Below are 61,438 nucleotides of genomic sequence, written 5' to 3' on the forward strand. Positions count from 1 at the left end.
AAACATTCAATTCTCAATTTATTATCTTGAAACTTTGACCACTAGAAAGAGAATATGTTTCTTATTTAGCATTATTTACATTCATACATTTCATTTAAGCCAATAATTCATAAATATTATAAAACATGTTTTTATATGGTAAATTTGACGTATTTTACAAATTCATTTTTTTAATTGTTTATAAAACACTCAATTCTCAATTTAGTATCTTGAAACTTTGACCACTAGAAAGAGAATATGTTTCTTATTTAGCATTATTTACATTCATACATTTCATTTAAGCCAATACTTTATTAACTCTATTAAACGTATTTTTTTATGATAATTTTGACGTATATTATTAATTCAAATATTTAAAGGCTTATGAAACACTCAATTCTCAAGTTAGTATCTTGAAACCTGATCACTAGATAGTGAATATGTTTCTTATTCAGCATTTATTAGTTTCATACATTTGATTTAAGCTGATACCTCATAAACACTATAATACACGTTTTTATATGATAATTTTGACTCGTGTTATAAATTCAAATTTTTTATGGCTTATGAAACACTCAATTCTCAATTTAGCATCTTGAAACCTTGAGCACTAGGAAGAGGAAATCGATCTTATTTAGCATTAATTACTTTCATACATTAAATTTAAGCCAATGCTTCATAAACTCTATAAAACATGTTTTTATATGATAATTTTAACGTATATTACAAATTAAAATTTTTATGGCTTATGAAACACTCAATTCTCAATTTAGCATCTCGAAACCTTGAGCACTAGGAAGAGGAAATCGATCTTATTTAGCATTAATTATTTTCATACATTACATTAAAGCCAATGTTTCATAAACTCAATAAAACATGTTTTTATATGATAATTTTAACGTATATTACGAATTCAAATTTTTTATGGCTTATGAAACACCCAAATCTCAATTTATTATGTTGAAACTTTGACCACTAGATTGAGAAAATGGTTCTGATTTAGCATTAATTACTTTCATACATTATATTTAAGCCAATGTTTCATAAACTTTATAAACATGCTTGTACATGATAATTTTGACTCTTGTTATAAATTCATATTTTTAACTGCTTATGAAACACTCATTTCTCAATTAATTCTCCACCAATATTACATATTTAACTGACTACATTTTTTTCAGATTGCAGTGCAGCAGTTCACCCAAGGCTTGCTGAGACAGAAATTTGCATTTATACCACTTTGGGACAGTATCAACATCTTATTTTGAATATAAACTAGAAGATATTGATAATAATATTGGATTTATGCAAAGTGTGTGTAATGGTTATTGAATGTAATTGGAAGAAACTAAATATTAGTGAAACAAAAAATTAGTATCATGAAACCAAGACCAATGAATTAAGTAAATGATTCATATTTAGCATTAATTACTTTCATACATTTCATTTAAGCCAATACTTCATAAGCATTATAAATATGTTTTTATATGGTAAATTTGACGTATTTTACAAATTCCATTTTTTTAATTGCTTATAAAACACTCAATTCTCAATTTAGTATCTTGAAACCTTGACCACTATAGAAGAGAGAAAATGGATCTGATTTAGCATTACTTACTTTCATACATTATATTTTAGCCAATGTTTCATAAACTCTAAAAACAATGTTTTTATATGATAATTTTAACGTGTATTCAAATTCAAATTATTTATGGCTTATGAAACACTCAATTCTCAATTTTAGCATCTTGAAACCTTGAGCACTAGGAAGAGGAAATCGATCTTATTTAGCATTTAATTACTTTCATACATTACAATTTAAGCCAATGCTTCATAAACTCTATAAAACATGTTTTTATATGATAATTTAACGTATATTACAAATTAAATTTTTTTTACGGCTTATGAAACACTCAATTCTCATGTTAGTATCTTGAAACCTTGACCACTAGAAGAGAAAATGGATCTGATTTAGCATTAATTACTTCATACATTTCATTTACGCCAATACTTCTAAGCATTATAAAACATGTTTTTATATGGTAAATTTGACGTATTTTACAAATTCATTTTTTTATGGCTTATGAAACACTCAATTCTCAATTGATTATCTTGAAACTTTGACCACTAGAAAGTGAAAATGGTTCTGATTTAGCATTAATTATTTCATACATTACATTTTAGCCAATGTTTCATAAACTCTATAAAACATGTTTTTATATGATACTTTTGATGTATTTTATGGATTCCAATTTTAATTTTTTATAGAACAGTCAAGTCATATGTTAATTTCCTAAAACCCTAAACCACTAGATAGAGAAAATGGATCTGATTTAGCAATAATTACATTCATACATTACATTAAAGCCAATAGTTCATAAACTCAATAAAACATGTTTTATATGATATATTTAACGTTTATTACAACTCAATGTTTATGGCATATGACACATTCCAATTTCTCAATTTATTATATTGAAACTTTGACCACTAGAAGAAGAGAAATGATTGCTGATTTAGCATAATTACTTTCATACATTTCATTTAAGCCAATAATTCATAAATATTATAAAACATGTTTTTATATGGTAAATTTGACGTATTTTACAAATTCATTTTTTTAATTGCTTATAAAACACTCAATTCTCATGTTAGTATCTTTAAACCTTGACCACTAGATTGAGAAAAGGTTCTGATTTAGCATTAATTACTTTCATACATTATATTTAAGCCAATGTTTCATAAACTTTATAAACATGCTTGTACATGATAATTTTGACTCTTGTTATAAATTCATATTTTTAACTGCTTATGAAACACTCATTTCTCAATTAATTCTCCACCAATATTACATATTTAACTGACTACATTTTTTTCAGATTGCAGTGCAGCAGTTCACCCAAGGCTTGCTGAGACAGAAATTTGCATTTATACCATTTGGGACAGTATCAACATCTTATTTTGAATATAAACTAGAAGATATTGATAATAATATTGGATTTATGCAAAGTGTGTGTAATGGTTATTGAATGTAATTGGAAGAAACTAAATATTAGTGAAACAAAAAATTAGTATCATGAAACCAAGACCAATGAATTAAGTAAATGATTCATATTTAGCATTAATTACTTTCATACATTCATTTAGCCAATACTTCATAAGCATTATAAAATATGTTTTTATTGGTAAATTTGACGTATTTTACAAATTCATTTTTTTAATTGCTTATAAAACACTCAATTCTCAATTTAGTATCTTGAAACCTTGACCACTAGAAAGAGAGAAAATGATCTGATTTAGCATTAATTACTTTCATACTTATATTTTAGCCAATGTTTCATAAACTCTAAAAAACATGTTTTTATATGATACTTTTAACGGTATTACAAATAAATTTTTTTTACGGCGTTATGAAACACTCAATTTCATGTTAGTATCTTGAAACCTTGAACCACTAGAAGAGAAAATGGATCTGATTTAGCATTAATTACTTTCATACATTACATTTAAGCCAATACTTTCATAAACACTATAAAACATGTTTTATATGGTAAATTTGATGTATATTACAAATTCATTTTTTTAATTGCTTATAAAACACTCGATTCTCAATTTAGAATCCTGAAACCTTGAGCACTAGGAAGAGAATATGTTTCTTATTTAGCATTAATTACTTTCATACATTAAATTGTAAGCCAATGCTTCATAACTCTATAAAACTTGTATTATATGATAATTTTTACGTTTATTACAATCAAATTTTTTATGGCATATGAAACATTCAATTCTCAATTTATTATTTGAAACTTTGACCACTAGAAAGAGAAAATGATTCTGATTTAGCATTAATTACTTTCATACATTTCATTTAAGTCAATAATTCATAAATATTATAAAACATGTTTTTATATGGTAAATTTGACGTATTTACAATTCATTTTTTTAATTGTTTATAAAAACTCCATTCTCAATTAGTATCTGTGAAACTTTGACCACTAGAAAGAGAATATGTTTCTTATTTAGCATTATTACATTCATACATTCATTTAAGCCAATACTTTATAACTATATTAAACGATTTTTTTTATGATAAATTTGACGTATTTATTAATTCAAATATTTAATGGCTTATGAAACACTCAATTCTCAAGTTAGTATCTTGAAACCTGATCACTAGATAGGAATATGTTTCTTATTCAGCATTTATTACGTTTCATACATTTGATTTAAGCTGATAACCTCATAAACACTATAATACACGTTTTTATATGATAATTTTGACTCGTGTTATAAATTCAAATTTTTTATGGCTTATGAAACACTCAATTCTCAATTTAGCATCTTGAAACCTTGAGCACTAGGAAGAGGAAATCGATCTTATTTAGCATTAATTACTTTCATACATTAAATTTAAGCCAATGCTTCATAAACTCTATAAAACATGTTTTTATATGATAATTTTAAACGTATATTACAAATTAAAATTTTTTATGGCTTATGAAACACTCAATTCTCAATTTAGCATCTCGAAACCTTGAGCACTAGGAAGAGGAAATCGATCTTATTTAGCATTAATTATTTTCATACATTACATTAAAGCCAATGTTTCATAAACTCAATAAAACATGTTTTTATATGATAATTTTAACGTATATTACGAATTCAAATTTTTTATGGCTTATGAAACACCCAAATCTCAATTTATTATGTTGAAACTTTGACCACTAGATTGAGAAAATGGTTCTGATTTAGCATTAATTACTTTCATACATTATATTTAAGCCAATGTTTCATAAACATTATAAACATGCTTGTACATGATAATTTTGACTCTTGTTATAAATTCATATTTTTAACTGCTTTGAAACACTCATTTCTCAATTAATTCTCCACCAATATTACATATTTAACTGACTACAGTTTTTTCAGATTCCAGTGCAGCAGTTCACCCAAGGCTTGCTGAGACAGAAATTTGCATTTATACCACTTTGGGACAGTATCAACATCTTATTTTGAATATAAACTAGAAGATATTGATAATAATATTGGATTTATGCAAGTGTGTGTAATGGTTATTGAATGTAATTGGAAGAAACTAAATATTAGTGAAACAAAAATTAGTATCATGAAACCAAGACAATGAATTAAGTAAATGATTCATATTTAGCATTAATTACTTTCATACATTCATTTAAGCCAATACTTCATAAGCATTATAAAATCTGTTTTTATATGGTAAATTTGACGTATTTTACAAATTCATTTTTTAATTGCTTATAAAACACTCATTCTCAATTTAGTATCTTGAAACCTTGACCACTAGAAAGAGAGAAAATGGATCTGATTTAGCATTAATTACTTTCATACATTATATTTTAGCCAATGTTTCATAAACTCTAAAAAACATGTTTTTATATGATAATTTTAACGTGTATTACAAATTCAAATTATTTATGGCTTATGAAACACTCAATTCTCAATTTAGCATCTTGAAACCTTGAGCACTAGGAAGAGGAAATCGATCTTATTTAGCATTAATTACTTTCATACATTAAATTTAAGCCAATGCTTCATAAACTCTATAAAACATGTTTTTATATGATAATTTTAACGTATATTACAAATTAAATTTTTTTTACGGCTTATGAAACACTCAATTCTCATGTTAGTATCTTGAAACCTTGACCACTAGAAAGAGAAAATGGATCTGATTTAGCATTAATTACTTTCATACATTTCATTTAAGCCAATACTTCATAAGCATTATAAAACATGTTTTTATATGGTAAATTTGACGTATTTTACAAATTCATTTTTTTTATGGCTTATGAAACACTCAATTCTCAATTGATTATCTTGAAACTTTGACCACTAGAAAGTGAAAATGGTTCTGATTTAGCATTAATTATTTTCATACATTACATTTTAGCCAATGTTCATAAACTCTATAAAACATGTTTTACTATGATAATTTTGATGTATTTATGGATTCCAATTTTTAATTTTTTTATAGAACAGTCAGTCATATGTTAATTCCTAAAACCCTAACCACTAGATAGAGAAAATGGATCTGATTTAGCAATAATTACATTCATACATTACATTAAAGCCAATAGTTCATAAACTCAATAAAACATGTTTTTATATGATAATTTTAACGTTTATTACAAACTCAAATTTTTTATGGCATATGAAACATTCAATTCTCAATTTATTATATTGAAACTTTGACCACTAGAAAGAGAAAATGATTCTGATTTAGCATTAATTACTTTCATACATTTCATTTAAGCCAATAATTCATAAATATTATAAAACATGTTTTTATATGGTAAATTTGACGTATTTTACAAATTCATTTTTTTAATTGCTTATAAAACACTCAATTCTCATGTTAGTATCTTTAAACCTTGACCACTAGATTGAGAAAAAGGTTCTGATTTAGCATTAATTACTTTCATACATTATATTTAAGCCAATGTTTCATAAACTTTATAAACATGCTTGTACATGATAATTTTGACTCTTGTTATAAATTCATATTTTTAACTGCTTATGAAACACTCATTTCTCAATTAATTCTCCACCAATATTACATATTTAACTGACTACATTTTTTTCAGATTGCAGTGCAGCAGTTCACCCAAGGCTTGCTGAGACAGAAATTTGCATTTATACCATTTTGGGACAGTATCAACATCTTATTTTGAATATAAACTAGAAGATATTGATAATAATATTGGATTTATGCAAAGTGTGTGTAATGGTTATTGAATGTAATTGGAAGAAACTAAATATTAGTGAAACAAAAAATTAGTATCATGAAACCAAGACCAATGAATTAAGTAAATGATTCATATTTAGCATTAATTACTTTCATACATTTCATTTAAGCCAATACTTCATAAGCATTATAAAATATGTTTTTATATGGTAAATTTGACGTATTTTACAAATTCATTTTTTTAATTGCTTATAAAACACTCAATTCTCAATTTAGTATCTTGAAACCTTGACCACTAGAAAGAGAGAAAATGGATCTGATTTAGCATTAATTACTTTCATACATTATATTTTAGCCAATGTTTCATAAACTCTAAAAAACATGTTTTTATATGATAATTTTAACGTGTATTACAAATTAAATTTTTTTTACGGCTTATGAAACACTCAATTCTCATGTTAGTATCTTGAAACCTTGACCACTAGAAAGAGAAAATGGATCTGATTTAGCATTAATTACTTTCATACATTACATTTAAGCCAATACTTCATAAACACTATAAAACATGTTTTTATATGGTAAATTTGATGTATATTACAAATTCATTTTTTTAATTGCTTATAAAACACTCGATTCTCAATTTAGAATCCTGAAACCTTGAGCACTAGGAAGAGAATATGTTTCTTATTTAGCATTAATTACTTTCATACATTAATTGTAAGCCAATGCTTCATAAACTCTATAAAACTTGTATTTATATGATAATTTTTACGTTTATTACAATTCAAATTTTTTATGCCATATGAAACATTCAATTCTCAATTTATTATGTTGAAACTTTGACCACTAGAAAGAGAAAATGATTCTGATTTAGCATTAATTACTTTCATACATTTCATTTAAGTCAATAATTCATAAATATTATAAAACATGTTTTTATATGGTAAATTTGACATATTTTACAAATTCATTTTTTTAATTGTTTATAAAACACTCAATTCTCAATTTAGTATCTTGAAACTTTGACCACTAGAAAGAGAATATGTTTCTTATTTAGCATTAATTACTGTCATACATTTCATTTAAGCCAATAATTCATAAATATTATAAAACATGTTTTTATATGGTAAATTTGACGTATTTTACAAATTCAAATATTTAATGGCTTATGAAACACTCAATTCTCAAGTTAGTATCTTGAAACCTGATCACTAGATAGAGAATATGTTTCTTATTCAGCATTTATTACTTTCATACATTTGATTTAAGCTGATACCTCATAAACACTATAATACACGTTTTTATATGATAATTTTGACTCGTGTTATAAATTCAAATTTTTTATGGCTTATGAAACACTCAATTCTCAATTTAGCATCTTGAAACCTTGAGCACTAGGAAGAGGAAATCGATCTTATTTAGCATTAATTACTTTCATACATTAAATTTAAGCCAATGCTTCATAAACTCTATAAAACATGTTTTTATATGATAATTTTAACGTATATTACAAATTAAAATTTTTTATGGCTTATGAAACACTCAATTCTCAATTTAGCATCTCGAAACCTTGAGCACTAGGAAGAGGAAATCGATCTTATTTAGCATTAATTATTTTCATACATTACATTAAAGCCAATGTTTCATAAACTCAATAAAACATGTTTTTATATGATAATTTTAACGTATATTACGAATTCAAATTTTTTATGGCTTATGAAACACCCAAATCTCAATTTATTATGTTGAAACTTTGACCACTAGATTGAGAAAATGGTTCTGATTTAGCATTAATTACTTTCATACATTATATTTAAGCCAATGTTTCATAAACTTTATAAACATGCTTGTACATGATAATTTTGACTCTTGTTATAAATTCATATTTTTAACTGCTTATGAAACACTCATTTCTCAATTAATTCTCCACCAATATTACATATTTAACTGACTACATTTTTTTCAGATTGCAGTGCAGCAGTTCACCCAAGGCTTGCTGAGACAGAAATTTGCATTTATACCACTTCGGGACAGTATCAACATCTTATTTTGAATATAAAATAGAAGATATTGATAATAATATTGGATTTATGCAAAGTGTGTGTAATGGTTATTGAATGTAATTGGAAGAAACTAAATATTAGTGAAACAAAAAATTAGTATCATGAAACCAAGACCAATGAATTAAGTAAATGATTCATATTTAGCATTAATTACTTTCATACATTTCATTTACGCCAATACTTCATAAGCATTATAAAACATGTTTTTATATGGTAAATTTGACGTATTTTACAAACTCATTTTTTTAATTGCTTATAAAACACTTAATTCTCATGTTAGTATCTTTAAACCTTGACCACTAGATTGAGAAAATCGTTCTGATTTAGCATAAATAACTATCATACATTATATTTTAGCCAATGTTTCATAAACTCTAAAAAACATGTTTTTATATGATAATTTTAACGTGTATTACAAATTCAAATTTTTTATGGCTTATGAAACACTCAATTCTCAATTTAGCATCTTGAAACCTTGAGCACTAGGAAGAGGAAATCGATCTTATTTAGCATTAATTACTTTCATACATTAAATTTAAGCCAATGCTTCATTAACTCTATAAAACATGTTTTTATATGATAATTTTAACGTATATTACAAATTAAAATTTTTTTACGGCTTATGAAACACTCAATTCTCATGTTAGTATCTTGAAACCTTGACCACTAGAAAGAGAAAATGATTCTGATTTAGCATTAATTACTTTCATACATTTTATTTAAGCCAATAATTCATAAATATTATAAAATATGTTTTTATATGGTAAATTTGACGTATTTTACAAATTCATTTTTTTAATTGTTTATAAAACACTCAATTCTCAATTTAGTATCTTGAAACTTTGACCACTAGAAAGAGAATATGTTTCTTATTTAGCATTAATTACTGTCATACATTTCATTTAAGCCAATAATTCATAAATATTATAAAACATGTTTTTATATGGTAAATTTGACGTATTTTACAAATTCAAATATTTAATGGCTTATGAAACACTCAATTCTCAAGTTAGTATCTTGAAACCTGATCACTAGATAGAGAATATGTTTCTTATTCAGCATTTATTACTTTCATACATTTGATTTAAGCTGATACCTCATAAACACTATAATACACGTTTTTATATGATAATTTTGACTCGTGTTATAAATTCAAATTTTTTATGGCATATGAAACAGTCAATTCTCAATTTATTATGTTGAAACTTTGACCACTAGAAAGATAAAATGATTCTGCTTTAGCATTAATTACTTTCATACATTTCATTTAAGCCAATAATTCATAAATATTATAAAACATGTTTTTATATGATAATTTTAACGTATATTACGAATTCAAATTTTTTATGGCTTATGAAACACCCAAATCTCAATTGAATATCTTGAAACTTTGATCACTAGAAAGAGAAAATGATTCTGATTTAGCATTAATTACTTTCATACATTTCATTTAAGCCAATAATTCATAAATATTATAAAACATGTTTTTATATGGTAAATTTGACGTATTTTACAAATTCATTTTTTTAATTGCTTATAAAACACTCAATTCTCATGTTAGTATCTTTAAACCTTGACCACTAGATTGATAAAATGGTTCTGATTTAGCATTAATTACTTTCATACATTATATTTAAGCCAATGTTTCATAAACTTTATAAACATGCTTGTACATGATAATTTTGACTCTTGTTATAAATTCATATTTTTAACTGCTTATGAAACACTCATTTCTCAATTAATTCTCCACCAATATTACATATTTAACTGACTACATTTTTTTCAGATTGCAGTGCAGCAGTTCACCCAAGGCTTGCTGAGACAGAAATTTGCATTTATACCATTTTGGGACAGTATCAACATCTTATTTTGAATATAAACTAGAAGATATTGATAATAATATTGGATTTATGCAAAGTGTGTGTAATGGTTATTGAATGTAATTGGAAGAAACTAAATATTAGTGAAACAAAAAATTAGTATCATGAAACCAAGACCAATGAATTAAGTAAATGATTCATATTTAGCATTAATTACTTTCATACATTTCATTTAAGCCAATACTTCATAAGCATTATAAAATATGTTTTTATATGGTAAATTTGACGTATTTTACAAATTCATTTTTTTAATTGCTTATAAAACACTCAATTCTCAATTTAGTATCTTGAAACCTTGACCACTAGAAAGAGAGAAAATGGATCTGATTTAGCATTAATTACTTTCATACATTATATTTTAGCCAATGTTTCATAAACTCTAAAAAACATGTTTTTATATGATAATTTTAACGTGTATTACAAATTAAATTTTTTTTACGGCTTATGAAACACTCAATTCTCATGTTAGTATCTTTAAACCTTGACCACTAGATTGAGAAAATCGTTCTGATTTAGCATAAATAACTATCATACATTTCATTTATGCCAATGCTTCATAAACTCTATAAAACTTGTATTTATATGGTAATTTTGACGTATATTACAAATTCATTTTTTTAATTGCTTATAAAACACTCGATTCTCAATTTAGAATCCTGAAACCTTGAGCACTAGGAAGAGAATATGTTTCTTATTTAGCATTAATTACTTTCATACATTAATTGTAAGCCAATGCTTCATAAACTCTATAAAACTTGTATTTATATGATAATTTTTACGTTTATTACAAATTCAAATTTTTTATGCCATATGAAACATTCAATTCTCAATTTATTATGTTGAAACTTTGACCACTAGAAAGAGAAAATGATTCTGATTTAGCATTAATTACTTTCATACATTTCATTTAAGTCAATAATTCATAAATATTATAAAACATGTTTTTATATGGTAAATTTGACATATTTTACAAATTCATTTTTTTAATTGTTTATAAAACACTCAATTCTCAATTTAGTATCTTGAAACTTTGACCACTAGAAAGAGAATATGTTTCTTATTTAGCATTAATTACTGTCATACATTTCATTTAAGCCAATAATTCATAAATATTATAAAACATGTTTTTATATGGTAAATTTGACGTATTTTACAAATTCAAATATTTAATGGCTTATGAAACACTCAATTCTCAAGTTAGTATCTTGAAACCTGATCACTAGATAGAGAATATGTTTCTTATTCAGCATTTATTACTTTCATACATTTGATTTAAGCTGATACCTCATAAACACTATAATACACGTTTTTATATGATAATTTTGACTCGTGTTATAAATTCAAATTTTTTATGGCTTATGAAACACTCAATTCTCAATTTAGCATCTTGAAACCTTGAGCACTAGGAAGAGGAAATCGATCTTATTTAGCATTAATTACTTTCATACATTAAATTTAAGCCAATGCTTCATAAACTCTATAAAACATGTTTTTATATGATAATTTTAACGTATATTACAAATTAAAATTTTTTATGGCTTATGAAACACTCAATTCTCAATTTAGCATCTCGAAACCTTGAGCACTAGGAAGAGGAAATCGATCTTATTTAGCATTAATTATTTTCATACATTACATTAAAGCCAATGTTTCATAAACTCAATAAAACATGTTTTTATATGATAATTTTAACGTATATTACGAATTCAAATTTTTTATGGCTTATGAAACACCCAAATCTCAATTTATTATGTTGAAACTTTGACCACTAGATTGAGAAAATGGTTCTGATTTAGCATTAATTACTTTCATACATTATATTTAAGCCAATGTTTCATAAACTTTATAAACATGCTTGTACATGATAATTTTGACTCTTGTTATAAATTCATATTTTTAACTGCTTATGAAACACTCATTTCTCAATTAATTCTCCACCAATATTACATATTTAACTGACTACATTTTTTTCAGATTGCAGTGCAGCAGTTCACCCAAGGCTTGCTGAGACAGAAATTTGCATTTATACCACTTCGGGACAGTATCAACATCTTATTTTGAATATAAAATAGAAGATATTGATAATAATATTGGATTTATGCAAAGTGTGTGTAATGGTTATTGAATGTAATTGGAAGAAACTAAATATTAGTGAAACAAAAAATTAGTATCATGAAACCAAGACCAATGAATTAAGTAAATGATTCATATTTAGCATTAATTACTTTCATACATTTCATTTACGCCAATACTTCATAAGCATTATAAAACATGTTTTTATATGGTAAATTTGACGTATTTTACAAACTCATTTTTTTAATTGCTTATAAAACACTTAATTCTCATGTTAGTATCTTTAAACCTTGACCACTAGATTGAGAAAATCGTTCTGATTTAGCATAAATAACTATCATACATTATATTTTAGCCAATGTTTCATAAACTCTAAAAAACATGTTTTTATATGATAATTTTAACGTGTATTACAAATTCAAATTTTTTATGGCTTATGAAACACTCAATTCTCAATTTAGCATCTTGAAACCTTGAGCACTAGGAAGAGGAAATCGATCTTATTTAGCATTAATTACTTTCATACATTAAATTTAAGCCAATGCTTCATTAACTCTATAAAACATGTTTTTATATGATAATTTTAACGTATATTACAAATTAAAATTTTTTTACGGCTTATGAAACACTCAATTCTCATGTTAGTATCTTGAAACCTTGACCACTAGAAAGAGAAAATGATTCTGATTTAGCATTAATTACTTTCATACATTTTATTTAAGCCAATAATTCATAAATATTATAAAATATGTTTTTATATGGTAAATTTGACGTATTTTACAAATTCATTTTTTTAATTGTTTATAAAACACTCAATTCTCAATTTAGTATCTTGAAACTTTGACCACTAGAAAGAGAATATGTTTCTTATTTAGCATTAATTACTGTCATACATTTCATTTAAGCCAATAATTCATAAATATTATAAAACATGTTTTTATATGGTAAATTTGACGTATTTTACAAATTCAAATATTTAATGGCTTATGAAACACTCAATTCTCAAGTTAGTATCTTGAAACCTGATCACTAGATAGAGAATATGTTTCTTATTCAGCATTTATTACTTTCATACATTTGATTTAAGCTGATACCTCATAAACACTATAATACACGTTTTTATATGATAATTTTGACTCGTGTTATAAATTCAAATTTTTTATGGCATATGAAACAGTCAATTCTCAATTTATTATGTTGAAACTTTGACCACTAGAAAGATAAAATGATTCTGCTTTAGCATTAATTACTTTCATACATTTCATTTAAGCCAATAATTCATAAATATTATAAAACATGTTTTTATATGATAATTTTAACGTATATTACGAATTCAAATTTTTTATGGCTTATGAAACACCCAAATCTCAATTGAATATCTTGAAACTTTGATCACTAGAAAGAGAAAATGATTCTGATTTAGCATTAATTACTTTCATACATTTCATTTAAGCCAATAATTCATAAATATTATAAAACATGTTTTTATATGGTAAATTTGACGTATTTTACAAATTCATTTTTTTAATTGCTTATAAAACACTCAATTCTCATGTTAGTATCTTTAAACCTTGACCACTAGATTGATAAAATGGTTCTGATTTAGCATTAATTACTTTCATACATTATATTTAAGCCAATGTTTCATAAACTTTATAAACATGCTTGTACATGATAATTTTGACTCTTGTTATAAATTCATATTTTTAACTGCTTATGAAACACTCATTTCTCAATTAATTCTCCACCAATATTACATATTTAACTGACTACATTTTTTTCAGATTGCAGTGCAGCAGTTCACCCAAGGCTTGCTGAGACAGAAATTTGCATTTATACCATTTTGGGACAGTATCAACATCTTATTTTGAATATAAACTAGAAGATATTGATAATAATATTGGATTTATGCAAAGTGTGTGTAATGGTTATTGAATGTAATTGGAAGAAACTAAATATTAGTGAAACAAAAAATTAGTATCATGAAACCAAGACCAATGAATTAAGTAAATGATTCATATTTAGCATTAATTACTTTCATACATTTCATTTAAGCCAATACTTCATAAGCATTATAAAATATGTTTTTATATGGTAAATTTGACGTATTTTACAAATTCATTTTTTTAATTGCTTATAAAACACTCAATTCTCAATTTAGTATCTTGAAACCTTGACCACTAGAAAGAGAGAAAATGGATCTGATTTAGCATTAATTACTTTCATACATTATATTTTAGCCAATGTTTCATAAACTCTAAAAAACATGTTTTTATATGATAATTTTAACGTGTATTACAAATTAAATTTTTTTTACGGCTTATGAAACACTCAATTCTCATGTTAGTATCTTTAAACCTTGACCACTAGATTGAGAAAATCGTTCTGATTTAGCATAAATAACTATCATACATTTCATTTATGCCAATGCTTCATAAACTCTATAAAACTTGTATTTATATGGTAATTTTGACGTATATTACAAATTCATTTTTTTAATTGCTTATAAAACACTCGATTCTCAATTTAGAATCCTGAAACCTTGAGCACTAGGAAGAGAATATGTTTCTTATTTAGCATTAATTACTTTCATACATTAATTGTAAGCCAATGCTTCATAAACTCTATAAAACTTGTATTTATATGATAATTTTTACGTTTATTACAAATTCAAATTTTTTATGCCATATGAAACATTCAATTCTCAATTTATTATGTTGAAACTTTGACCACTAGAAAGAGAAAATGATTCTGATTTAGCATTAATTACTTTCATACATTTCATTTAAGTCAATAATTCATAAATATTATAAAACATGTTTTTATATGGTAAATTTGACATATTTTACAAATTCATTTTTTTAATTGTTTATAAAACACTCAATTCTCAATTTAGTATCTTGAAACTTTGACCACTAGAAAGAGAATATGTTTCTTATTTAGCATTAATTACTGTCATACATTTCATTTAAGCCAATAATTCATAAATATTATAAAACATGTTTTTATATGGTAAATTTGACGTATTTTACAAATTCAAATATTTAATGGCTTATGAAACACTCAATTCTCAAGTTAGTATCTTGAAACCTGATCACTAGATAGAGAATATGTTTCTTATTCAGCATTTATTACTTTCATACATTTGATTTAAGCTGATACCTCATAAACACTATAATACACGTTTTTATATGATAATTTTGACTCGTGTTATAAATTCAAATTTTTTATGGCTTATGAAACACTCAATTCTCAATTTAGCATCTTGAAACCTTGAGCACTAGGAAGAGGAAATCGATCTTATTTAGCATTAATTACTTTCATACATTAAATTTAAGCCAATGCTTCATAAACTCTATAAAACATGTTTTTATATGATAATTTTAACGTATATTACAAATTAAAATTTTTTATGGCTTATGAAACACTCAATTCTCAATTTAGCATCTCGAAACCTTGAGCACTAGGAAGAGGAAATCGATCTTATTTAGCATTAATTATTTTCATACATTACATTAAAGCCAATGTTTCATAAACTCAATAAAACATGTTTTTATATGATAATTTTAACGTATATTACGAATTCAAATTTTTTATGGCTTATGAAACACCCAAATCTCAATTTATTATGTTGAAACTTTGACCACTAGATTGAGAAAATGGTTCTGATTTAGCATTAATTACTTTCATACATTATATTTAAGCCAATGTTTCATAAACTTTATAAACATGCTTGTACATGATAATTTTGACTCTTGTTATAAATTCATATTTTTAACTGCTTATGAAACACTCATTTCTCAATTAATTCTCCACCAATATTACATATTTAACTGACTACATTTTTTTCAGATTGCAGTGCAGCAGTTCACCCAAGGCTTGCTGAGACAGAAATTTGCATTTATACCACTTCGGGACAGTATCAACATCTTATTTTGAATATAAAATAGAAGATATTGATAATAATATTGGATTTATGCAAAGTGTGTGTAATGGTTATTGAATGTAATTGGAAGAAACTAAATATTAGTGAAACAAAAAATTAGTATCATGAAACCAAGACCAATGAATTAAGTAAATGATTCATATTTAGCATTAATTACTTTCATACATTTCATTTACGCCAATACTTCATAAGCATTATAAAACATGTTTTTATATGGTAAATTTGACGTATTTTACAAACTCATTTTTTTAATTGCTTATAAAACACTTAATTCTCATGTTAGTATCTTTAAACCTTGACCACTAGATTGAGAAAATCGTTCTGATTTAGCATAAATAACTATCATACATTTCATTTATGCCAATGCTTCATAAACTCTATAAAACTTGTATTTATATGGTAATTTTGACGTATATTACAAATTCATTTTTTTAATTGCTTATAAAACACTCAATTCTCATGTTAGTATCATTAAACCTTGACCACTAGATTGAGAAAATGGTTCTGATTTAGCATTTATTACTTTCATACATTACATTTAAGCCAATACTTCATAAACACTATAAAACATGTTTTTATATGGTAATTTTGACTCGTGTTATAAATTCATATTTTTTACTGCTTATGAAACACTCAATTCTCAATTAATTCTCCACCAATTTTACATATTTAAGTGACTACAGTTTTTTCAGATTGCAGTGCAGCAGTTCACTCAAAGCTTGCTGAGACAGAAATTTGCATTAATACCACTTTGGGAAAGTATCAACATCTTATTTTGAAAATAAACTAGAAGATATTGATAATAATATTGGATTTATGCAATGTGTGTGTAATGGTTATTGAATATAATTGATAATTAATTAATAGTTGTGAAACAATTGATATTTGTTATATATATGAATAAAAGATTAGTAAACACTTTTAGCTTGTAATTTTTATTCTTCTTATTTACCTACACTATAAAAATCTTTTATTTAGACTATATATAGATGAAAATTTTGATAAAAATTACAAATTCACATTTTCAACTGTTTTTTAAAACAATTAATCATTAAGTCATTATTAACACCAACAGTAGGCGAGAGGTTCACCATACCGTGGTCGACGGCTGACCTGCCACAGGAAGAATTTAGTTGGTTGTGTGCTGTTCACCATTGCACTGCTCTACGGAATGTGTCGGTATATTTATTAGGCTTTGGACCGAATGTCTTGTACATTTACGAAAGAATATTTATAATATCAACGAATTGTTCATATTTTACGCCCGAAGTTAACACAAGTCAGTGTCCTGATCCTCGACCAATGCATTAAGAAAATGATTTAAATTTATCATTGAAAAATTATCATCAAATTCATATGGAAAACGGGTATTTTTCAGTTATTGTACAAGTGTATTCTTTTTTAAAAGTCTACAAAACATTCTGTTAATTTGTACAATCTTTTATGGCTTATCATAATCATTATTTGTTATCATCTGTTATATGCTTAAATTTCGTATCTTTTTACAGTTTTACATTCGTATATGTGTTTAAGTTTCAACTGTAAATAGTTTTCAATTATTTTGTATTAAAAATGAAGGTTGTCTGTTTGTTTTTGTTTTGATTGTTTCAATTTCTAAATTATCCAGTGTTGTCCACGCACTAGTTGTTATATAAGTATTTTCGTTCTCTTTATGATGTGCAGTAGTGACAGTTGGATTAAGTAAATGATTCTTTTTTTATCATTATTAACTTCCATGTATTTCATTGATGCTGATACTTCGTAAACACTATAAACATGCTTTTATATGATAATTTTGACTCTTATTATAAATTCATATTTTTAACTGCTTATGAAACACTGAATTCTCAATTAATTGACATGAAACTTTCAATACCATTGAAATAAGTAAATGATTCTTACTTTCCATTATTAAAATTCATGTGTTAGATTTAAGCTGATACTTCATAAACACTATAAACATGCTTTTAAATGATAATTTTGACTCGTTTTATAAATTTATATTTTAAACTGCTTATGAAACACTTCTTTCTCAATTAATTCTCCACCAATTTTACATATTTAACTGACTACATTTATTTCAGATTGCAGTGCAGCAGTTCACCCAAGGCTTGCTGAGACAGAAATTTGCATTCATACCACTTTGGGAAAGTATCAACATCTTATTTTGAAAATAAACTAGAAGATATTGATAGTAATGTTGGATTTATGCAATGTGTGTGTAGTGGTTATTGAATATAATTGGTAGCAACTTAATATAAGTGAAACAAAAAGTAAGTATCATGAAACCAAGTCCAATGAATTAAATAAATGATTCTTATTTAGCATTAATTAGCATTTCATATTAATTTCATTTTAGCTGATACTTCATAAACACTATAAAACATGTTGTTATATGATAATTTTAATGATAATTATAAATTCCTATTTTAAAATTTTTATAGAACTATCAGTTCTCAAGTAAGTATCTTGAAACCTTGACCACTAGATAGAGAATATGTTTCTTATTTAGCATTAATTACATTCATACATTTCATTTAAGCCAATGTTTCATAAACTCTATAAAACTTGTATTTATATGATAATTTTGACGTTTATTACAAATTCAAATTTTTTATGCCATATGAAACATTCAATTCTCAATTTATTATGTTAAAACTTTGACCACTAGAAAGAGAAAATGATTCTGATTTAGCATTAATTACTTTCATACATTTCATTTAAGCCAATAATTCATAAATATTATAAAACATGTTTTTATATGTTAATTTTAACGTATATTACTAATTCAAATTTTTTATGGCTTATGAAACACTCAATTCTCAATTTAGCATCTTGAAACCTTGACCACTAGAAAGAGAAAATGGATCTGATTTAGCATTAATTACTTTCATACATTACATTTAAGCCAATACTTCATAAACACTATAAAACATGTTTTTATATGGTAAATTTGATGTATATTACAAATTCATTTTATTAATTGCTTATAAAACACTCGATTCTCAATTTAGAATCCTGAAACCTTGAGCACTAGGAAGAGAATATGTTTCTTATTTAGCATTAATTACTTTCATACATTAAATGTAAGCCAATGGTTCATAAACTCTATAAAACTTGTACTTATATGATAATTTTGACGTTTATTACAAATTCAAATTTTTTATGCCATATGAAACATTCAATTCTCAATTTATTATGTTGAAACTTTGACCACTAGAAAGAGAAAATGATTCTGATTTAGCATTAATTACTTTCATACATTTCATTTAAGCCAATAATTCATAAATATTATAAAACATGTTTTTATATGGTAAATTTGACGTATTTTACAAATTCAAATATTTAATGGCTTATGAAACACTCAATTCTCAAGTTAGTATCTTGAAACCTGATCACTAGATAGAGAATATGTTTCTTATTCAGCATTTATTACTTTTATACATTTGATTTAAGCTGATACCTCATAAACACTATAATACACGTTTTTATATGATAATTTTGACTCGTGTTATAAATTCAAATTTTTTATGGTTTATAAAACACTCAATTCTCATGTTAGTATCTTTAAACCTTGACCACTAGAAAGAGAGAAAATGGATCTGATTTAGCATTAATTACTTTCATACATTATATTTAAGCCAATGTTTCATAAACTCTATAAAACATGTTTTTATATGATAATTTTGATGTATTTTATGGATTCCAATTTTTAATTTTTTATAGAACAGTCAAGTCATATGTTAATCTCCTAAAACCCTAACCACTAGATAGAGAAAATGGATCTGATTTAGCAATAATTACATTCATACATTACATTAAAGCCAATAGTTCATAAACTCAATAAAACATGTTTTTATATGATAATTTTAACGTATATTACGAATTCAAATTTTTTATGGCTTATGAAACACCCAAATCTCAATTGAATATCTTGAAACTTTGATCACTAGAAAGAGAAAATGATTCTGATTTAGCATTAATTACTTTCATACATTTCATTTAAGCCAATAATTCATAAATATTATAAAACATGTTTTTATATGGTAAATTTGACGTATTTTACAAATTCATTTTTTTAATTGCTTATAAAACACTCAATTCTCATGTTAGTATCTTTAAACCTTGACCACTAGATTGAGAAAATGGTTCTGATTTAGCATTAATTACTTTCATACATTATATTTAAGCCAATGTTTCATAAACTTTATAAACATGCTTGTACATGATAATTTTGACTCTTGTTATAAATTCATATTTTTAACTGCTTATGAAACACTCATTTCTCAATTAATTCTCCACCAATATTACATATTTAACTGACTACATTTTTTTCAGATTGCAGTGCAGCAGTTCACCCAAGGCTTGCTGAGACAGAAATTTGCATTTATACCACTTTGGGACAGTATCAACATCTTATTTTGAATATAAACTAGAAGATATTGATAATAATATTGGATTTATGCAAAGTGTGTGTAATGGTTATTGAATGTAATTGGAAGAAACTAAGTATTAGTGAAACAAAAAATTAGTATCATGAAACCAAGACCAATGAATTAAGTAAATGATTCATATTTAGCATTAATTACTTTCATACATTTCATTTAAGCCAATACTTCATAAGCATTATAAAATATGTTTTTATATGGTAAATTTGACGTATTTTACAAATTCATTTTTTTAATTGCTTATAAAACACTCAATTCTCAATTTAGTATCTTGAAACCTTGACCACTAGAAAGAGAGAAAATGGATCTGATTTAGCATTAATTACTTTCATACATTATATTTTAGCCAATGTTTCATAAACTCTAAAAAACATGTTTTTATATGATAATTTTAACGTGTATTACAAATTCAAATTTTTTATGGCTTATGAAACACTCAATTCTCAATTTAGCATCTTGAAACCTTGAGCACTAGGAAGAGGAAATCGATCTTATTTAGCATTAATTACTTTCATACATTAAATTTAAGCCAATGCTTCATAAACTCTATAAAACATGTTTTTATATGATAATTTTAACGTATATTACAAATTAAAATTTTTTTACGGCTTATGAAACACTCAATTCTCATGTTAGTATCTTGAAACCTTGACCACTAGAAAGAGAAAATGATTCTGATTTAGCATTAATTACTTTCATACATTTCATTTAAGCCAATAATTCATAAATATTATAAAATATGTTTTTATATGGTAAATTTGACGTATTTTACAAATTCATTTTTTTAATTGTTTATAAAACACTCAATTCTCAATTTAGTATCTTGAAACTTTGACCACTAGAAAGAGAATATGTTTCTTATTTAGCATTAATTACTGTCATACATTTCATTTAAGCCAATAATTCATAAATATTATAAAACATGTTTTTATATGGTAAATTTGACGTATTTTACAAATTCAAATATTTAATGGCTTATGAAACACTCAATTCTCAAGTTAGTATCTTGAAACCTGATCACTAGATAGAGAATATGTTTCTTATTCAGCATTTATTACTTTCATACATTTGATTTAAGCTGATACCTCATAAACACTATAATACACGTTTTTATATGATAATTTTGACTCGTGTTATAAATTCAAATTTTTTATGGCATATGAAACAGTCAATTCTCAATTTATTATGTTGAAACTTTGACCACTAGAAAGATAAAATGATTCTGATTTAGCATTAATTACTTTCATACATTTCATTTAAGCCAATAATTCATAAATATTATAAAACATGTTTTTATATGATAATTTTAACGTATATTACGAATTCAAATTTTTTATGGCTTATGAAACACCCAAATCTCAATTGAATATCTTGAAACTTTGATCACTAGAAAGAGAAAATGATTCTGATTTAGCATTAATTACTTTCATACATTTCATTTAAGCCAATAATTCATAAATATTATAAAACATGTTTTTATATGGTAAATTTGACGTATTTTACAAATTCATTTTTTTAATTGCTTATAAAACACTCAATTCTCATGTTAGTATCTTTAAACCTTGACCACTAGATTGATAAAATGGTTCTGATTTAGCATTAATTACTTTCATACATTATATTTAAGCCAATGTTTCATAAACTTTATAAACATGCTTGTACATGATAATTTTGACTCTTGTTATAAATTCATATTTTTAACTGCTTATGAAACACTCATTTCTCAATTAATTCTCCACCAATATTACATATTTAACTGACTACATTTTTTTCAGATTGCAGTGCAGCAGTTCACCCAAGGCTTGCTGAGACAGAAATTTGCATTTATACCATTTTGGGACAGTATCAACATCTTATTTTGAATATAAACTAGAAGATATTGATAATAATATTGGATTTATGCAAAGTGTGTGTAATGGTTATTGAATGTAATTGGAAGAAACTAAATATTAGTGAAACAAAAAATTAGTATCATGAAACCAAGACCAATGAATTAAGTAAATGATTCATATTTAGCATTAATTACTTTCATACATTTCATTTAAGCCAATACTTCATAAGCATTATAAAATATGTTTTTATATGGTAAATTTGACGTATTTTACAAATTCATTTTTTTAATTGCTTATAAAACACTCAATTCTCAATTTAGTATCTTGAAACCTTGACCACTAGAAAGAGAGAAAATGGATCTGATTTAGCATTAATTACTTTCATACATTATATTTTAGCCAATGTTTCATAAACTCTAAAAAACATGTTTTTATATGATAATTTTAACGTGTATTACAAATTAAATTTTTTTTACGGCTTATGAAACACTCAATTCTCATGTTAGTATCTTGAAACCTTGACCACTAGAAAGAGAAAATGGATCTGATTTAGCATTAATTACTTTCATACATTACATTTAAGCCAATACTTCATAAACACTATAAAACATGTTTTTATATGGTAAATTTGATGTATATTACAAATTCATTTTTTTAATTGCTTATAAAACACTCGATTCTCAATTTAGAATCCTGAAACCTTGAGCACTAGGAAGAGAATATGTTTCTTATTTAGCATTAATTACTTTCATACATTAATTGTAAGCCAATGCTTCATAAACTCTATAAAACTTGTATTTATATGATAATTTTTACGTTTATTACAAATTCAAATTTTTTATGCCATATGAAACATTCAATTCTCAATTTATTATGTTGAAACTTTGACCACTAGAAAGAGAAAATGATTCTGATTTAGCATTAATTACTTTCATACATTTCATTTAAGTCAATAATTCATAAATATTATAAAACATGTTTTTATATGGTAAATTTGACATATTTTACAAATTCATTTTTTTAATTGTTTATAAAACACTCAATTCTCAATTTAGTATCTTGAAACTTTGACCACTAGAAAGAGAATATGTTTCTTATTTAGCATTAATTACTGTCATACATTTCATTTAAGCCAATAATTCATAAATATTATAAAACATGTTTTTATATGGTAAATTTGACGTATTTTACAAATTCAAATATTTAATGGCTTATGAAACACTCAATTCTCAAGTTAGTATCTTGAAACCTGATCACTAGATAGAGAATATGTTTCTTATTCAGCATTTATTACTTTCATACATTTGATTTAAGCTGATACCTCATAAACACTATAATACACGTTTTTATATGATAATTTTGACTCGTGTTATAAATTCAAATTTTTTATGGTTTATAAAACACTCAATTCTCATGTTAGTATCTTTAAACCTTGACCACTAGAAAGAGAGAAAATGGATCTGATTTAGCATTAATTACTTTCATACATTATATTTAAGCCAATGTTTCATAAACTCTATAAAACATGTTTTTATATGATAATTTTGATGTATTTTATGGATTCCAATTTTTAATTTTTTATAGAACAGTCAAGTCATATGTTAATCTCCTAAAACCCTAACCACTAGATAGAGAAAATGGATCTGATTTAGCAATAATTACATTCATACATTACATTAAAGCCAATAGTTCATAAACTCAATAAAACATGTTTTTATATGATAATTTTAACGTATATTACGAATTCAAATTTTTTATGGCTTATGAAACACCCAAATCTCAATTGAATATCTTGAAACTTTGATCACTAGAAAGAGAAAATGATTCTGATTTAGCATTAATTACTTTCATACATTTCATTTAAGCCAATAATTCATAAATATTATAAAACATGTTTTTATATGGTAAATTTGACGTATTTTACAAATTCATTTTTTTAATTGCTTATAAAACACTCAATTCTCATGTTAGTATCTTTAAACCTTGACCACTAGATTGAGAAAATGGTTCTGATTTAGCATTAATTACTTTCATACATTATATTTAAGCCAATGTTTCATAAACTTTATAAACATGCTTGTACATGATAATTTTGACTCTTGTTATAAATTCATATTTTTAACTGCTTATGAAACACTCATTTCTCAATTAATTCTCCACCAATATTACATATTTAACTGACTACATTTTTTTCAGATTGCAGTGCAGCAGTTCACCCAAGGCTTGCTGAGACAGAAATTTGCATTTATACCACTTTGGGACAGTATCAACATCTTATTTTGAATATAAACTAGAAGATATTGATAATAATATTGGATTTATGCAAAGTGTGTGTAATGGTTATTGAATGTAATTGGAAGAAACTAAGTATTAGTGAAACAAAAAATTAGTATCATGAAACCAAGACCAATGAATTAAGTAAATGATTCATATTTAGCATTAATTACTTTCATACATTTCATTTAAGCCAATACTTCATAAGCATTATAAAATATGTTTTTATATGGTAAATTTGACGTATTTTACAAATTCATTTTTTTAATTGCTTATAAAACACTCAATTCTCAATTTAGTATCTTGAAACCTTGACCACTAGAAAGAGAGAAAATGGATCTGATTTAGCATTAATTACTTTCATACATTATATTTTAGCCAATGTTTCATAAACTCTAAAAAACATGTTTTTATATGATAATTTTAACGTGTATTACAAATTAAATTTTTTTTACGGCTTATGAAACACTCAATTCTCATGTTAGTATCTTGAAACCTTGACCACTAGAAAGAGAAAATGGATCTGATTTAGCATTAATTACTTTCATACATTACATTTAAGCCAATACTTCATAAACACTATAAAACATGTTTTTATATGGTAAATTTGATGTATATTACAAATTCATTTTTTTAATTGCTTATAAAACACTCGATTCTCAATTTAGAATCCTGAAACCTTGAGCACTAGGAAGAGAATATGTTTCTTATTTAGCATTAATTACTTTCATACATTAATTGTAAGCCAATGCTTCATAAACTCTATAAAACTTGTATTTATATGATAATTTTAACGTGTATTACAAATTCAAATTTTTTATGGCTTATGAAACACTCAATTCTCAATTTAGCATCTTGAAACCTTGAGCACTAGGAAGAGGAAATCGATCTTATTTAGCATTAATTACTTTCATACATTAAATTTAAGCCAATGCTTCATAAACTCTATAAAACATGTTTTTATATGATAATTTTAACGTATATTACAAATTAAAATTTTTTTACGGCTTATGAAACACTCAATTCTCATGTTAGTATCTTGAAACCTTGACCACTAGAAAGAGAAAATGATTCTGATTTAGCATTAATTACTTTCATACATTTCATTTAAGCCAATAATTCATAAATATTATAAAATATGTTTTTATATGGTAAATTTGACGTATTTTACAAATTCATTTTTTTAATTGTTTATAAAACACTCAATTCTCAATTTAGTATCTTGAAACTTTGACCACTAGAAAGAGAATATGTTTCTTATTTAGCATTAATTACTGTCATACATTTCATTTAAGCCAATAATTCATAAATATTATAAAACATGTTTTTATATGGTAAATTTGACGTATTTTACAAATTCAAATATTTAATGGCTTATGAAACACTCAATTCTCAAGTTAGTATCTTGAAACCTGATCACTAGATAGAGAATATGTTTCTTATTCAGCATTTATTACTTTCATACATTTGATTTAAGCTGATACCTCATAAACACTATAATACACGTTTTTATATGATAATTTTGACTCGTGTTATAAATTCAAATTTTTTATGGCATATGAAACAGTCAATTCTCAATTTATTATGTTGAAACTTTGACCACTAGAAAGATAAAATGATTCTGATTTAGCATTAATTACTTTCATACATTTCATTTAAGCCAATAATTCATAAATATTATAAAACATGTTTTTATATGATAATTTTAACGTATATTACGAATTCAAATTTTTTATGGCTTATGAAACACCCAAATCTCAATTGAATATCTTGAAACTTTGATCACTAGAAAGAGAAAATGATTCTGATTTAGCATTAATTACTTTCATACATTTCATTTAAGCCAATAATTCATAAATATTATAAAACATGTTTTTATATGGTAAATTTGACGTATTTTACAAATTCATTTTTTTAATTGCTTATAAAACACTCAATTCTCATGTTAGTATCTTTAAACCTTGACCACTAGATTGATAAAATGGTTCTGATTTAGCATTAATTACTTTCATACATTATATTTAAGCCAATGTTTCATAAACTTTATAAACATGCTTGTACATGATAATTTTGACTCTTGTTATAAATTCATATTTTTAACTGCTTATGAAACACTCATTTCTCAATTAATTCTCCACCAATATTACATATTTAACTGACTACATTTTTTTCAGATTGCAGTGCAGCAGTTCACCCAAGGCTTGCTGAGACAGAAATTTGCATTTATACCATTTTGGGACAGTATCAACATCTTATTTTGAATATAAACTAGAAGATATTGATAATAATATTGGATTTATGCAAAGTGTGTGTAATGGTTATTGAATGTAATTGGAAGAAACTAAATATTAGTGAAACAAAAAATTAGTATCATGAAACCAAGACCAATGAATTAAGTAAATGATTCATATTTAGCATTAATTACTTTCATACATTTCATTTAAGCCAATACTTCATAAGCATTATAAAATATGTTTTTATATGGTAAATTTGACGTATTTTACAAATTCATTTTTTTAATTGCTTATAAAACACTCAATTCTCAATTTAGTATCTTGAAACCTTGACCACTAGAAAGAGAGAAAATGGATCTGATTTAGCATTAATTACTTTCATACATTATATTTTAGCCAATGTTTCATAAACTCTAAAAAACATGTTTTTATATGATAATTTTAACGTGTATTACAAATTAAATTTTTTTTACGGCTTATGAAACACTCAATTCTCATGTTAGTATCTTGAAACCTTGACCACTAGAAAGAGAAAATGGATCTGATTTAGCATTAATTACTTTCATACATTACATTTAAGCCAATACTTCATAAACACTATAAAACATGTTTTTATATGGTAAATTTGATGTATATTACAAATTCATTTTTTTAATTGCTTATAAAACACTCGATTCTCAATTTAGAATCCTGAAACCTTGAGCACTAGGAAGAGAATATGTTTCTTATTTAGCATTAATTACTTTCATACATTAATTGTAAGCCAATGCTTCATAAACTCTATAAAACTTGTATTTATATGATAATTTTTACGTTTATTACAAATTCAAATTTTTTATGCCATATGAAACATTCAATTCTCAATTTATTATGTTGAAACTTTGACCACTAGAAAGAGAAAATGATTCTGATTTAGCATTAATTACTTTCATACATTTCATTTAAGCCAATAATTCATAAATATTATAAAACATGTTTTTATATGGTAAATTTGACGTATTTTACAAATTCAAATATTTAATGGCTTATGAAACACTCAATTCTCAAGTTAGTATCTTGAAACCTGATCACTAGATAGAGAATATGTTTCTTATTCAGCATTTATTACTTTCATACATTTGATTTAAGCTGATACCTCATAAACACTATAATACACGTTTTTATATGATAATTTTGACTCGTGTTATAAATTCAAATTTTTTATGGCTTATGAAACACTCAATTCTCAATTTAGCATCTTGAAACCTTGAGCACTAGGAAGAGGAAATCGATCTTATTTAGCATTAATTACTTTCATACATTAAATTTAAGCCAATGCTTCATAAACTCTATAAAACATGTTTTTATATGATAATTTTAACGTATATTACAAATTAAAATTTTTTATGGCTTATGAAACACTCAATTCTCAATTTAGCATCTCGAAACCTTGAGCACTAGGAAGAGGAAATCGATCTTATTTAGCATTAATTATTTTCATACATTACATTAAAGCCAATGTTTCATAAACTCAATAAAACATGTTTTTATATGATAATTTTAACGTATATTACGAATTCAAATTTTTTATGGCTTATGAAACACCCAAATCTCAATTTATTATGTTGAAACTTTGACCACTAGATTGAGAAAATGGTTCTGATTTAGCATTAATTACTTTCATACATTATATTTAAGCCAATGTTTCATAAACTTTATAAACATGCTTGTACATGATAATTTTGACTCTTGTTATAAATTCATATTTTTAACTGCTTATGAAACACTCATTTCTCAATTAATTCTCCACCAATATTACATATTTAACTGACTACATTTTTTTCAGATTGCAGTGCAGCAGTTCACCCAAGGCTTGCTGAGACAGAAATTTGCATTTATACCACTTCGGGACAGTATCAACATCTTATTTTGAATATAAAATAGAAGATATTGATAATAATATTGGATTTATGCAAAGTGTGTGTAATGGTTATTGAATGTAATTGGAAGAAACTAAATATTAGTGAAACAAAAAATTAGTATCATGAAACCAAGACCAATGAATTAAGTAAATGATTCATATTTAGCATTAATTACTTTCATACATTTCATTTACGCCAATACTTCATAAGCATTATAAAACATGTTTTTATATGGTAAATTTGACGTATTTTACAAACTCATTTTTTTAATTGCTTATAAAACACTTAATTCTCATGTTAGTATCTTTAAACCTTGACCACTAGATTGAGAAAATCGTTCTGATTTAGCATAAATAACTATCATACATTTCATTTATGCCAATGCTTCATAAACTCTATAAAACTTGTATTTATATGGTAATTTTGACGTATATTACAAATTCATTTTTTTAATTGCTTATAAAACACTCAATTCTCATGTTAGTATCATTAAACCTTGACCACTAGATTGAGAAAATGGTTCTGATTTAGCATTTATTACTTTCATACATTACATTTAAGCCAATACTTCATAAACACTATAAAACATGTTTTTATATGGTAATTTTGACTCGTGTTATAAATTCATATTTTTTACTGCTTATGAAACACTCAATTCTCAATTAATTCTCCACCAATTTTACATATTTAAGTGACTACAGTTTTTTCAGATTGCAGTGCAGCAGTTCACTCAAAGCTTGCTGAGACAGAAATTTGCATTAATACCACTTTGGGAAAGTATCAACATCTTATTTTGAAAATAAACTAGAAGATATTGATAATAATATTGGATTTATGCAATGTGTGTGTAATGGTTATTGAATATAATTGATAATTAATTAATAGTTGTGAAACAATTGATATTTGTTATATATATGAATAAAAGATTAGTAAACACTTTTAGCTTGTAATTTTTATTCTTCTTATTTACCTACACTATAAAAATCTTTTATTTAGACTATATATAGATGAAAATTTTGATAAAAATTACAAATTCACATTTTCAACTGTTTTTTAAAACAATTAATCATTAAGTCATTATTAACACCAACAGTAGGCGAGAGGTTCACCATACCGTGGTCGACGGCTGACCTGCCACAGGAAGAATTTAGTTGGTTGTGTGCTGTTCACCATTGCACTGCTCTACGGAATGTGTCGGTATATTTATTAGGCTTTGGACCGAATGTCTTGTACATTTACGAAAGAATATTTATAATATCAACGAATTGTTCATATTTTACGCCCGAAGTTAACACAAGTCAGTGTCCTGATCCTCGACCAATGCATTAAGAAAATGATTTAAATTTATCATTGAAAAATTATCATCAAATTCATATGGAAAACGGGTATTTTTCAGTTATTGTACAAGTGTATTCTTTTTTAAAAGTCTACAAAACATTCTGTTAATTTGTACAATCTTTTATGGCTTATCATAATCATTATTTGTTATCATCTGTTATATGCTTAAATTTCGTATCTTTTTACAGTTTTACATTCGTATATGTGTTTAAGTTTCAACTGTAAATAGTTTTCAATTATTTTGTATTAAAAATGAAGGTTGTCTGTTTGTTTTTGTTTTGATTGTTTCAATTTCTAAATTATCCAGTGTTGTCCACGCACTAGTTGTTATATAAGTATTTTCGTTCTCTTTATGATGTGCAGTAGTGACAGTTGGATTAAGTAAATGATTCTTTTTTTATCATTATTAACTTCCATGTATTTCATTGATGCTGATACTTCGTAAACACTATAAACATGCTTTTATATGATAATTTTGACTCTTATTATAAATTCATATTTTTAACTGCTTATGAAACACTGAATTCTCAATTAATTGACATGAAACTTTCAATACCATTGAAATAAGTAAATGATTCTTACTTTCCATTATTAAAATTCATGTGTTAGATTTAAGCTGATACTTCATAAACACTATAAACATGCTTTTAAATGATAATTTTGACTCGTTTTATAAATTTATATTTTAAACTGCTTATGAAACACTTCTTTCTCAATTAATTCTCCACCAATTTTACATATTTAACTGACTACATTTATTTCAGATTGCAGTGCAGCAGTTCACCCAAGGCTTGCTGAGACAGAAATTTGCATTCATACCACTTTGGGAAAGTATCAACATCTTATTTTGAAAATAAACTAGAAGATATTGATAGTAATGTTGGATTTATGCAATGTGTGTGTAGTGGTTATTGAATATAATTGGTAGCAACTTAATATAAGTGAAACAAAAAGTAAGTATCATGAAACCAAGTCCAATGAATTAAATAAATGATTCTTATTTAGCATTAATTAGCATTTCATATTAATTTCATTTTAGCTGATACTTCATAAACACTATAAAACATGTTGTTATATGATAATTTTAATGATAATTATAAATTCCTATTTTAAAATTTTTATAGAACTATCAGTTCTCAAGTAAGTATCTTGAAACCTTGACCACTAGATAGAGAATATGTTTCTTATTTAGCATTAATTACATTCATACATTTCATTTAAGCCAATGTTTCATAAACTCTATAAAACTTGTATTTATATGATAATTTTGACGTTTATTACAAATTCAAATTTTTTATGCCATATGAAACATTCAATTCTCAATTTATTATGTTAAAACTTTGACCACTAGAAAGAGAAAATGATTCTGATTTAGCATTAATTACTTTCATACATTTCATTTAAGCCAATAATTCATAAATATTATAAAACATGTTTTTATATGTTAATTTTAACGTATATTACTAATTCAAATTTTTTATGGCTTATGAAACACTCAATTCTCAATTTAGCATCTTGAAACCTTGACCACTAGAAAGAGAAAATGGATCTGATTTAGCATTAATTACTTTCATACATTACATTTAAGCCAATACTTCATAAACACTATAAAACATGTTTTTATATGGTAAATTTGATGTATATTACAAATTCATTTTATTAATTGCTTATAAAACACTCGATTCTCAATTTAGAATCCTGAAACCTTGAGCACTAGGAAGAGAATATGTTTCTTATTTAGCATTAATTACTTTCATACATTAAATGTAAGCCAATGGTTCATAAACTCTATAAAACTTGTACTTATATGATAATTTTGACGTTTATTACAAATTCAAATTTTTTATGCCATATGAAACATTCAATTCTCAATTTATTATGTTGAAACTTTGACCACTAGAAAGAGAAAATGATTCTGATTTAGCATTAATTACTTTCATACATTTCATTTAAGCCAATAATTCATAAATATTATAAAACATGTTTTTATATGGTAAATTTGACGTATTTTACAAATTCAAATATTTAATGGCTTATGAAACACTCAATTCTCAAGTTAGTATCTTGAAACCTGATCACTAGATAGAGAATATGTTTCTTATTCAGCATTTATTACTTTTATACATTTGATTTAAGCTGATACCTCATAAACACTATAATACACGTTTTTATATGATAATTTTGACTCGTGTTATAAATTCAAATTTTTTATGGTTTATAAAACACTCAATTCTCATGTTAGTATCTTTAAACCTTGACCACTAGAAAGAGAGAAAATGGATCTGATTTAGCATTAATTACTTTCATACATTATATTTAAGCCAATGTTTCATAAACTCTATAAAACATGTTTTTATATGATAATTTTGATGTATTTTATGGATTCCAATTTTTAATTTTTTATAGAACAGTCAAGTCATATGTTAATCTCCTAAAACCCTAACCACTAGATAGAGAAAATGGATCTGATTTAGCAATAATTACATTCATACATTACATTAAAGCCAATAGTTCATAAACTCAATAAAACATGTTTTTATATGATAATTTTAACGTATATTACGAATTCAAATTTTTTATGGCTTATGAAACACCCAAATCTCAATTGAATATCTTGAAACTTTGATCACTAGAAAGAGAAAATGATTCTGATTTAGCATTAATTACTTTCATACATTTCATTTAAGCCAATAATTCATAAATATTATAAAACATGTTTTTATATGGTAAATTTGACGTATTTTACAAATTCATTTTTTTAATTGCTTATAAAACACTCAATTCTCATGTTAGTATCTTTAAACCTTGACCACTAGATTGAGAAAATGGTTCTGATTTAGCATTAATTACTTTCATACATTATATTTAAGCCAATGTTTCATAAACTTTATAAACATGCTTGTACATGATAATTTTGACTCTTGTTATAAATTCATATTTTTAACTGCTTATGAAACACTCATTTCTCAATTAATTCTCCACCAATATTACATATTTAACTGACTACATTTTTTTCAGATTGCAGTGCAGCAGTTCACCCAAGGCTTGCTGAGACAGAAATTTGCATTTATACCACTTTGGGACAGTATCAACATCTTATTTTGAATATAAACTAGAAGATATTGATAATAATATTGGATTTATGCAAAGTGTGTGTAATGGTTATTGAATGTAATTGGAAGAAACTAAGTATTAGTGAAACAAAAAATTAGTATCATGAAACCAAGACCAATGAATTAAGTAAATGATTCATATTTAGCATTAATTACTTTCATACATTTCATTTAAGCCAATACTTCATAAGCATTATAAAATATGTTTTTATATGGTAAATTTGACGTATTTTACAAATTCATTTTTTTAATTGCTTATAAAACACTCAATTCTCAATTTAGTATCTTGAAACCTTGACCACTAGAAAGAGAGAAAATGGATCTGATTTAGCATTAATTACTTTCATACATTATATTTTAGCCAATGTTTCATAAACTCTAAAAAACATGTTTTTATATGATAATTTTAACGTGTATTACAAATTAAATTTTTTTTACGGCTTATGAAACACTCAATTCTCATGTTAGTATCTTGAAACCTTGACCACTAGAAAGAGAAAATGGATCTGATTTAGCATTAATTACTTTCATACATTACATTTAAGCCAATACTTCATAAACACTATAAAACATGTTTTTATATGGTAAATTTGATGTATATTACAAATTCATTTTTTTAATTGCTTATAAAACACTCGATTCTCAATTTAGAATCCTGAAACCTTGAGCACTAGGAAGAGAATATGTTTCTTATTTAGCATTAATTACTTTCATACATTAATTGTAAGCCAATGCTTCATAAACTCTATAAAACTTGTATTTATATGATAATTTTTACGTTTATTACAAATTCAAATTTTTTATGCCATATGAAACATTCAATTCTCAATTTATTATGTTGAAACTTTGACCACTAGAAAGAGAAAATGATTCTGATTTAGCATTAATTACTTTCATACATTTCATTTAAGTCAATAATTCATAAATATTATAAAACATGTTTTTATATGGTAAATTTGACATATTTTACAAATTCATTTTTTTAATTGTTTATAAAACACTCAATTCTCAATTTAGTATCTTGAAACTTTGACCACTAGAAAGAGAATATGTTTCTTATTTAGCATTAATTACTGTCATACATTTCATTTAAGCCAATAATTCATAAATATTATAAAACATGTTTTTATATGGTAAATTTGACGTATTTTACAAATTCAAATATTTAATGGCTTATGAAACACTCAATTCTCAAGTTAGTATCTTGAAACCTGATCACTAGATAGAGAATATGTTTCTTATTCAGCATTTATTACTTTCATACATTTGATTTAAGCTGATACCTCATAAACACTATAATACACGTTTTTATATGATAATTTTGACTCGTGTTATAAATTCAAATTTTTTATGGCTTATGAAACACTCAATTCTCAATTTAGCATCTTGAAACCTTGAGCACTAGGAAGAGGAAATCGATCTTATTTAGCATTAATTACTTTCATACATTAAATTTAAGCCAATGCTTCATAAACTCTATAAAACATGTTTTTATATGATAATTTTAACGTATATTACAAATTAAAATTTTTTATGGCTTATGAAACACTCAATTCTCAATTTAGCATCTCGAAACCTTGAGCACTAGGAAGAGGAAATCGATCTTATTTAGCATTAATTATTTTCATACATTACATTAAAGCCAATGTTTCATAAACTCAATAAAACATGTTTTTATATGATAATTTTAACGTATATTACGAATTCAAATTTTTTATGGCTTATGAAACACCCAAATCTCAATTTATTATGTTGAAACTTTGACCACTAGATTGAGAAAATGGTTCTGATTTAGCATTAATTACTTTCATACATTATATTTAAGCCAATGTTTCATAAACTTTATAAACATGCTTGTACATGATAATTTTGACTCTTGTTATAAATTCATATTTTTAACTGCTTATGAAACACTCATTTCTCAATTAATTCTCCACCAATATTACATATTTAACTGACTACATTTTTTTCAGATTGCAGTGCAGCAGTTCACCCAAGGCTTGCTGAGACAGAAATTTGCATTTATACCACTTCGGGACAGTATCAACATCTTATTTTGAATATAAAATAGAAGATATTGATAATAATATTGGATTTATGCAAAGTGTGTGTAATGGTTATTGAATGTAATTGGAAGAAACTAAATATTAGTGAAACAAAAAATTAGTATCATGAAACCAAGACCAATGAATTAAGTAAATGATTCATATTTAGCATTAATTACTTTCATACATTTCATTTACGCCAATACTTCATAAGCATTATAAAACATGTTTTTATATGGTAAATTTGACGTATTTTACAAACTCATTTTTTTAATTGCTTATAAAACACTTAATTCTCATGTTAGTATCTTTAAACCTTGACCACTAGATTGAGAAAATCGTTCTGATTTAGCATAAATAACTATCATACATTTCATTTATGCCAATGCTTCATAAACTCTATAAAACTTGTATTTATATGGTAATTTTGACGTATATTACAAATTCATTTTTTTAATTGCTTATAAAACACTCAATTCTCATGTTAGTATCATTAAACCTTGACCACTAGATTGAGAAAATGGTTCTGATTTAGCATTTATTACTTTCATACATTACATTTAAGCCAATACTTCATAAACACTATAAAACATGTTTTTATATGGTAATTTTGACTCGTGTTATAAATTCATATTTTTTACTGCTTATGAAACACTCAATTCTCAATTAATTCTCCACCAATTTTACATATTTAAGTGACTACAGTTTTTTCAGATTGCAGTGCAGCAGTTCACTCAAAGCTTGCTGAGACAGAAATTTGCATTAATACCACTTTGGGAAAGTATCAACATCTTATTTTGAAAATAAACTAGAAGATATTGATAATAATATTGGATTTATGCAATGTGTGTGTAATGGTTATTGAATATAATTGATAATTAATTAATAGTTGTGAAACAATTGATATTTGTTATATATATGAATAAAAGATTAGTAAACACTTTTAGCTTGTAATTTTTATTCTTCTTATTTACCTACACTATAAAAATCTTTTATTTAGACTATATATAGATGAAAATTTTGATAAAAATTACAAATTCACATTTTCAACTGTTTTTTAAAACAATTAATCATTAAGTCATTATTAACACCAACAGTAGGCGAGAGGTTCACCATACCGTGGTCGACGGCTGACCTGCCACAGGAAGAATTTAGTTGGTTGTGTGCTGTTCACCATTGCACTGCTCTACGGAATGTGTCGGTATATTTATTAGGCTTTGGACCGAATGTCTTGTACATTTACGAAAGAATATTTATAATATCAACGAATTGTTCATATTTTACGCCCGAAGTTAACACAAGTCAGTGTCCTGATCCTCGACCAATGCATTAAGAAAATGATTTAAATTTATCATTGAAAAATTATCATCAAATTCATATGGAAAACGGGTATTTTTCAGTTATTGTACAAGTGTATTCTTTTTTAAAAGTCTACAAAACATTCTGTTAATTTGTACAATCTTTTATGGCTTATCATAATCATTATTTGTTATCATCTGTTATATGCTTAAATTTCGTATCTTTTTACAGTTTTACATTCGTATATGTGTTTAAGTTTCAACTGTAAATAGTTTTCAATTATTTTGTATTAAAAATGAAGGTTGTCTGTTTGTTTTTGTTTTGATTGTTTCAATTTCTAAATTATCCAGTGTTGTCCACGCACTAGTTGTTATATAAGTATTTTCGTTCTCTTTATGATGTGCAGTAGTGACAGTTGGATTAAGTAAATGATTCTTTTTTTATCATTATTAACTTCCATGTATTTCATTGATGCTGATACTTCGTAAACACTATAAACATGCTTTTATATGATAATTTTGACTCTTATTATAAATTCATATTTTTAACTGCTTATGAAACACTGAATTCTCAATTAATTGACATGAAACTTTCAATACCATTGAAATAAGTAAATGATTCTTACTTTCCATTATTAAAATTCATGTGTTAGATTTAAGCTGATACTTCATAAACACTATAAACATGCTTTTAAATGATAATTTTGACTCGTTTTATAAATTTATATTTTAAACTGCTTATGAAACACTTCTTTCTCAATTAATTCTCCACCAATTTTACATATTTAACTGACTACATTTATTTCAGATTGCAGTGCAGCAGTTCACCCAAGGCTTGCTGAGACAGAAATTTGCATTCATACCACTTTGGGAAAGTATCAACATCTTATTTTGAAAATAAACTAGAAGATATTGATAGTAATGTTGGATTTATGCAATGTGTGTGTAGTGGTTATTGAATATAATTGGTAGCAACTTAATATAAGTGAAACAAAAAGTAAGTATCATGAAACCAAGTCCAATGAATTAAATAAATGATTCTTATTTAGCATTAATTAGCATTTCATATTAATTTCATTTTAGCTGATACTTCATAAACACTATAAAACATGTTGTTATATGATAATTTTAATGATAATTATAAATTCCTATTTTAAAATTTTTATAGAACTATCAGTTCTCAAGTAAGTATCTTGAAACCTTGACCACTAGATAGAGAATATGTTTCTTATTTAGCATTAATTACATTCATACATTTCATTTAAGCCAATGTTTCATAAACTCTATAAAACTTGTATTTATATGATAATTTTGACGTTTATTACAAATTCAAATTTTTTATGCCATATGAAACATTCAATTCTCAATTTATTATGTTAAAACTTTGACCACTAGAAAGAGAAAATGATTCTGATTTAGCATTAATTACTTTCATACATTTCATTTAAGCCAATAATTCATAAATATTATAAAACATGTTTTTATATGTTAATTTTAACGTATATTACTAATTCAAATTTTTTATGGCTTATGAAACACTCAATTCTCAATTTAGCATCTTGAAACCTTGACCACTAGAAAGAGAAAATGGATCTGATTTAGCATTAATTACTTTCATACATTACATTTAAGCCAATACTTCATAAACACTATAAAACATGTTTTTATATGGTAAATTTGATGTATATTACAAATTCATTTTATTAATTGCTTATAAAACACTCGATTCTCAATTTAGAATCCTGAAACCTTGAGCACTAGGAAGAGAATATGTTTCTTATTTAGCATTAATTACTTTCATACATTAAATGTAAGCCAATGGTTCATAAACTCTATAAAACTTGTACTTATATGATAATTTTGACGTTTATTACAAATTCAAATTTTTTATGCCATATGAAACATTCAATTCTCAATTTATTATGTTGAAACTTTGACCACTAGAAAGAGAAAATGATTCTGATTTAGCATTAATTACTTTCATACATTTCATTTAAGCCAATAATTCATAAATATTATAAAACATGTTTTTATATGGTAAATTTGACGTATTTTACAAATTCAAATATTTAATGGCTTATGAAACACTCAATTCTCAAGTTAGTATCTTGAAACCTGATCACTAGATAGAGAATATGTTTCTTATTCAGCATTTATTACTTTTATACATTTGATTTAAGCTGATACCTCATAAACACTATAATACACGTTTTTATATGATAATTTTGACTCGTGTTATAAATTCAAATTTTTTATGGTTTATAAAACACTCAATTCTCATGTTAGTATCTTTAAACCTTGACCACTAGAAAGAGAGAAAATGGATCTGATTTAGCATTAATTACTTTCATACATTATATTTAAGCCAATGTTTCATAAACTCTATAAAACATGTTTTTATATGATAATTTTGATGTATTTTATGGATTCCAATTTTTAATTTTTTATAGAACAGTCAAGTCATATGTTAATCTCCTAAAACCCTAACCACTAGATAGAGAAAATGGATCTGATTTAGCAATAATTACATTCATACATTACATTAAAGCCAATAGTTCATAAACTCAATAAAACATGTTTTTATATGATAATTTTAACGTATATTACGAATTCAAATTTTTTATGGCTTATGAAACACCCAAATCTCAATTGAATATCTTGAAACTTTGATCACTAGAAAGAGAAAATGATTCTGATTTAGCATTAATTACTTTCATACATTTCATTTAAGCCAATAATTCATAAATATTATAAAACATGTTTTTATATGGTAAATTTGACGTATTTTACAAATTCATTTTTTTAATTGCTTATAAAACACTCAATTCTCATGTTAGTATCTTTAAACCTTGACCACTAGATTGAGAAAATGGTTCTGATTTAGCATTAATTACTTTCATACATTATATTTAAGCCAATGTTTCATAAACTTTATAAACATGCTTGTACATGATAATTTTGACTCTTGTTATAAATTCATATTTTTAACTGCTTATGAAACACTCATTTCTCAATTAATTCTCCACCAATATTACATATTTAACTGACTACATTTTTTTCAGATTGCAGTGCAGCAGTTCACCCAAGGCTTGCTGAGACAGAAATTTGCATTTATACCACTTTGGGACAGTATCAACATCTTATTTTGAATATAAACTAGAAGATATTGATAATAATATTGGATTTATGCAAAGTGTGTGTAATGGTTATTGAATGTAATTGGAAGAAACTAAGTATTAGTGAAACAAAAAATTAGTATCATGAAACCAAGACCAATGAATTAAGTAAATGATTCATATTTAGCATTAATTACTTTCATACATTTCATTTAAGCCAATACTTCATAAGCATTATAAAATATGTTTTTATATGGTAAATTTGACGTATTTTACAAATTCATTTTTTTAATTGCTTATAAAACACTCAATTCTCAATTTAGTATCTTGAAACCTTGACCACTAGAAAGAGAGAAAATGGATCTGATTTAGCATTAATTACTTTCATACATTATATTTTAGCCAATGTTTCATAAACTCTAAAAAACATGTTTTTATATGATAATTTTAACGTGTATTACAAATTCAAATTTTTTATGGCTTATGAAACACTCAATTCTCAATTTAGCATCTTGAAACCTTGAGCACTAGGAAGAGGAAATCGATCTTATTTAGCATTAATTACTTTCATACATTAAATTTAAGCCAATGCTTCATAAACTCTATAAAACATGTTTTTATATGATAATTTTAACGTATATTACAAATTAAAATTTTTTTACGGCTTATGAAACACTCAATTCTCATGTTAGTATCTTGAAACCTTGACCACTAGAAAGAGAAAATGATTCTGATTTAGCATTAATTACTTTCATACATTTCATTTAAGCCAATAATTCATAAATATTATAAAATATGTTTTTATATGGTAAATTTGACGTATTTTACAAATTCATTTTTTTAATTGTTTATAAAACACTCAATTCTCAATTTAGTATCTTGAAACTTTGACCACTAGAAAGAGAATATGTTTCTTATTTAGCATTAATTACTGTCATACATTTCATTTAAGCCAATAATTCATAAATATTATAAAACATGTTTTTATATGGTAAATTTGACGTATTTTACAAATTCAAATATTTAATGGCTTATGAAACACTCAATTCTCAAGTTAGTATCTTGAAACCTGATCACTAGATAGAGAATATGTTTCTTATTCAGCATTTATTACTTTCATACATTTGATTTAAGCTGATACCTCATAAACACTATAATACACGTTTTTATATGATAATTTTGACTCGTGTTATAAATTCAAATTTTTTATGGCATATGAAACAGTCAATTCTCAATTTATTATGTTGAAACTTTGACCACTAGAAAGATAAAATGATTCTGATTTAGCATTAATTACTTTCATACATTTCATTTAAGCCAATAATTCATAAATATTATAAAACATGTTTTTATATGATAATTTTAACGTATATTACGAATTCAAATTTTTTATGGCTTATGAAACACCCAAATCTCAATTGAATATCTTGAAACATTGATCACTAGAAAGTGAATATGTTTCTTATTTAGCATTTTTTACATTCATGCATTTCATTTAAGCCAATACTTTATAAACTCTATTAAACGTATTTTTTTATGATAATTTTGACGTATATTACTAATTCAAATATTTAATGGCTTATGAAACACTCAATTCTCAAGTTAGTATCTTGAAACCTGATCACTAGATAGAGAATATGTTTCTTATTCAGCATTTATAACTTTTATACATTTGATTTAAGCTGATACCTCATAAACACTATAATACACGTTTTTATATGATAATTTTGACTCGTGTTATAAATTCAAATTTTTTATGGTTTATAAAACACTCAATTCTCATGTTAGTATCTTTAAACCTTGACCACTAGAAATAGAGAAAATGGATCTGATTTAGCATTAATTACTTTCATACATTACATTTAAGCCAATGTTTCATAAACTCTATGAAATATGTTTTTATATGGTAAATTTGATGTATATTACAAATTCATTTTTTTAATTGCTTATAAAACACTCGATTCTCAATTTAGAATCCTGAAACCTTGAGCACTAGGAAGAGGAAATGGATCTTATTTAGCATTAATTACTTTCATACATTAAATTTAAGCCAATGCTTCATAAACTCTATAAAACTTGTATTTATATGATAATTTTGACGTTTATTACAAATTCAAATTTTTTATGGCTTATGAAACACTCAATTCTCAATTTAGCATCTTGAAACCTTGAGCACTAGGAAGAGGAAATCGATCTTATTTAGCATTAATTACTTTCATACATTAAATTTAAGCCAATGCTTCATAAACTCTATAAAACTTGTTTTTATATGATAATTTTAACGTATATTACAAATTCATTTTTTTAATTGCTTATAAAACACTCAATTCTCAATTGATTATCTTGAAACCTTGAGCACTAGGAAGAGGAAATGGATCTTATTTAGCATTAATTACTTTCATACATTAAATTTAAGCCAATGCTTCATAAACTCTATAAAACTTGTATTTATATGATAATTTTGACGTATTTTACAAATTCATTTTTTTAATTGCTTATAAAACACTCAATTCTCAATTTAGAATCTTGAAACCTTGACCACTAGATTGAGAAAATGGTTCTGATTTAGCATTAATTACTTTCATACATTATATTTAAGCCAATGTTTCATAAACTTTATAAACATGCTTGTACATGATAATTTTGACTCTTGTTATAAATTCATATTTTTAACTGCTTATGAAACACTCATTTCTCAATTAATTCTCCACCAATTTTACATATTTAACTGACTACATTTTTTTCAGATTGCAGTGCAGCAGTTAACCCAGGGCTTGCTGAGACAGGAATTTGCATTCATACCACTTTGGGATTTTCATTAGGAGTTTTCATTGGAACCGAAAGCAGTAGTCGAACATTTAAGGTACGTAGTTAGATATATATATATATATATTTTTAAACCTAGCGCTATCGACATGATTTATTTTTTTCTAACGAATTTTGGAAATGATTTATTTTCCAGATTACGAATATACATAATAACGATGTAGCTTTATATCGCTGTGTAGTGATGTGTGATGATGTCGACGGCGACACCAATACATCTGCAGATGTTCAGTTAGAAGTCAATCGGTCTCCGGTCATTTTAAAATTGTTTTCGTCTTCCACCATAATGATCGCGAGAGAAGGTCTACCGTCGAGACTAGAATGTTATGCTGACGGATTTCCTGAACCAAGGGTTTCCTGGAGTCGACAATATAATGGAATTTTAACTACGGGAGGACAGTTTTATAGGTATCTCAACGGAGAAGGATAAGCGAAATTTTTTTTAATTGAATATACAGATTAATTATTTACGTAAATAAATAAAAATTTCGTTTTTCCAGAGGTAATGTCTTACACTTTCGTAACGTAACAAAAGATGACCGTGGAATTTATCTCTGCGATGCGGTGAATAGTGTTGGCGAAGGTGTACGGCACATTGTCGACTTTCGTGTAGAATTTGCCCCAGTCATAACGGCTTCGAAAATTATGTATACTCACAGTGATCCTTTGAAGCAAGACATGGATGTCCAATGTCTTGTAGAAGCTTATCCAGCTCCGAAAATTGATTGGCTATATAATGGAGTTATACTAATCGGCGATAACAACAAAAGGTATACTAAACCGTTTGACTAGGTACTTTGAAAACGTTTGTATTGTTACGTCGACATTTAATGTGGGTTATTTTTAAGATTCAGAATTATGGAAAAGACCACTGAACACCAGCTTACCTTTTCGTCTTTAAATTTTAACGAAATTGATTATGATCGATACGGAAAGTACACATGTAAAGCTCGGAACACAATTGGTACAGCTGAAGTCACAGTTATTGGTAAATATCGTTTCCATTAACACATGAAATGGATAAATGTTAAACTTGGTTACATTGATACATGAATGTAGACAAGATAGAAAATAATATTAATTAGGTAAATGTTTTGTGTTTAGTCTGTCGGTGTATAAATAAAATATTTCTCTAACCAAATTGCAAAATCCGTCTTAATTTTCATTTTACAGTGAGTTCCGATAATGTGATCACATTGGAACAGGTAGGTCGTTTTGATTCTATTAATCGGTAGCATTCCACAAATACCTTTATCTTTATACATTTATACGTATGGGTGATTAAAATATCATTAAGAATACATATTTTAAAACGGGGAAAAAAAACTATCAATTTTAGATTAGAATTGTGAATGTCTTGTAATTTTTCATATCAGCCTGAAACTGAAACCGTATTTTGTGCACATTTTATTCTACACATCTCCAACTGTTTGCGCACGACACATACACCGATTAGTGTTTAGTTCGAAAATGAAATCGGGTTTATAAAGTTATATAAGATTAGAACACTCCAATAAACGGCTAATTTTATAAACCATTGATCCATATTATTTAGTAGAACTCATTGTACTTGTTTAATACCAAATGTACACGGTTATTTTACTATATTTTAATAAGTTTACATTTTTCGAAAAATCTATCCGGTATAACTGACAAACGTTGATATCTTATAAAATAAATAATGCTAATTAATGTTTTCTCATTCTAATCGATATAATAAAATCTACATGTGGCCATTTATTTGATGTTTACAATTGCACGGTATGTGCCCCAACTTGATTTATAATATTGAGTTTTATTGTTAAATTGTGAACATACCTAATTTGACTATTATTATTCGTTTATTTTACAGAAACACCATGCCAAAAACCAAAGTGTGATACTAAACGCATTCGTCCGGAGCATATACCAAATTTCTACGGTTTACCTTTTGAATAATAATTATACTTGGCATTGATAATAATAATAATAATAATAATATATGTAATATAATATATTTACATTAATTCTAATAATGTCTCATTTAAATGGTATAATTTGTATAATTATCTCTCGGCAAGCCAAACATTTGGGTACTAAATGAGGTTATTTAGATATGAATAATTGTCTGACGTAAACCACATTTTAATTTACACAAATAAAAGTTTAACATTTTTTATGATATTATAATGTTATTTACTACAATTCATCGTACATTAAATGTCGCCTATAATCAGTGATAATGGCCAACTTGTGGAGCATTTTCATCAGCTCTACTATTCAATTATTACACAGGCCGGAATATGCTTACAATTTATTGTACTTAGTGCGTACCCGAGAAATTTTATTTGAGTAGTATTTTTATATCATTAAAATAACATAGACGGCGTGCGATGGTACTACTAGCTCTCTGGGGAGACAAAAAGTCATAATAGTGCGGGCCCTAGAACTTATTTCAGTTTCACTTGTATGTATTTAGTTCTTCTAAAAAATTTGAATTCGACAACTTTTCACACTTTGTTTTTTTACCTAGTTTCTTACTTTTATTTTCTAAGTGCTGTACGTTTTTATGTTGTACACAATTTTTTTGTCAATTGAAATCATATACCACCCCGTTTACTTTTCTATCAATGGGCCATTAAAAATTGTTTGTCTTCCAAAACTGACACAAGATATAAAGCAACAGCATCAACAATGTCAAAAATGTCATCTAAAGATTTTTTAAATTAATTTATTTGTCTTTTTGTTTTTTTATTTTTAGTTTACATATGACAATCTAATTTTTTTGGTATTCTTGACTTTTCCCAAAAAACAATAAATTCTTTTTATATTATCGCCACGCAAGACCGCATCAACATTGCTATATCCCAAGTTTCCATAAGCATCGGATTAGACAAACCTCTTTTCAATGTTTTAACAGAGAATGTAAAATCTTTCAAAGAAAAAAAAAATATTGTATTTGATGAAGTGGGCCTAGGACCACAGTTATAGTACGATGACAACGTTGGCTGCACTGTTGGATTCGAGGATAATGGATTAGACCGTATCCAACGTTTTGATGATTATAGCTTGGTATTGATGATAAAAAAGGTATAACGAAAAAAAATTCAAACAACCTATTTCATGTACGTACTTTTTGTGAAAGCTCAACAAAACGATACGACTTGGCGAATCAAATTAAAACTAAAGGTACCTACTAAAAGGCAGTGCATTCGAATGGCCTTCGAGTTGCTGGTACCAACTTTATGTGATCAAGGTACTACAAACACAGCTGCTATTAATGTACTAATCAATGAAACAAAAGCGTTCTATTTGCGCCAAAATGAATATTACACTGACAAGTTTTATGAAATCGATTGTGGTGTAGAACGAATCAAGGTTGTTCACTTTTATGATTCTCCGCATCTCTTAAAAGGTATTCGTAACAACATTTTAAATATTAATTTTCTAGTTTTGAAATATTGTCCGTTAAAGTAACAATACCATTTTACCTGCTTATGATAAACTATCATATGGGTACAAAAGCCTAACTGATACACCGTTTAAAGTACCTAGGTATCTGACATGATTTTTATACCATTGTTTTTAAAATGACAATATCAATTTACCTGCTTATTATAAACCTTTTTGAGATTTCATTTAAACTATGAAACATGATTTTTATATCATAACTTTGACGAATAACATTTAGAAACAATACGAAAATATTATAATGATTATAATAGTTGTACGGTTAAAATTGAAAAACTCAAAATGTTCACATATAAGAATAATATAACGACAAATGTTATTATAATATAACAGTGTGGGTTATTTCATTGAGGATAATATTAAGTTATTACTAAAAATAAGAATAAATAATTAAAACAACGGAATTGGACAATCTGTATCAACAACGTTGTCTTCAGTGTTAATTAACAATTATTGTGGCATACAAATTATTCGGTATCAATTGGAGAACATATTAAATAGGCACTATAGATCATAAATAAGTAAACTCGTATGTTAAATTTAAATTTGTCTGTTTTGCTTTGCAATTAATTTTTAAACTATGAATTATTATATAACACCTATAACGTTATTGTAATAATAATTGTATCACCATAAATGGTACTACAATAATTGTGACATCGAAATTGTTGTAATTATCACTTCAAAACAAGAAGGTAAAAATAACGAATAATATAGGTAGCGCTAGATACATAATTGCTCCCCCCCCCGCCACCTAACAAGACTCTACTAAACATTTGGCGGCCTGGTAATATGGGTGTCTTGTCCAGTTCATTATATCTTAGTCCGCAGTCAGTGCTTAACGCCCATTAACCCATCGAAATTCTTGTAGCTTTGCAACAGTGATTTGGCATAACCGCGCAAGACTACTTTCGAATCTTTTTTCAAAATTTTATCTCGTTCATTCGAATAACAGTTTATTGTTCTCTTCTCCGCCCACCGGTTCACGTAAAGGACACGAGATGAAGACTGTTTACGGAGTTTTCTTCGTCGTTATATTCATCCACCACGGTGAGTACGTCTGAATAGTTAGTATAAATGTAAAATATATTAATCATAAACCAAAATTACCACATGTTTATCTGTACGGGTGTGAAAAATTTGTTGCTGTATTTTTAAAGACGTAGCTGGGTACTGCGTAAGTTGGTATATTAGATATAAGAAATTTAACGGGTAGTGTTAAAATATTATAAAACTATTGATTTCCTTGTAGGTTGGTAGATAGGTAAATGATAATTGATTTATATGTAATTATTTTGTTTAAGATAACCGAGAATAATAATGATCGTAAGGTTCGCAAGTAACAATATAACAATAAACAATAATATTATCATTTAATGTGCTTTATCGGGTTTTTTCTAATTAATTCATATCTTCTAAGTTACGGACGACTTCAGAAGTAAAAACTTCGCACTCGATCAATGATTAGGTACAAAATGCGTCATTAATTATTATGCCAACTATTGGAAACGGCTATTTGTTAAAAAAAAAAGAAGAAGCTTATTGTGGAATGTGTCACTTGAAAAATTGTTCTACTGAAATTGTCTGATTTGTAATCAATTAAATTATTTTATATCTGAAAATCAAATCTTAGGTATCCATTATGTTGAAATAACTATTCGCGTTGGTCGATCGCAATTTGCGTATTCAGTGAAGAATAGGCTTAGTAAATTGAGCCCGGCATTCTTTAGGTACATTAATTTGCACTCATAGTATCCAAGTGGCCTTGATTTTATATACTGTTGTACATAACACCGGTGTGAAAACCAATGTTTTAATGTTTATGATTAATATTATTAAGGTAACCAGTATAACCGGTGGCTGCGAATTTGAACACCTAAAATTTCAAACACGTTTAATCGATGAATCATTATTTACTTAATTTATAGAAAATAAACCATTTATGATAAATAAAAAAGAAACTTCGCTTTTTATAATTTGTATAGCTTGAAAGTAATATTATTTAATGTGCAGTTTACTGCACATGAATCTTACCCGTTTATGTACGGTTAACTATTTTAAAAACAAGCATTTCATTTCTATGACAGTATCTCGGGGGAATTACTTTAAGCTCATCGTTTGTTATCTTACGACTATTTATCAACTAGGTAATTTTAAGACTAATTAGAGTGAATGTCTGTTTTCAGTTGAATAATTTTACAATACCTAGTGACTGCCGTACGTACAAAAACTTACAAAATAAAATATTATAGATTAGGTACTTTATCGTTACTTAAATACAAAACGAATAAGTTTTTATTGTTTATTTGTTACTGTGTAATGTAATTAGTTACAAAGACGTTACTTTTTAACAAATTTATGTTTGAATTTCTACTTGGAAATCATACTTATGGAATACAAAATAATCAACATACGTACGTGTCATAACGTGTTTGATTTTCAACATTAAATGTATGTAACAATGCTTTTAAACTTTATTATGCCTATTTAATACATTATAATGGGTATAGCTTAGTTATTAAAATATATTATAAATAATGATGTTGAAAATCAAATAATAAATTCTAAAATTTAAATTTAAATTTTAGCCCATCCCCAGAGTACACAAACAGCTGTAAAAGATATCGGTGGAACTATAGAAATGAATTGTTCAGTTTTCAATGCTAGCAGATTTCCTGTCGCATGGCTTAAATTTGAGAAAGAAGATCCTACTAAAACTGTTGTTCTATCAATTGGTAATAATCTTATTGTTAGAGATTCAAGATTTTCATTAGGAGTTTTCATTGGAACCGAAAGCAGTAGTCGAACATTTAAGGTACGTAGTTAGATATATATATATATATATTTTTAAACCTAGCGCTATCGACATGATTTATTTTTTTCTAACGAATTTTGGAAATGATTTATTTTCCAGATTACGAATATACATAATAACGATGTAGCTTTATATCGCTGTGTAGTGATGTGTGATGATGTCGACGGCGACACCAATACATCTGCAGATGTTCAGTTAGAAGTCAATCGGTCTCCGGTCATTTTAAAATTGTCTTCGTCTTCCACCATAATGATCGCGAGAGAAGGTCTACCGTCGAGACTAGAATGTTATGCTGACGGATTTCCTGAACCAAGGGTTTCCTGGAGTCGACAATATAATGGAATTTTAACTACGGGAGGACAGTTTTATAGGTATCTCAACGGAGAAGGATAAGCGAAATTTTTTTTAATTGAATATACAGATTAATTATTTACGTAAATAAATAAAAATTTCGTTTTTCCAGAGGTAATGTCTTACACTTTCGTAACGTAACAAAAGATGACCGTGGAATTTATCTCTGCGATGCGGTGAATAGTGTTGGCGAAGGTGTACGGCACATTGTCGACTTTCGTGTAGAATTTGCCCCAGTCATAACGGCTTCGAAAATTATGTATACTCACAGTGATCCTTTGAAGCAAGACATGGATGTCCAATGTCTTGTAGAAGCTTATCCAGCTCCGAAAATTGATTGGCTATATAATGGAGTTATACTAATCGGCGATAACAACAAAAGGTATACTAAACCGTTTGACTAGGTACTTTGAAAACGTTTGTATTGTTACGTCGACATTTAATGTGGGTTATTTTTAAGATTCAGAATTATGGAAAAGACCACTGAACACCAGCTTACCTTTTCGTCTTTAAATTTTAACGAAATTGATTATGATCGATACGGAAAGTACACATGTAAAGCTCGGAACACAATTGGTACAGCTGAAGTCACAGTTATTGGTAAATATCGTTTCCATTAACACATGAAATGGATAAATGTTAAACTTGGTTACATTGATACATGAATGTAGACAAGATAGAAAATAATATTAATTAGGTAAATGTTTTGTGTTTAGTCTGTCGGTGTATAAATAAAATATTTCTCTAACCAAATTGCAAAATCCGTCTTAATTTTCATTTTACAGTGAGTTCCGATAATGTGATCACATTGGAACAGGTAGGTCGTTTTGATTCTATTAATCGGTAGCATTCCACAAATACCTTTATCTTTATACATTTATACGTATGGGTGATTAAAATATCATTAAGAATACATATTTTAAAACGGGGAAAAAAAACTATCAATTTTAGATTAGAATTGTGAATGTCTTGTAATTTTTCATATCAGCCTGAAACTGAAACCGTATTTTGTGCACATTTTATTCTACACATCTCCAACTGTTTGCGCACGACACATACACCGATTAGTGTTTAGTTCGAAAATGAAATCGGGTTTATAAAGTTATATAAGATTAGAACACTCCAATAAACGGCTAATTTTATAAACCATTGATCCATATTATTTAGTAGAACTCATTGTACTTGTTTAATACCAAATGTACACGGTTATTTTACTATATTTTAATAAGTTTACATTTTTCGAAAAATCTATCCGGTATAACTGACAAACGTTGATATCTTATAAAATAAATAATGCTAATTAATGTTTTCTCATTCTAATCGATATAATAAAATCTACATGTGGCCATTTATTTGATGTTTACAATTGCACGGTATGTGCCCCAACTTGATTTATAATATTGAGTTTTATTGTTAAATTGTGAACATACCTAATTTGACTATTATTATTCGTTTATTTTACAGAAACACCATGCCAAAAACCAAAGTGTGATACTAAACGCATTCGTCCGGAGCATATACCAAATTTCTACGGTTTACCTTTTGAATAATAATTATACTTGGCATTGATAATAATAATAATAATAATAATATATGTAATATAATATATTTACATTAATTCTAATAATGTCTCATTTAAATGGTATAATTTGTATAATTATCTCTCGGCAAGCCAAACATTTGGGTACTAAATGAGGTTATTTAGATATGAATAATTGTCTGACGTAAACCACATTTTAATTTACACAAATAAAAGTTTAACATTTTTTATGATATTATAATGTTATTTACTACAATTCATCGTACATTAAATGTCGCCTATAATCAGTGATAATGGCCAACTTGTGGAGCATTTTCATCAGCTCTACTATTCAATTATTACACAGGCCGGAATATGCTTACAATTTATTGTACTTAGTGCGTACCCGAGAAATTTTATTTGAGTAGTATTTTTATATCATTAAAATAACATAGACGGCGTGCGATGGTACTACTAGCTCTCTGGGGAGACAAAAAGTCATAATAGTGCGGGCCCTAGAACTTATTTCAGTTTCACTTGTATGTATTTAGTTCTTCTAAAAAATTTGAATTCGACAACTTTTCACACTTTGTTTTTTTACCTAGTTTCTTACTTTTATTTTCTAAGTGCTGTACGTTTTTATGTTGTACACAATTTTTTTGTCAATTGAAATCATATACCACCCCGTTTACTTTTCTATCAATGGGCCATTAAAAATTGTTTGTCTTCCAAAACTGACACAAGATATAAAGCAACAGCATCAACAATGTCAAAAATGTCATCTAAAGATTTTTTAAATTAATTTATTTGTCTTTTTGTTTTTTTATTTTTAGTTTACATATGACAATCTAATTTTTTTGGTATTCTTGACTTTTCCCAAAAAACAATAAATTCTTTTTATATTATCGCCACGCAAGACCGCATCAACATTGCTATATCCCAAGTTTCCATAAGCATCGGATTAGACAAACCTCTTTTCAATGTTTTAACAGAGAATGTAAAATCTTTCAAAGAAAAAAAAATATTGTATTTGATGAAGTGGGCCTAGGACCACAGTTATAGTACGATGACAACGTTGGCTGCACTGTTGGATTCGAGGATAATGGATTAGACCGTATCCAACGTTTTGATGATTATAGCTTGGTATTGATGATAAAAAGGTATAACGAAAAAAAATTCAAACAACCTATTTCATGTACGTACTTTTTGTGAAAGCTCAACAAAACGATACGACTTGGCGAATCAAATTAAAACTAAAGGTACCTACTAAAAGGCAGTGCATTCGAATGGCCTTCGAGTTGCTGGTACCAACTTTATGTGATCAAGGTACTACAAACACAGCTGCTATTAATGTACTAATCAATGAAACAAAAGCGTTCTATTTGCGCCAAAATGAATATTACACTGACAAGTTTTATGAAATCGATTGTGGTGTAGAACGAATCAAGGTTGTTCACTTTTATGATTCTCCGCATCTCTTAAAAGGTATTCGTAACAACATTTTAAATATTAATTTTCTAGTTTTGAAATATTGTCCGTTAAAGTAACAATACCATTTTACCTGCTTATGATAAACTATCATATGGGTACAAAAGCCTAACTGATACACCGTTTAAAGTACCTAGGTATCTGACATGATTTTTATACCATTGTTTTTAAAATGACAATATCAATTTACCTGTTTATTATAAACCTTTTTGAGATTTCATTTAAACTATGAAACATGATTTTTATATCATAATTTTGACGAATAACATTTAGAAACAATACGAAAATATTATAATGATTATAATAGTTGTACGGTTAAAATTGAAAAACTCAAAATGTTCACATATAAGAATAATATAACGACAAATGTTATTATAATATAACAGTGTGGGTTATTTCATTGAGGATAATATTAAGTTATTACTAAAAATAAGAATAAATAATTAAAACAACGGAATTGGACAATCTGTATCAACAACGTTGTCTTCAGTGTTAATTAACAATTATTGTGGCATACAAATTATTCGGTATCAATTGGAGAACATATTAAATAGGCACTATAGATCATAAATAAGTAAACTCGTATGTTAAATTTAAATTTGTCTGTTTTGCTTTGCAATTAATTTTTAAACTATGAATTATTATATAACACCTATAACGTTATTGTAATAATAATTGTATCACCATAAATGGTACTACAATAATTGTGACATCGAAATTGTTGTAATTATCACTTCAAAACAAGAAGGTAAAAATAACGAATAATATAGGTAGCGCTAGATACATAATTGCTCCCCCCCCCCGCCACCTAACAAGACTCTACTAAACATTTGGCGGCCTGGTAATATGGGTGTCTTGTCCAGTTCATTATATCTTAGTCCGCAGTCAGTGCTTAACGCCCATTAACCCATCGAAATTCTTGTAGCTTTGCAACAGTGATTTGGCATAACCGCGCAAGACTACTTTCGAATCTTTTTTCAAAATTTTATCTCGTTCATTCGAATAACAGTTTATTGTTCTCTTCTCCGCCCACCGGTTCACGTAAAGGACACGAGATGAAGACTGTTTACGGAGTTTTCTTCGTCGTTATATTCATCCACCACGGTGAGTACGTCTGAATAGTTAGTATAAATGTAAAATATATTAATCATAAACCAAAATTACCACATGTTTATCTGTACGGGTGTGAAAAATTTGTTGCTGTATTTTTAAAGACGTAGCTGGGTACTGCGTAAGTTGGTATATTAGATATAAGAAATTTAACGGGTAGTGTTAAAATATTATAAAACTATTGATTTCCTTGTAGGTTGGTAGATAGGTAAATGATAATTGATTTATATGTAATTATTTTGTTTAAGATAACCGAGAATAATAATGATCGTAAGGTTCGCAAGTAACAATATAACAATAAACAATAATATTATCATTTAATGTGCTTTATCGGGTTTTTTCTAATTAATTCATATCTTCTAAGTTACGGACGACTTCAGAAGTAAAAACTTCGCACTCGATCAATGATTAGGTACAAAATGCGTCATTAATTATTATGCCAACTATTGGAAACGGCTATTTGTTAAAAAAAAAAGAAGAAGCTTATTGTGGAATGTGTCACTTGAAAAATTGTTCTACTGAAATTGTCTGATTTGTAATCAATTAAATTATTTTATATCTGAAAATCAAATCTTAGGTATCCATTATGTTGAAATAACTATTCGCGTTGGTCGATCGCAATTTGCGTATTCAGTGAAGAATAGGCTTAGTAAATTGAGCCCGGCATTCTTTAGGTACATTAATTTGCACTCATAGTATCCAAGTGGCCTTGATTTTATATACTGTTGTACATAACACCGGTGTGAAAACCAATGTTTTAATGTTTATGATTAATATTATTAAGGTAACCAGTATAACCGGTGGCTGCGAATTTGAACACCTAAAATTTCAAACACGTTTAATCGATGAATCATTATTTACTTAATTTATAGAAAATAAACCATTTATGATAAATAAAAAAGAAACTTCGCTTTTTATAATTTGTATAGCTTGAAAGTAATATTATTTAATGTGCAGTTTACTGCACATGAATCTTACCCGTTTATGTACGGTTAACTATTTTAAAAACAAGCATTTCATTTCTATGACAGTATCTCGGGGGAATTACTTTAAGCTCATCGTTTGTTATCTTACGACTATTTATCAACTAGGTAATTTTAAGACTAATTAGAGTGAATGTCTGTTTTCAGTTGAATAATTTTACAATACCTAGTGACTGCCGTACGTACAAAAACTTACAAAATAAAATATTATAGATTAGGTACTTTATCGTTACTTAAATACAAAACGAATAAGTTTTTATTGTTTATTTGTTACTGTGTAATGTAATTAGTTACAAAGACGTTACTTTTTAACAAATTTATGTTTGAATTTCTACTTGGAAATCATACTTATGGAATACAAAATAATCAACATACGTACGTGTCATAACGTGTTTGATTTTCAACATTAAATGTATGTAACAATGCTTTTAAACTTTATTATGCCTATTTAATACATTATAATGGGTATAGCTTAGTTATTAAAATATATTATAAATAATGATGTTGAAAATCAAATAATAAATTCTAAAATTTAAATTTAAATTTTAGCCCATCCCCAGAGTACACAAACAGCTGTAAAAGATATCGGTGGAACTATAGAAATGAATTGTTCAGTTTTCAATGCTAGCAGATTTCCTGTCGCATGGCTTAAATTTGAGAAAGAAGATCCTACTAAAACTGTTGTTCTATCAATTGGTAATAATCTTATTGTTAGAGATTCAAGATTTTCATTAGGAGTTTTCATTGGAACCGAAAGCAGTAGTCGAACATTTAAGGTACGTAGTTAGATATATATATATATATATTTTTAAACCTAGCGCTATCGACATGATTTATTTTTTTCTAACGAATTTTGGAAATGATTTATTTTCCAGATTACGAATATACATAATAACGATGTAGCTTTATATCGCTGTGTAGTGATGTGTGATGATGTCGACGGCGACACCAATACATCTGCAGATGTTCAGTTAGAAGTCAATCGGTCTCCGGTCATTTTAAAATTGTCTTCGTCTTCCACCATAATGATCGCGAGAGAAGGTCTACCGTCGAGACTAGAATGTTATGCTGACGGATTTCCTGAACCAAGGGTTTCCTGGAGTCGACAATATAATGGAATTTTAACTACGGGAGGACAGTTTTATAGGTATCTCAACGGAGAAGGATAAGCGAAATTTTTTTTAATTGAATATACAGATTAATTATTTACGTAAATAAATAAAAATTTCGTTTTTCCAGAGGTAATGTCTTACACTTTCGTAACGTAACAAAAGATGACCGTGGAATTTATCTCTGCGATGCGGTGAATAGTGTTGGCGAAGGTGTACGGCACATTGTCGACTTTCGTGTAGAATTTGCCCCAGTCATAACGGCTTCGAAAATTATGTATACTCACAGTGATCCTTTGAAGCAAGACATGGATGTCCAATGTCTTGTAGAAGCTTATCCAGCTCCGAAAATTGATTGGCTATATAATGGAGTTATACTAATCGGCGATAACAACAAAAGGTATACTAAACCGTTTGACTAGGTACTTTGAAAACGTTTGTATTGTTACGTCGACATTTAATGTGGGTTATTTTTAAGATTCAGAATTATGGAAAAGACCACTGAACACCAGCTTACCTTTTCGTCTTTAAATTTTAACGAAATTGATTATGATCGATACGGAAAGTACACATGTAAAGCTCGGAACACAATTGGTACAGCTGAAGTCACAGTTATTGGTAAATATCGTTTCCATTAACACATGAAATGGATAAATGTTAAACTTGGTTACATTGATACATGAATGTAGACAAGATAGAAAATAATATTAATTAGGTAAATGTTTTGTGTTTAGTCTGTCGGTGTATAAATAAAATATTTCTCTAACCAAATTGCAAAATCCGTCTTAATTTTCATTTTACAGTGAGTTCCGATAATGTGATCACATTGGAACAGGTAGGTCGTTTTGATTCTATTAATCGGTAGCATTCCACAAATACCTTTATCTTTATACATTTATACGTATGGGTGATTAAAATATCATTAAGAATACATATTTTAAAACGGGGAAAAAAAACTATCAATTTTAGATTAGAATTGTGAATGTCTTGTAATTTTTCATATCAGCCTGAAACTGAAACCGTATTTTGTGCACATTTTATTCTACACATCTCCAACTGTTTGCGCACGACACATACACCGATTAGTGTTTAGTTCGAAAATGAAATCGGGTTTATAAAGTTATATAAGATTAGAACACTCCAATAAACGGCTAATTTTATAAACCATTGATCCATATTATTTAGTAGAACTCATTGTACTTGTTTAATACCAAATGTACACGGTTATTTTACTATATTTTAATAAGTTTACATTTTTCGAAAAATCTATCCGGTATAACTGACAAACGTTGATATCTTATAAAATAAATAATGCTAATTAATGTTTTCTCATTCTAATCGATATAATAAAATCTACATGTGGCCATTTATTTGATGTTTACAATTGCACGGTATGTGCCCCAACTTGATTTATAATATTGAGTTTTATTGTTAAATTGTGAACATACCTAATTTGACTATTATTATTCGTTTATTTTACAGAAACACCATGCCAAAAACCAAAGTGTGATACTAAACGCATTCGTCCGGAGCATATACCAAATTTCTACGGTTTACCTTTTGAATAATAATTATACTTGGCATTGATAATAATAATAATAATAATAATATATGTAATATAATATATTTACATTAATTCTAATAATGTCTCATTTAAATGGTATAATTTGTATAATTATCTCTCGGCAAGCCAAACATTTGGGTACTAAATGAGGTTATTTAGATATGAATAATTGTCTGACGTAAACCACATTTTAATTTACACAAATAAAAGTTTAACATTTTTTATGATATTATAATGTTATTTACTACAATTCATCGTACATTAAATGTCGCCTATAATCAGTGATAATGGCCAACTTGTGGAGCATTTTCATCAGCTCTACTATTCAATTATTACACAGGCCGGAATATGCTTACAATTTATTGTACTTAGTGCGTACCCGAGAAATTTTATTTGAGTAGTATTTTTATATCATTAAAATAACATAGACGGCGTGCGATGGTACTACTAGCTCTCTGGGGAGACAAAAAGTCATAATAGTGCGGGCCCTAGAACTTATTTCAGTTTCACTTGTATGTATTTAGTTCTTCTAAAAAATTTGAATTCGACAACTTTTCACACTTTGTTTTTTTACCTAGTTTCTTACTTTTATTTTCTAAGTGCTGTACGTTTTTATGTTGTACACAATTTTTTTGTCAATTGAAATCATATACCACCCCGTTTACTTTTCTATCAATGGGCCATTAAAAATTGTTTGTCTTCCAAAACTGACACAAGATATAAAGCAACAGCATCAACAATGTCAAAAATGTCATCTAAAGATTTTTTAAATTAATTTATTTGTCTTTTTGTTTTTTTATTTTTAGTTTACATATGACAATCTAATTTTTTTGGTATTCTTGACTTTTCCCAAAAAACAATAAATTCTTTTTATATTATCGCCACGCAAGACCGCATCAACATTGCTATATCCCAAGTTTCCATAAGCATCGGATTAGACAAACCTCTTTTCAATGTTTTAACAGAGAATGTAAAATCTTTCAAAGAAAAAAAAAATATTGTATTTGATGAAGTGGGCCTAGGACCACAGTTATAGTACGATGACAACGTTGGCTGCACTGTTGGATTCGAGGATAATGGATTAGACCGTATCCAACGTTTTGATGATTATAGCTTGGTATTGATGATAAAAGGTATAACGAAAAAAAATTCAAACAACCTATTTCATGTACGTACTTTTTGTGAAAGCTCAACAAAACGATACGACTTGGCGAATCAAATTAAAACTAAAGGTACCTACTAAAAGGCAGTGCATTCGAATGGCCTTCGAGTTGCTGGTACCAACTTTATGTGATCAAGGTACTACAAACACAGCTGCTATTAATGTACTAATCAATGAAACAAAAGCGTTCTATTTGCGCCAAAATGAATATTACACTGACAAGTTTTATGAAATCGATTGTGGTGTAGAACGAATCAAGGTTGTTCACTTTTATGATTCTCCGCATCTCTTAAAAGGTATTCGTAACAACATTTTAAATATTAATTTTCTAGTTTTGAAATATTGTCCGTTAAAGTAACAATACCATTTTACCTGCTTATGATAAACTATCATATGGGTACAAAAGCCTAACTGATACACCGTTTAAAGTACCTAGGTATCTGACATGATTTTTATACCATTGTTTTTAAAATGACAATATCAATTTACCTGTTTATTATAAACCTTTTTGAGATTTCATTTAAACTATGAAACATGATTTTTATATCATAATTTTGACGAATAACATTTAGAAACAATACGAAAATATTATAATGATTATAATAGTTGTACGGTTAAAATTGAAAAACTCAAAATGTTCACATATAAGAATAATATAACGACAAATGTTATTATAATATAACAGTGTGGGTTATTTCATTGAGGATAATATTAAGTTATTACTAAAAATAAGAATAAATAATTAAAACAACGGAATTGGACAATCTGTATCAACAACGTTGTCTTCAGTGTTAATTAACAATTATTGTGGCATACAAATTATTCGGTATCAATTGGAGAACATATTAAATAGGCACTATAGATCATAAATAAGTAAACTCGTATGTTAAATTTAAATTTGTCTGTTTTGCTTTGCAATTAATTTTTAAACTATGAATTATTATATAACACCTATAACGTTATTGTAATAATAATTGTATCACCATAAATGGTACTACAATAATTGTGACATCGAAATTGTTGTAATTATCACTTCAAAACAAGAAGGTAAAAATAACGAATAATATAGGTAGCGCTAGATACATAATTGCTCCCCCCCCCCGCCACCTAACAAGACTCTACTAAACATTTGGCGGCCTGGTAATATGGGTGTCTTGTCCAGTTCATTATATCTTAGTCCGCAGTCAGTGCTTAACGCCCATTAACCCATCGAAATTCTTGTAGCTTTGCAACAGTGATTTGGCATAACCGCGCAAGACTACTTTCGAATCTTTTTTCAAAATTTTATCTCGTTCATTCGAATAACAGTTTATTGTTCTCTTCTCCGCCCACCGGTTCACGTAAAGGACACGAGATGAAGACTGTTTACGGAGTTTTCTTCGTCGTTATATTCATCCACCACGGTGAGTACGTCTGAATAGTTAGTATAAATGTAAAATATATTAATCATAAACCAAAATTACCACATGTTTATCTGTACGGGTGTGAAAAATTTGTTGCTGTATTTTTAAAGACGTAGCTGGGTACTGCGTAAGTTGGTATATTAGATATAAGAAATTTAACGGGTAGTGTTAAAATATTATAAAACTATTGATTTCCTTGTAGGTTGGTAGATAGGTAAATGATAATTGATTTATATGTAATTATTTTGTTTAAGATAACCGAGAATAATAATGATCGTAAGGTTCGCAAGTAACAATATAACAATAAACAATAATATTATCATTTAATGTGCTTTATCGGGTTTTTTCTAATTAATTCATATCTTCTAAGTTACGGACGACTTCAGAAGTAAAAACTTCGCACTCGATCAATGATTAGGTACAAAATGCGTCATTAATTATTATGCCAACTATTGGAAACGGCTATTTGTTAAAAAAAAAAGAAGAAGCTTATTGTGGAATGTGTCACTTGAAAAATTGTTCTACTGAAATTGTCTGATTTGTAATCAATTAAATTATTTTATATCTGAAAATCAAATCTTAGGTATCCATTATGTTGAAATAACTATTCGCGTTGGTCGATCGCAATTTGCGTATTCAGTGAAGAATAGGCTTAGTAAATTGAGCCCGGCATTCTTTAGGTACATTAATTTGCACTCATAGTATCCAAGTGGCCTTGATTTTATATACTGTTGTACATAACACCGGTGTGAAAACCAATGTTTTAATGTTTATGATTAATATTATTAAGGTAACCAGTATAACCGGTGGCTGCGAATTTGAACACCTAAAATTTCAAACACGTTTAATCGATGAATCATTATTTACTTAATTTATAGAAAATAAACCATTTATGATAAATAAAAAAGAAACTTCGCTTTTATAATTTGTATAGCTTGAAAGTAATATTATTTAATGTGCAGTTTACTGCACATGAATCTACCCGTTTATGTACGGTTAACTATTTTAAAAACAAGCATTTCATTTCTATGACAGTATCTCGGGGGAATTACTTTAAGCTCATCGTTTGTTATCTTACGACTATTATCAACTAGGTAATTTTAAGACTAATTAGAGTGAATGTCTGTTTCAGTTGAATAATTTTACAATACCTAGTGACTGCCGTACGTACAAAAACTTACAAAATAAAATATTATAGATTAGGTACTTTATCGTTACTTAAATACAAAACGAATAAGTTTTTATTGTTATTTGTTACTGTGTAATGTAATTAGTTACAAAGACGTTACTTTTTAACAAATTTATGTTTGAATTTCTACTTGGAAATCATACTTATGGAATACAAAATAATCAACATACGTACGTGTCATAACGTGTTTGATTTTCAACATTAA

At 26.6% G+C, this 61,438-nt stretch overlaps 3 protein-coding genes across 7 annotated transcripts; all 3 read left to right on the top strand.

Moving 5' to 3' along the window:
• Positions 1-40,404: 40,404 nt before the first annotated feature.
• Positions 40,405-45,053, top strand: LOC113558941 (lachesin-like). The gene is made up of 6 exons (XM_026964533.1): positions 40,405-40,432; positions 43,012-43,127; positions 43,227-43,498; positions 43,591-43,860; positions 43,939-44,078; positions 44,943-45,053. The coding sequence occupies exons 3-6, from the start codon at positions 43,275-43,277 to the stop codon at positions 45,026-45,028; spliced, it is 720 nt and encodes a 239-aa protein (XP_026820334.1). The 5' UTR covers positions 40,405-40,432; positions 43,012-43,127; positions 43,227-43,274; the 3' UTR covers positions 45,029-45,053.
• Positions 45,054-46,401: 1,348 nt separating this feature from the next.
• LOC113558869 (lachesin-like) lies at positions 46,402-51,281 on the top strand. Of its 3 annotated transcripts, none has more exons than XM_026964448.1 (7): positions 46,402-46,484; positions 47,412-47,590; positions 49,129-49,355; positions 49,455-49,726; positions 49,819-50,088; positions 50,167-50,306; positions 51,171-51,281. In XM_026964448.1, exons 2-7 carry the CDS (start codon positions 47,542-47,544, stop codon positions 51,254-51,256), a joined length of 1,044 nt encoding a protein of 347 aa, XP_026820249.1. In that variant the 5' UTR covers positions 46,402-46,484; positions 47,412-47,541; the 3' UTR covers positions 51,257-51,281. The 3 variants fall into 3 exon arrangements, with proteins under 3 accessions (XP_026820249.1, XP_026820250.1, XP_026820252.1); XM_026964449.1 differs by having other exon boundaries at positions 50,173-50,306; XM_026964451.1 differs by lacking the exons at positions 46,402-46,484; positions 47,412-47,590 and adding an exon at positions 48,914-48,991.
• A 1,346-nt stretch (positions 51,282-52,627) lies between these two features.
• Positions 52,628-57,508, top strand: LOC113558867 (lachesin-like). 3 transcript variants are annotated; one of them, XM_026964444.1, is made up of 7 exons: positions 52,628-52,710; positions 53,639-53,817; positions 55,356-55,582; positions 55,682-55,953; positions 56,046-56,315; positions 56,394-56,533; positions 57,398-57,508. In XM_026964444.1, the coding sequence occupies exons 2-7, from the start codon at positions 53,769-53,771 to the stop codon at positions 57,481-57,483; spliced, it is 1,044 nt and encodes a 347-aa protein (XP_026820245.1). In that variant the 5' UTR covers positions 52,628-52,710; positions 53,639-53,768; the 3' UTR covers positions 57,484-57,508. The 3 variants fall into 3 exon arrangements, with proteins under 3 accessions (XP_026820245.1, XP_026820246.1, XP_026820247.1); XM_026964445.1 differs by having other exon boundaries at positions 56,400-56,533; XM_026964446.1 differs by lacking the exons at positions 52,628-52,710; positions 53,639-53,817 and adding an exon at positions 55,141-55,218.
• The last annotated feature ends 3,930 nt before the right edge of the window (positions 57,509-61,438 follow it).

This window comes from Rhopalosiphum maidis, chromosome 3 (genome assembly GCF_003676215.2).
Source record: "Rhopalosiphum maidis isolate BTI-1 chromosome 3, ASM367621v3, whole genome shotgun sequence".
Lineage (NCBI taxonomy): Eukaryota > Metazoa > Arthropoda > Insecta > Hemiptera > Aphididae > Rhopalosiphum > Rhopalosiphum maidis.

Excerpts from the sequence above, each read along its gene's own strand:
- LOC113558941 (XM_026964533.1), top strand. The coding sequence starts at position 43,275 with ATGTGTGATGATGTCGACGGCGACACCAATACATCTGCAGATGTTCAG. Across the intron at positions 43,499-43,590 it reads ACGGGAGGACAGTTTTATAG|AGGTAATGTCTTACACTTTC; the intron begins GTATCTCAACGG and ends TCGTTTTTCCAG. Across the intron at positions 44,079-44,942 it reads AGCTGAAGTCACAGTTATTG|AAACACCATGCCAAAAACCA; the intron begins GTAAATATCGTT and ends TTTATTTTACAG.
- LOC113558869 (XM_026964448.1), top strand. The coding sequence starts at position 47,542 with ATGAAGACTGTTTACGGAGTTTTCTTCGTCGTTATATTCATCCACCAC. Across the intron at positions 47,591-49,128 it reads CGTTATATTCATCCACCACG|CCCATCCCCAGAGTACACAA; the intron begins GTGAGTACGTCT and ends TTTAAATTTTAG. Across the intron at positions 50,089-50,166 it reads ATCGGCGATAACAACAAAAG|ATTCAGAATTATGGAAAAGA; the intron begins GTATACTAAACC and ends GTTATTTTTAAG.
- LOC113558867 (XM_026964444.1), top strand. The coding sequence starts at position 53,769 with ATGAAGACTGTTTACGGAGTTTTCTTCGTCGTTATATTCATCCACCAC. Across the intron at positions 55,954-56,045 it reads ACGGGAGGACAGTTTTATAG|AGGTAATGTCTTACACTTTC; the intron begins GTATCTCAACGG and ends TCGTTTTTCCAG. Across the intron at positions 56,534-57,397 it reads AGCTGAAGTCACAGTTATTG|AAACACCATGCCAAAAACCA; the intron begins GTAAATATCGTT and ends TTTATTTTACAG.